Below are 72,089 nucleotides of genomic sequence, written 5' to 3'. Positions count from 1 at the left end.
TTATATCATTAGTTTTACAATCGCCCCAAGTCTTTTTTAATGTTCGACTCTGGCACATGGAAAATCACTAAAGAAAAAGGCGACCGTCACACAAAAGTTTTTCATGATCATTGGACGGCTCCTAGGCCCATCCTGAAATATTTGTCTGAAGATGCAGCATAATCTTTATTTTTATTACTTACAATAATAAGACAGTCTAGGCTTTATGATTTCTTGGAATTTTATATGAACAGTGCATGCCCATCGATCTATATATATTTAATAAAGACAGTTTTTGATGAACGGCGCTTCGTGGCCATATAGATGTTTTCCAACATATTCAGATATAAATTTACTAGTTTTTTTTTTTTTTTTTTTTTAAATAAAAATAGAAAACAACAACACTGTGTCGTTAACAATATTCGGAAATTTTTTATTTTGTTTTGACATTCCAATAATATAATTATCGATTTTAGTTTGTTTTTTTCGAGCAAGACAGAAGATTAAGACATCTCTATACTTAACGACAAGTGAAAATTGTTCTTTTATACTTAACGACAAGTGAAAATTGTTCTTTTAGACTTAGCTTAGGTGAGCCCTGTGACTTAATGTTTGATAGAAAGATTTGTATATCAGCAAAATATTGTGATGCCGACCTGAGAAAAACCATAGTTACCAAGTTCGGCCGTACCGGCAAAAAGAATTCGGAAATTCGCTGATTCGGTTCGGTACGGCGAATAATTCGTCAGTGTCCAATTCGGTACAGGTCAACGGTGAAAGATTTTGGTCAAAGCTTTCTATCAGTTTATTTCCACCGTCCACTGAGCTGCTCCCGCTGACTTGACGAAGAGTGTGTGCTGCTCTCGCTGACTTGACGAAGAGTGTGGCTGTGCAGGCTCTGTGTAACCATTGATAGAAATACTTACAAATCACTGCTAAATAAAATCACAAAAGAATAAATCAAGTTTTTCAATTACCTTTTATAAAATAGAGCACGGAAAGTTGACAATTGAAATTTTATAAAAATAATGCAGCTATTTTTTTTAGTTTTAGTGATATTTTTTTTTTTAACTTTTCGGGTATTTTTTATGTGAGGATTAATCAGAAAATTGGAAAAAAATAAACAATAATTTTTATAAACATAAAAATAAAAATAAAAATTAATAATTCTTATATTATAAAAAAAATGATTTTTATTAAATTTCTCTATAAAATATTAAATATTATTAAAAATTTGGTTAGAAATTTGATTATTTTAATTTTAGTTTGATTTTGATATTTTATTATACATTATTTACAAATTATTCTACCACATAATATGGTATAATAGAAAATAAATTGCTAATACAAAAATCTAAAATTTTTATTAAATAATTAATTTAATTAAAAATAAATCAATATTATCATTGATATTAAATAATATAAATAGCTCTTATACATACTGAGAAATGGGTTAATAATTTCTATATAATTGCAATTAAAAGAAATATAACTTCTATTTTAACAAGAATTATGGAATAATGAATTGGTTGCAAATTGGTACCTCTTTTATAAAAAGAAAAAATCTAATTTCTATATCCTGTTAAATGAATAACTCTTATAAAGAAAAAGATAAATCAATATTATAAACGATTATAAAACATATAAAATGGTAAGCTTCCAAATCCACAATTCTTATAGAAAAACAGTAACTTCTATATTACAAAAAATTATATAAAATGGAAAAATTCATTATTATAAAAGATATAAAATGGTAAGCTTCGAAATCGACAACTTTTATAAAAAAATAAAAAAACAGTAACTTCCATATTACAAAAAATTATAAAATAGCAAAATTCAGTTTACAATGGATAAGACTTATAAAAAAATAGAAAAAAAAAGATAAATCCAATATTAAAAAAAAGAATATTAAGTATTTGTAAGATGTATAATGTCGAATTTTTTTCGTATTGAATTTTATAGAGTCGAATTTTTTCCTTATCGAAAGGAATTCGAATTCGAATTTGGTAACTATGAGAAAAACGTCATAAATGATACCCTCCACCCTTCCTCTAAAATTTCAAAATTATTTCATTAAAATAATATCTCAAGTTTAAAGAAAAATAAAATAAAACAGTTATTGAATTTGCAGTTGTTTTGGTGTTATTTTTTGGATTTTCTACTGTCAGGTGAAAGCTTGATTTATGTTATTTAGACTGGGTTTTTAAATGTATATGAATTCAGCATTCTGAAAAATCCCTAGGCCACTTCAATTGTGCAGGGGTTAAGCATTAAGCTTGTGATTTCAATAAATTCCTAGAAAATTTTAGATAACTTAGATCAGAAAAATTCACCAAAACACTTCCAAAAAATCAGAATAAAATAACTGGATTAAATTTTACAAAATTATTCAATTACAACTGAAAAAAGCATATTCATAAAAGGGATGCCTTGTAGCGTTTCTCCTTTGTCACTGAATTACTGGTTTATTATTTATTACATAATCTGATATGAGAATAAGTTTACTTCTTAATTTATTGCATGTTCTTTAAAGCAACTATCTGTCAAAAGAAACCACAACATCAAGTGAGAAAAGTCACATCATGTTGCAAAATAAAGTGCAATATTTCCCAGTCAACTAAATATTTTATACACTACATAATGCTCAGCTCACTATGTGTTATCTGAAAGCAATATTAAAAAATTGTAATAAATAAAAAGGTGATAGTAAAATTTTGATAAGTAAAACTGTAGGATTTTATAGAGTCTATCTATACATTTTTTTTTTTTTTTTTTGGGAAAAGATGTATAGGTTTCCAATATTAAAAAATTGTAATAAATAAAAAGGTGATAGTAAAATTTTGATAGGTAAAACTGTAGGATTTTATAGAGTCTATCTATACATATATTTTTTTTTGAAAAGATGTATAGCTTTCTACATGACCTATAGGGAAAATTGAGAATTGTCATATTAAAACACAATTGGGAAAATTATTCTGCGCAAAGCTTCTCATTAAAGTTGTGTCGAAAGATCCTTAATGTTAAGCCGTTGATTTATATTGGGAAAACTTTTAGTTTCCCAAATTATCAATGGAATATATCTCTCGATTCTATCGTTAACTAGTTAACACATTGCGATAATAAAATGGAACTCCTTGTTATAGGTTCCAAATTCACTGCTACAGGTGCCGAGTAAATCAAAATAAACAAAAAAAAAACAAACAAACTATTCATTATTCATATTATCCCTATTAAATTCATAATAACATTCCAATTGAATCTAACATTTATTTATTATTTTATTTTTTAAAGGTTTAAATCAATTATTTATTAGTGTTGCATAATTCAAATTAATGATTTTTGGTTTTCAGAAATTTTTGAACACATCACTAGTTTGTATTTTTTATATTGTTAAGGTTTGATTTTTTTATATTGTTAAGGTTTTTTGTTTTCGGCTGTGGAAACCCCTGAAAAACGATTATAAGTTACAATATGAGATCCATGTGTGTGAAATAGGTCAAGTCGTTTGATCAATTTTTTAACACAACCCACAACCCATATCCTAGAAACTGATGGATAGTCGAAAGCCAAATATCCAAGCGATGGTGATTGGTCCATAGGCTGGTTCATTAATTGGCAACTCTTATAGGGAAAGCCCCGGCGAGCTAAGCAGTCAATATTCTTGATCTTGCAAAGTCCATTAATGATAGGCTGACGCAAGAATGTGCTAAATGGAGTTCAAGTGAGAGCTCTAAGTAGTCGATGAGGAAAGAGCGATGTTCCCGAAAATTCCAAAGTGGACGTGAGTGTTGATGAAGACCCGTGAGATAAAGACCAAGACCAATGAGACAAAGACCAGTTATATTTTTGTAATGTTTGGTCTTTATATTGCAAGAAGAGTTATATTTTTGTAATATTTTGTCTTTGCCTTGTAATTTGTGATTTAGGTAATAATGTAAGCATTCGAAATAATGATTACATTAGTAAATAGGTAGATTAGTTTGTTGATTTTGTTGAGAGATTCTTTCAACAAGCAATTTTTTAATAAAAATTTATTAGATCTTATAAGCACTATTTACATGCATCGTAATTTTGTTTTAATGTTAAAAATACTAATAATTTTGTAAATAATCTCTGTATAATGACTCTTTCAGCCAATTTTCTTGTAAAACAAAAATTTAATACAACCATTTTTGTTGTTTTTTAATATAGGTTATCCAGCAAACTTCAATTTTTTTTTTTTTCATCCAAACTTCATTATTTTTTTTTACTCTTTACAGGGCAATTTAAGTGCCCTGAAGCACAGCTTATATCTATACACACTATTAAGCATTGTCCACGCGGTAAAGCTGGAAAGATTTAAGCTTGAAGCTTCTAATCTCACAAAAAATTCATACCATGGTAATCCGTAAGGGTTTTTCAACTTCAAGAAATAAAAAAAAAATCTTATTTATATTTAAAATTATTTTATCATACTTGATATATATTAAAAATAATAATTAAAATTATATGGTAATTAAAATTGGAATAAGTCAATATGAAATGTCTCATTAAATTATATTATATTTTAATATATTTAAAAAATTAATAATATATAATAATAAATAAAATAATAATATTATATATAATTTATACGATCATTATCATAATTATTGAAGTAGCCTGTTTATTACAATAATTCCTTTTGACGGTATCAAATTTTCCTTCCACTAAATACAACTTCCTTGAATCCCTGCAATGTTTTTTGTGACTGGATTCCATATTCTATATTGCAACTATTTTTTTGGTCAATAAATTGATGATGCCACATCCTGATATTCAATTGTTTTATCAACTTCTTTGAATCCATACAATGGTTTTCTTGACTGTGGAGTCAATATTATATTATAACGTGTTTTTTTCAATAAATTGATAGTGCAACATTCTGATATTCAATTGATTTATCATTGAGTTGTGTGTTTTAATCTAATAGGTATGATTTTTGTTAATGTCTATCTTTTCAGCTTAATATAGTTTTATTATTCTATAAATTAGCATGTTTTAAGTATAGTTTTATTATTCTATAATATAATTTTTATTAATGGTTATGTTTCGGTTTAAATATTTACGTATAAATTGTAAGTACATAGGTTATAATTTTTATTAATGTTTATATTTGGGTTTAAATATTTATGCATAAAAATTTTATGAAAAGGTAATTATGGTTTAGATTTATTATCATTAAATATAAGACGAAAAACCCATGATAGTGTTACAGCTGTAATGGTTAAACAAAAATAAGTAAATTAGGACATTAAAACTAGCAAATTATATATGACTTAATGTGTTTCATTCTAACTATTCAACTTTCTGTGAAGATACAGTAAAAATAAGTTGTATTTTTTTTTTTTAAATTAGGTTGAGTTTGAGTTGAGTCAGTATTAGATTGGATAGAAGAAAGATCCGTCGGTTATATATCGAAGTTTAGTAAAACAAATTAAATCTCACACAAACAAATTAATCTATCTCTTATAAATAATTATCAAAAAAAAAAAATTATTATTTATCAACAAAAAATTTAATAATGAAACTCCAATGTTAATTAAATCTTCTAAAAACATGTGGATATTTTTTCAAATGTTTATATCACTAGCATTTTCACCTTATGTTGCAAAGGAAACGTCGTAAGGCATAGAGTGGGGAAGAATAGCATATAAGTGGGGAAGAATAGAGACATGTATAGAGTGTGGAAGAATAGCATAGAGTGGGGAAGAATAGGGACATGTGAATGGACATTGTTGAAAGCAAGGGTGGATGATAATGAGTTACAATTGCAATAGTTAGCTATGTGTATTCTGAAAATGAATATTTTGTAAATAATGATAGTTTGTGGAAGAATTTATAAAAAGTATGCCATCAACTACACAATTGATATCTACAGAAATAGAAGGCTAGAAAACAAGAATTCTAATTTATAAGATACGATTTACATGGTTGGCCAACATGTAGAAACCCCTTGTGTCATCGCTCTGTCCAAGTGGGGAATAATAATATGACAGTGGAATCACTATTGTGAATATATGCAAAGACATAATACTATGGCATGCTTATAGATCGTTGTTGGATTAATGACTTGCAATTGGCTTTCAAGCTGCTGGTTCACCATAAGTTGGATCTACAAAATATTAGTTGGATCTGAAGAACAAATAAAGCTAGGATAAAAGGTCCAAATTTATGAAATTATTAGTTTCTTCCTTCCCCACCTTTCCATTGTTGTTATTATTATTATAATACTAATAATAATGTTATTATTATTACCAGATAGCTCCTTGGATGCCGTCAAACAATTAATATTTATTTTATTAGAACAAATCAAGGTATGGATAGAAAGCTAAAATTTTTGAAATTATTAGTTTCTTCCTTCCCCTCTTTCTCGCTCTTAGCATTATGACACTTCCTTTCACATCCTACAGTGGATTGAACTTGCAAGAAAATTCGAGGTGAACCTTATACCTCTGCCTCTTCTATTCATTTTTGTACAGAAGGAGGTATATACATCTTCAGTTCATATTTCTAGCCATTATCAACACCTAATACATGCTTTTGTATACAGGGAATTAAATTTTCATCATGTTTGAACTCAATTATTTGCCTTCCAAGGCTGGCTAAAATGGTTGTTGGGCTAAGGGCCTCCACTGCAAATATTTTTATTGACAATGGCCCTTACAGAGAGTTTATTTTCAAGCATTTTCAAGTGGCTTCTATGGATGAAGAAAGTGCAGCAGTAGTTCTAGTAAGTTGATTCAAACTGGATCGAGAGAAGTTTTTGTCCAATGTTTATTGAGAGTAAAAATAGTCTTTTAACTAGATGTTCTATATAGGCAATTGTTAGAAATGGTCAACTAAGGTCAAATTCCACTATGGACGGCTCCTTTGTATGAGCTGATGATGGCATTGGATTCCTCTTCTCGAGAGGACCACTTTTGACCTAAAGCACGATGGATTCTGACAGGAAGAAATGTATATTTGAAGTCAAGCCCACAATGTTTGTTTTGGTCAAGGTCACCCCCACAGTTATGTAGGCTCATGAAGCCCAAAAGACATGACCTTTGACCCACATTGAATTGTATAAATATAAGATGATTTCACTCCATTTTGGCATCATCACACATGATTTTCTCTTTCCTCTCATGATGGATTCGACTTTCTTTGAGAAACTATCTCTCTCCCATACGTGCAAATGTTTGGAGGACGGATTTCCTGTGATTTTCTGCGGTTGACGTTTCCAGTACACAGAGCAGCATTGACCAGGCACTTTTATGGATTATTACTCTGCTAGCTAGGCCGCACATGTGAGCAGATGAACCGAGCACAAATTGAGGTGTTTGACCATAGGTCTGAGGTAGGTTTAACCGCAGACTGTTGACCAAGGTTTGACCAAACTTTTGAAGTCTGCCTTGACTGCATTTTGACTGCCTAGAGAGGGTGAATTTCTCTCTCCTTTTACCGAATAGATTGGGCTGATTTGATTGAGCTGCTAACTGTTGATTGCTGACTGGTTAGGATAGCTTTGACTGTTGTTGACTTCTGCATGTGTGACTTTGACTTTTGGACATTTTATTGGGATCATTTATGGCAGGTCAATATATTGAGTTTGACTAATGTATCATTGTACTTATGGATTTCTCTCTATCTGAACATTTGATATTATCAAGAAGAAAAGATCTGTGGGTTTTCCCCTTGTCAGGTTTTGCCCTGGCTTTAAGTCTAAATCATGGTGTCCTCTTGTCTTGGCTTGTCCTTTGCATTTATTACTGTCATATGATAATGGCCAACGTGATTGCTAATGGATTAATGGAATTAACAATGGGCTAATGGATTAATGAAGTAACTGACCTTTGACCTAAGCAAAGAACATGTTAACTCAAAAATTAACATGGTATTAGAGCTAGCTAAGGTCAAGCCCAAGCAAGAGGAGGAATGCAATCTCAAGAGATGAAGCAGTGGATTGTTAATGTATTTGAAGTATCTTGTTGCAAGCCTTCGAAAACATGAGAGGTCTTGAAAAATAATACAACTCTAGGTATATGCAAGAGCTGGGCTAAATAACTCATGAAGGCCATTAACAAATCTGAAGATGCTAAAGTCCTCCTTTAGTAGCTAAACCACGTGTCATGATAAGAAGTCAATGAAGAGTTTTGTTTTAAGAATTTGTTGATCTGAGTCCAATCTTCTCATTGGATAAAGCAGTCAACATTATGTTTGAAGATCTGATCCCTTTGGCACCTCTGCATCAGAATTCTGAGGCTAGTAGTCCTTCCATCCAGTCACCTGTGCTCACATAAATTCAAGTCTTGTAAACAAAGATGTCCAACAAGCAAATTTGTTGAGGATCAAATAAGTGACTATAGGGATACATATATTTATTTGGATTTGATCAATGAATTAAAGAGAGTCCTATGGAGCAATGAAGAACCGAGTTGTTGGCCTAGTTCTATGAACCATTAAGAAGGAGCCAAGTGTTCTTATTGTTCTGAGCACAAGAAACAATAAAGGTCTGTTATGCAATGGAGCTATCTCTCTTTTACATTCTGGGCATAAGTATGCTTTTGGATAAGTCTTTTGAAAAGAACTTTATTCTCCTAAAACGCCAAGAAAAGTGCAAGAACACAAGAATATGCCAAAGGTCATTTCATGAAGCCAACCTTGGATAAAGGATTACTCTGTTCTCGATCTTGTGGTATGGAGGCAGAAATGTTATGGCTCGGTGAACTCTATCTTATATTCTCTCTCGCTCTTCAATTCAGACAATGAATCCAACCTATTCATGCCTCTTTCTTCTCTGAGTTATTGAAGAGAAAAAGTTTTGTTAATGTCGATTGTTTTATCTAAGAAGATGCCTACTTATTCCTTGTGCTTGTAATAAGGCCAAGAAGCCTATGCCACATAAAGCACTGCTATATACTATCATGCTCTATGAATTTGGCCGACCAATATAGGTCATTGGGGCTGTGATTTCTTGATCTCCAGGCTAGAAAAGAAGAAAGGTGGTGGACTTCTCATTCCACATATTTGTAAGGAAGCTGAGAATCATTTAAAGGACAGTTCTAAGGCCCTTCATAATTTAAGGAAGTCGAGATTTCGTATGCATATATTTGCAAGCCTTGGAAAGACAATCAGTGGGCATCCTATGTCATCTATATTAGTAAAATCAAGGAACCCTATTTTGTGTATTGAAGAAGAGGCCAAGTCCTTATCACTGTAGCAAGCGCATATATATATATATATACAAGTGTTAAAAGCCTGTTCCCTGGCACAGAGGTTGCGTTGGATGTGTTGAGGTGTTATGTCAATACCCTACCAAACACGCACTGACGTATGGGATCTGTTAAGGTATTTATGAGCAAGAAAATCTGATTAATTCTCTCCGACTCAATGAAAGCTTATATACCTACATCCAAGACAAGTAAAATGGGTGAAGTAGAATTACAGCCCATTCAGAAAACGAGATGAGAAAGAATTCTAGGGATGAAAAGATCAACCGATGTTTTTAAAATATGCAAAAGCCTACAAGCATATTATCCCCGAGTCTCCATACAAAACTTCATCGAGGAATGAAAATGACAATATTCACCAATTTATTTTCAAGAAAAATCCTAACTACCTCAACACAAGGAAACGCCACAAAATTCACATCATCTAAAATCAGCAAAGAAAAAAATAGCTGGAGCCATCAACCTTTGTGAAGGAGGATTTTTTTAAAGTTGTTGCGAAAGGCAATACAAGCATACTATCCCTGACTCTCTATACGACTTAAATAAACTGACTTAAACTGATTTTTTTCTAGATCATAAACTGGAAAAGCCTTGAAACTTTTCGAGTTCCATACCTAAACCACGAAAACGAAAAACCCTAAGAAACTGTAAACCAAGAAACATTTCATGCTAGTCAGCTTTACTGATATATTCATGACTGATCATCTCTGATGGGTGTGCCTTCTGCGGATAACCAGAGACTCTCACGCAATGCATTCCTTTTCAAGATCATAAACTGGAAAATCCCTAAAACTTTTCGAGTTCCATACCTAAACCAAGAAAATGAAAAAGCCTAAGAAACCCTAAACCAAGAAACATTTCATGATGGTCAGCTTTACTGATATATTCATGACTGATCATTTCTGATGGGTGTGCCTTCTGTGGATAACCAAAGACAATCAAGCAATGCATTCCTTACAAAAAACAATCCACAGTGGATTCTTACGTGTCACCCCATATCTTACACTGCCAGCTAATGGATTTGCGGCATCGTCCTCTGGGGTGGTGACTGTGCATATCTGTCCTACTTTTCCTCCTTTGGCTGCGCTTCCGAAGCCTAAGGCGCAATCTGCCAGCTTTTGTCAATTTTGTTTCCAGTTTCATGCTACTCCAGTGATAGAGGTAGATAGTTTGAAGGCCATATCACAAGTTATATTCCTTAAATTGACCCCCTTTGATCTGCCCAGTATTTGCAGTTGGAGCAGTATCAGATTGGATATATATTTATGAAAGCTTGAATCATGTTTTGGTTTTGGTTGTACCTTAAACGTAATTTATATATAAGGTTCAACCGAAAAAATTCAAGCATCCATGTTTATTAAAGAGTAAAGATCTGGGAGAATCAATGTTAGTTTTAAAATCGTAACCACCGAGATATTTTTATGGAAAATAAATAAATTTGTAAAATATTGATTGATTAGTGCATAATGTTTTACGTTTTTATAAAGATGTTTAAATTTATAAAAATTAATATAATTTTAGAAAAAAATAACCAACTATTTTTATATCAAATATGTTGATATAGATAAATATTTTTAAAAATCTAAAAATTTAACTTAATTTTTAAACTTCTTTTTACATATAAGGATAAAGTTGCTAAATTCATTTTTCAAATTATTATTGATATTGATTATTATCTTAACATTTATAAAACTAACTATCATATAATAATTGTGTTCCTTACTAGTACAATTAGATTATTAAATGTAATTGATATAATAATTGTGTTTTTTACTAGGACAATTAGATTATTAAATGTAATTGATATAAGCCCGATAAGCTTATATGGACACATTTACTTGACTTATAAAACTAATAAATATACAAATAATATTGTAAATTTTCAATGAGTTTAAGGATATGAGAAATGAAATGTTTATGTTAAAGGCCATAAACATTTTAGTATCCGTAGATTATCAATATTAATTTTAGTATCTGTAGATTATCTATAGTATTGAATAGCAAATCAATTAATATATTATTTTGAATTTAAATCATATAATATATACTCTACCATATGCAATATTAATAATAATTTACCGGTTGATACATAAGGTTTCTAAGGTTTATCTTTATAGAATAAATCATGAATATCTCTGCAAACTATAACCTTTAAATTAAACAAGCTTATTTTATATCAACAAATAAAGATAACATGATTACATTTTGACAGTAGAGGATGAAGAATTTGAACAGATCAAGCCTTATGAAAAGTTGTCGCTTTTGCAAAATTGAACATTCAAAATTTTTACAAGTATCCAGTACAATCCAATCCACCAGCAACATTGGAAAAGTTCACGCACCATCAGGGCCTTTACTTGCAGATGGCATAGGCTTGTTGGATGGCCATCTTCTCTGGTTCAAAATCATCCTCGTCCTCCTGCTGGTCTCATCAATCACATTGATGATCTTTTTCTTGGGTTGTATCCTCCCTTCCATTGGAAAAATGTCATGCTTTGTGGGCTTTGGCAATGGCCTAATCTCAGGAACAACAACAGGAGCACATGCAGTGTTGCCTTCTTTTCTCTGGTTCAATACATTATTTTGCTGTGTTTGTGCTCTGGGATATGGCGAGCTTTGTCTATTCACCACTTTTATCATAGTCTCATCATTTGTGGTGTAATCCACACAATCTCCTCTCTTGGGTTTGCTTGCTGATCTTCCAGGACTGAGGTTTATAATAGGATCTATATTGGGTGGATCATTGGGTCTTGGATCATATAGTATATTTTAGTGCATTTATATAGGATTTTGTAGTTCAAAACTATTTTTGGGCTTGAGGATCAATTGGGTTGACATCTGCTTCATTATTGATCTTGATGCAGTAAAAGAAAAGGATTCTTCTTCTTCTTGCTCTTGTGGGTTTTTCAATTTGTATCTGCACGAAAGAGGTAAAATAACTATATGGAGAGGAGGATTCACATCACATTGATGTGATGAATCCAGAGCTAATTTCTTTTTCATTCGTTTATTCCGCATGCTCCTTCGCTCGTTCAGCCTCCGCTTGGTTGCAGGTGGGAGAACAACTGAGTTAGGGTTATTATTGTTCCATAGCAGTGGAGACTGATTAGGTGTTTGATCAACTTCCATGGTTTTTCTGCGACCCACTTTGTTATTCTGTTGATTTTGTCAGTTTGTGAAGCACGACGATGGATACTGCGGCCCCTGGCATGGGGGTTATCGAAGATTTTCATGCCTGGGGTTTGAATTTTGGGTTGCTCGTCGGGAAGTTTTCTATCGAGCTTATCAAGGCCTTTTTTTTATGAAAAGGCTGCGTAATGGGCAATGGCAAGCCCATATCATGAGCAGGATGAACAATGGGAAAATAATTGCAGCTGGGGTCTTGCTTGTTGCGAAGATTAAAAGGGTGCAAGTGATCTAGATAGAGGTGTACTGTACCACTTCTTTTATCGAACTGAACTGCCTTGATGGGACTGAACGCAGCGATGGGTCTGCCAATATTAGCCTTGCGTTGTCAACGAAATGCAACGGTGCCAAGGTCTGAAAGGCCATCTAGAGAAAATACCCAACACAGTGAGTCATTATAAGTTGTGTACCATTACTGGATATTAAAAGCACAATCATCAGTTCACTGAATGAGAATTAATTATTGGGAAGGACAACATTCTAGGCTAAGCTAAACCCAACCACCTAGGTTAGACCCAATTGGCAAGTCCATTCAGATTCTTTAATTATGGTTGGGAGGACATTCTCAACCACCTAGAGTAACCCAATTCGCAAGTCTATTCAGATTGTATGTAAAATTTGATCAATTATAAACGAGGTAAATTCATATAGAACTCAAAACCAACTAAATGATGACATGGGTTTACATTGCACAGCCAATATGACAAACTAAAGCATTTAGGGTCAATATGGATTCTTAACTAAAATAACAAACTGAAACATTCAATAAGGGCATTTGGGAAGGTACCCATATCATGGAGTTGTATGCAAGGTTATAGCAATGCCGGGAACCGGGATGAAACTCAAAACCAACCACCTGTGATTCTTAACTAAAATACTAAATTGAAACATTCAATAATTGAATTTGGCAACATACCCACATCATGGAGCTATATGCAGGGTTATAGCAATGCAAGGCACAGGGATCAAACTCAAAGCCAACTACCTGTGGATATGGATTCACCGGAAAATTTAGAGAGAATACATCCATTTCTATATATTCTTTGATGTTGTGTAGCAGTAAGTTGGTTGGCTCTGTTGGGACAGTGGAATCAGAAGACTAACCATCTATTTTAATATACATTGATAAGACTGTGCAGCCTGTTCTGTTAATCATGCACTTGTTGAATTATAATGAAGACACATATTTTTAGGAGTAAGTGTGTAACCTTGGCACTTACAACCAAAGGAATCAATACTCTGAAATAAGTAAGTTGAGGCTTAGCATTGCACCCAGATGACACTGTACATTTCAGTATGAAAAGATTATAACAGTGTCCCAAACAATAGAAAAGAAAATCTAATCAGTTTTTTTTTAACATATATATAAGCCTAGATATATGTTTACTAAAAATATGTGAAGAACGCAGAGGTATCAGGTCTTTCAAGATAGCAATCTTTTCCCAATTTTTTGCACTATCAAAAGGGTTTACATATCAGAAAGATCTGATCCCTTTCAACAGTTGACAAATTCAGGGTTGATATAAATATATATTGGTTTACAAGCATCCAAAAACACACCATTCTCTGTCCCATCAACAAAAATTCATACATGTCCATATTGTCAGGGAAATGATAACTTGGAGCAATTTGTTGGAACAATGCAGCCAGAATACCAACTATCTATATAAACATACACTCACACAATAGACATACATTCACAGAATTCTCTAACCTTTGTTATTATGCATGCACTTGACATTTATGCAAATTTCTTACTGTATACCTGATGAGCAGAGAGGATTACAACGATAATGCAGCCAGAAGACCAACTATCTATGAAGACATACATTCACAGAATTATCTAGCCTTGCTATTATGCATGCACTTGACATTTATGCAAATTTCTGATTATATACCTTATTAGCAAAGAGGATTATAACCACAACAATCGATAGTCACCCTTGAAATAATTAGCTTACTAGTAACTATAATCAGCAATTTTTCAACTAGGAAGCTGGACATGTACTTAGTGGTCTGCTAAGTACCTTGACTTAGATCTGTGTGAACTAGACACATGCAATTTTGAGCTACACAAACTTTAGGTCTATATTGGACCTGAGTTTAGATGGGCTCGTGCAAGTATTTGGATTCAATGTACTTTATATATTATTTAGATTAAATCAAAATGTATCATTAAATGCATTATTACACGGACAGACACACACACACAAAAACTAGAGTTGATAGATCATTTACAATCTTACCAGGCTATATAATGAACCCATTTCTCTCGTACAAACTTCAAAGACATAAACAAAAGAGTTGATAGAAAACTTACAACCATACCCAAGCTATAGAATGCACCCCATTTCTCTCATTACAAGAATCCATGACAACAAGGTCAACAAAATCAAGAGTTGATAGATCACTTACAACCCTAGCCAAGCTATAGAATGCACCACATTTCTCTCATTACAAGAATCCATAACAATAAGGTCAACAAAATCAACTATAGGAGTATTGAACAACTCTTTTAAGAGGGTTCAAGTAGAATAGATACACTATGGTGGTGCATGTTTGTTAAAAGGGGACTTCTTTCAACAAAACTTTTCATGACCATATGAATATTCGAAAGAAATTGAAGAAAGTAAGAGTAGGAAGACTATGTATACATGTTTTATTTATAACAAAGGCTTTATGTTTTGGCTGATGCAAACCTCTCAAATGGCTGGTTCAGATCTCTGGAGCCCTGGTGAGAATATTGGTGCTTATACACATGGGTCAGCTTTGCTGGCTCAAAATTAAAAAAAAAACCCTTCCAATGTATATTTGAATAGATGACGAAAACGTTGTGACAAAACATAATATTACAATATAGCTTCCTATGTGGATTCAAAGAGATGATGAAAATGAGATGAGCCAACATGGTATTGCAATTTCCTGTAGTTAGTGAAAATGATTTAAATGGAACTCTGCAAACAGGTTTTTAGGTCATGATCTCAACTTACCTCTATGAATAAGCCAACAACCACAGCAAGAGGAATTTTTGCAGTGACCCAACTTAATCCTGGAGCAAGCGGAAGGCCTGACAACAAGGAAGCAATCAGGCCTGAAATGTGTTGGACTCTAATATCATTTTGGGACTCCTGGCTCTCCAGATCTGAGTGTTTCTCATGTGTAAGAGCTTGGACATGCTTCAGGCTCTGTTAAGTGTACATGACAAGAGGAATATTTTAGATACTTGAATTATATTTTAAATAATTGAAGTCTACCAATAATTTTGACTGTCAAGTTGTTGATTGCAGTAGAAGTAGGTTTCATCTCTAATATGTTCAGCACACTTTTACCTGAAAGAAAAGACCGTAGCAAAAAGGCAACCCAAATATGCCACACATAAATACAAGGATGGCTATAATTGATATATCCCAGTTTCTTGACATGGTCCTTCTTGCATTGGGGCCAACTTTATTCTGCAACGAAAGGGAATTATTGATTTCATTTAGGCTAAACTTGGGTCTGATTCAGTCTAATAGTGACCCTGTCCTGTATTCCAGTCAATATGGACTAAGAGTAGAGAAAGAGATGACAATAAATGGCACCCTAATAAATTCTAGAAAGTTAAAAGTAATAATTGTAACCTCTGCTCGATGAAACTAAAAAGTAAATTGGGGATGCCAGAAGGATTACTTGTATCAAAATGGAAGCAACATTGTGGTCTACAAAAATCATGGATGCAAGTAATGATCCAGGAATGACTGCCAGAAAAATTGCCCATAAGGGAAAATTCTTGAGCTTCACTAAACTCCCAAGCTCAGTCACTCCATCCGTTCGAAATCTAGTTCTGGGAAAATCCAGTCTTTGAAGGTGTGGACAGTCTAGTTTTGGAAAATATGTCACACCTGAGCCAAAGTGAAAAACTCAGAAGATTAAGCAATGTCAAGCATGAGTGGTAACTGATTAATATTTATAAAGAAAATAAAATGATCTCTCAAATGAACTCCATATACACCACAAGCAAAACATGCCCTAGGACCTCAATAAAGCCTAGAAGGACATATGTTGTGCATGAAAATAATCATGAGAATTTTTTTTAACTGAATTAGTGTGTACAAAAGTGCATCCTGTAAGAGGCGACAAGCATCATGAATTTTTAAATGTCTTGCTCCTTAAGCATGCCTTGCAGACATCCGAAGCCACAGTGACAACATGGGTTCCCATTAGAGTAGAGTTATGTTTTAGCCCTAATTTATGAGGGAAAATTCAAATTTTTCTTTGGTACTTTAAACTTACTATTGTAAAGACATAAGGCTCTATAGATGATTAAAAGTACAGTCGCATACAAACACTATGCATCATGATTCATTCCATAATAATTTTCAAGTAACCAAAGGAATACATTGAAAGCTACCACAGAGGTCAGAGTAATGAGTATCAAAGGTCTACCTGTACACACTAGAAGGGTTATAGGAAGTGCACAATTGCCTACTTGGTAAATTACTGGAGCTGACGACCCTGGTGGTTGCCCTCTTTACTTACGAAAACAGCCTACCTGTTAGGGTTTAGCTCGATAGAAGACATATAGCTCAAAAAATAAAAGGGAAAGAAACTGGCCAGCAATTTTAGAAAAGGAAACATTACCTAAGCCGGCGATGAGTGGAGAACGTCCATGGAGTCAAAACTGTACATAGTAATACAGCATAGAAACCAAGCCAGCAAGGAATTTAGGATTTTCTTGGTAATCTGGTGCAGAGCAGGGTCTAGATACCGAGAAACGTTGAAGTTGCAGGGATTCTGCACTATTTCCGTCCGTCGGGGAGAAGCAACTGGGAAACGAAGGCACTATTTCCTTCCGTCAGGGAGAAGCCACTGGGAGCCAGGTTACCACATCTGGAGGTGTGCCTCGAGAGCCACCCAACATCCGTTAACAATGTCATGCAATGAATTAGTATCATAAATAAATTAAATGCTTGCCTACGAATTGTATTAATGGGCGACTCATTGCTGAAGCAGTTCACAAACCAAATGACGAAAACAGGGGAAATGCTTGGTAACAGAAACAAAATAGCAAGACAACCAAGAGCATGCAAAGAAAGTGTGCTGTTAATTTTTTAAGTGCAAGACACGAAAGGTCGGCAAACCGCTCCCAGGCTATGATTTCTGCAACACAAGAAAGTGCATCTCTCTAGGTTTGAATGCTGGCAGAGTCTATCGTGGTTTCCCTTCACCCGTTTGCGCGATTTCTATCTAGATTTCAATTTCAGAAGGGTTTTGTGGGTAGGAGGATACACGGGATGCCATTGCCATTGTCGATTCGACTATACAAACAGAGAGCTCGGCGCACAGATGTCAAGTGGAAAGTGAAACATTTTTTAAGGTTTTTTAATGTTTTAAAACATTTTTTATTAAATTAGACGACTGATTTTTGTTCAATTGTCTAACAAAATATCTAACGGCTACGATTAGGACAGAAAGACATTTGGGGCAGTTCATTTCAGAGGGAAACGCATTACGACGTAATTAGTTTTAGAACCGCCGCAATTTTTTTTTAAATGGTCGACTCCGGCACATGGAAAATCACTAAAGAAAAAGGTGACCACCGCACAAAAGATTTTTCATGATCATTGGACAGCTCCTAGGCCCATCCTGAAATTTTTTTCTGAAGATGCAGTAGAATCTTTATTTTTATTACTTACAATAACAAGGTCTGCAAGCGGCAGTAGTCCCTGCCCGGCATGAAATCAGATAATAAAGTAATTACAGCTTTGGAATTGATGAAAAGAGACATGGTCCGTTACCATCATGCTATTGTTGTATTGTTGTTTGATCTGCCAAAGTCCTCGCGTATCAACTTAAAAAAGACCAGCTCCATCACGAAATATAAAAGTGGATTGTTATATTAAAATTAATATGTAAATTAATTACATATTATAATCATAAATTAGCAATCATCCCATAAATGCAAATTAACAAGTATAAATCGCTAACAACAATAATGATGGCGAGTAATATATGCTCACAGGCTCATATTATGTTAAAACGTAAGTGATATATGCTCACAGACTCATATTATGTTAAAACGTAAGTGATATATGCTCACAATATTCACCATAGCTATGTTATATATTAAATGAAATAAGAATTTTTTTGGTAAGCAAATGAAATACAGAATATTTAAAGTAAAAGTTAAATATACGTATAAGGTTAATACTATATATTATTCATAAAGTTAATTTGATGTTTTGTTAATATAGTATGAAGTAAACCATTTACATTGGCTCTTTATGATTTGGATTGGATTATATCTCACATTAGATTAATATATGAAAACTATTGCCGATGAGAATGAATAGGACTAAGTTAGTATTATCTTGCTCTTCTTGCTTTAGCTAAAGTCTATCTCTTGTACCTTGGGAATGGATTAACGTTTTTATATTTGAAAGAAAGAGGAGAACTACTAGGGAGTTTTGTCAGTTCCTACTCTCCTACCTAAACAACATTATGTTCAATGGAATATACTGGCATAGATACGTTTCAATTTTCCATTACTGCAACCTATTATTAATTATGATATCGCCATAGAAACGTATTTTCATTGCAACGACGCTCCACATGGCATGTTATAACAATTATACTCCGTCCAAGATAATCTCGGTAAAAAATATATATTAAATATGCATCGCTCTTAATATTAGTTATAAAGTGCCCAGATAAATCACCACTTGTTAGTCAATATTTATTTATTAGCTACCGCGTGTCTTACCACATGCATGTTAGTGAATATTTCTGTGTATAACTTACCACGATCTCTCATCCAATAGGTTTAAACAACGATGCGAGGTTTACTAGCGAGGTTAAAGAACACAGTAACCCCAGAAACACAGTAACCCCATTGATAAGACTCATAATCAGTGTGTAATTCCACTGTTTTAGAAGATGTGAACAGGTAAGACAGAGGTGCTTTCCAATCTATCGGCAGAATGTTCAGAGCTTCAAAGTTGGGAAATCTTGCTATTATCATACGTTTGGCGTTCAGAGCTAGGCAATCTTACTATTATCTGCAAAATTTGTTGTTTATCATACATTTGGCATTCAAAGCTAGGAAATCTTACTATTTATGGATACATTTGGTGCATATGGAGCAAAAGTAACATGGTTTCTGGACTGTCAAATGAATTATATCCCCTCGCCTCTCCAGGAAAGAGCGAGCCAAGAGCTATACCGCAGCTAAGAGAAGTATCATGCATGTGGGGTGGCTTTATGTTTCGCACCACTGACCAGGGAATAGGCACAGAGAAGAGATAGATACAATATTGTTCTATATTTTCCCTGCAAGATGAAAAACAGAGCATACAGTCATTCATGTCAATGTATTTATCAATTTCAAACGGGATAGGGATACAAACCCAATTAAAGTCGCCCCCTTTCTCCAAGCGATATTGCTGGAGCAGACGGAACGATCCCAATTGCTTAGCCTCCGGGATGGACACGCCCCACGGCAACACAAGAGGCAGATCCCTGTAGAGCCTCGTCAAACGCCCGCCTATTATGGCCGTGTGACACGTTGGACATGCAAAAGAGACAGAGGTAAAGACGCCTACCCATTATGGCCGTCCGACACGTTGGACATGCAAAAGAGACAGAGCTAAAGAAGCCTATTATGGTCGTGCGACACATTGGACATGCAAAAGAGACAGAGGTAAAGACGTTCGCTATGCAAGAAGGACGAGAGGTAGGTAGGTGGTAAAATTGTGGGCCCACAGGATTTTGCGTGTTTGAAATATATTTTTGTATTATATTTTTTTTTTGCATGTGTTACAGGTGTCTTTTTAAAAGCTCTATTTGTGGCATAAATGAACCTTGATGGGTGACTCAACCTGCCTCCATCTTCACTGCTGAATCAGGAAATCTGAGTTCTTCACTTGTTTATATACCCCATCTGACTACATCCACACTGATTGAATACATACATCAGATGCACACACAAAAACCAGTCAAACATTAATTATTTTTTCATTCAGATGCCCACCCGTCGGCTCGTCCGAATTACTGATCGGAGCCGTAATTTGGATCAGAGGAGAATATGCAATCGCAAGGGATCTAAATGAACGAACGAATGATCAAGGACTGACCATGGTATTTGAGAATGGCGTTTCATAATAATAGCAAGGGCAAGGATAGAGCCCAAGTGGCTGCCGAGAATGCAATTGGAGCCATAGGCCGCAGTTACGACATTACCAACGATCTCCGATTATCGTATTGCAAAGGGGATTCCCGTCTGATTGAGCTAGATTGTGACCTCAAGCACAAAGCCGTTCTGCCTGGAAAGATTACCATTCCCAATGTATCCAAAGCCATCAAATGCAACAAGGGGGAGCGCATGCATTACAGGTCTGATGTCCTGTCCTTCCAGTAGGTGGGTTATGTTCTGGAACAACTTTTCTTTTTTTAATATTGTTGAATTCTGGTGCTCCTGGCGTTTGGGTAATTTCTTTCGGGCAAACGTGGTTTTGTAAATGCCCCGTGCATGGTATTGTTGTGTGGGTTTGGTTTACAATGCTCAATGGAGTGCTTTTTCTTGTGGGATTCTCGCGAAGACCCGACGCCAGATTGTCATTTGGGGGTTTTGACGCTGGTGGACAATTGATTAGAGCGAGGGTGACGATGACTGGTATTTGATTTCCTTGGGAGTATGGGGGGTGACTTTAATTGAGTTTGTATCCCTATCCCGTAGCAAGCCCTATTGAAATGTAAAACTTATGGCTGAGGCAATTATCAAGAGAGAGCCCTTACTTCATTCTTTGCCAGGGACAACTGAGGCAGACTTTACATATTTGGTATTCCGTTCCGAGTAACAGGTTTCCATAAGTCTCTAATCATTTGTCAACCTGTGTAATTGCCCGCACCAAAGACCTGTGTAATTGCCTGTATTTTTCTATATTTTCCCTTCAAGATGAAAAATAGAGCATACAATGATTCATGTCAATTTATTTACCAATTTCAATAGGAGGGTTCTACAAGATTGGTTTTAATAGTTTACCAAGAGGGTGTTGTTGATTACGGCTCCCAGCATTGGAGTTGCATAGCACGACATTGTGAAGAGATGAAACATCTCTGTTGCTCGGACCTGTGACAGACTGAGGTGCTCTGAAAGGAATAAGGGGAGGATTGCCTTGAGGCCATGGAAGGAAAATTTCTTACAGAACTTGTTCCATAATATGAATTTGATGGAGGGTGGGAAGAGCCTTAAACCTTCAAAAGCTACAGAAAAATGAGGTTCTTCTGGGATGTCCAATAAAGCTTTGCGGTGGGTTCCCAGGTAAAGGTATTATAAGCATAATTCCCTTTCAAATAGCATTCATAATGAACTATTAACTGTATTTTTGCAATTATTTTGGTTAAAGCAGAGTAGAATATAACTTACTGCTGATGTTGGCCCAACAATGGAAGTAGAAAATATAAGGATCGTTTAATGATATTTACCTACGATGTGATGCAGATTCACTCCACAAGTTTCTGGAGAGCATGCCAATTCTCTGTGCTCCACAAGTTTCTGGAGGCCATGCCAATTCTCTAGGCCATGCCAATTCTCTGCGCTCCACAAGTTTCTGGAGGCCATGCCAATTCTCTATGCTATGGAGCTGCAAGTTTAGATAAGAAGGATATTGCAAGTTTAGATAAGAAGGATATTGCGTGGAACAAAGAGACGACAGGAGATAGAAGCGCTGACAAGCGGTAAGAAGAAGCCGTAGGTGGCAGCGAGAAGCGCTGACAAGTGGCAAGAAGAAGCCGCAGGTGGCAGCGTGTCCCTGGAAGTGGTGGCTTTGGATATTGGACAATGCGTTTTAGTTTTAAAAACTTTTCATAAAATAGTTTACTTGCCCCAACCTTCCTAGTTTGCATAAAATAACTTAGCTCGCTCACACATTTTTTTGAAAAAATTATGATAAAATAACTTTCCCTCATTGAAATAACATCAGGGCACATGAAGCCAGTGATAAGACGTCCAAACAATGTTTTAAAACTTTTTTGAAAAACTTATGATAAAATAACTTGCCCTCATTGAAATAACATCGGGGCACATGAAGCCAGCGATAAGACGTCCAAACAATGTTTTAAAAACTTTGCATAAAATAGTTTACTTGCCCCAACCTTCCTAGTTTTCCTAGTTTGCATAAAATAACTTGCTTGCTCACACATTTTTTTGAAAAACTTATGATAAAATAACTTTCCCTCATTGAAATAACATCCTAGTTTTCCTAGTTTGCATAAAATAACTTGCTTGCTCACACATTTTTTTGAAAAACTTATGATAAAATAACTTTCCCTCATTGAAATAACATCGTGGCACATGAAGCCAGCAATAAGACGTCCAAACAAAAACATTGGATAAAAATTTGAGAAAAATTTGTTGATCCAAACATTTTATTTAAAACATTGGTTTACTCAAATGTACGAGAAATATTATTTGGTCAAAGCGATTGGTTTACTCAAATGTACGAGAAATATTATTTGGTCAAAGCGATTTAATAGAAACTTAACGATCGATCAATCGCTATAGGGACAAAATTTGATAAAAATTTGTTGAGCCAAACATTTTGCTTAAAACATTTGTTTACTCAAATGTACGAGAAATATTATTTGGTCAAAGTGAATTAATAGAAATTCAATGATCGATCAGTCGCTATAGTCCCTGCTATAGTCCCTGCTAGGACTAATAAGACAGTGTAGGCTTTATCGCTATAGTCCCTGCTAGGACTAATAAGACAGTGTAGGATTTATGACTTCTTGGAATTTTATATGACCGTTTAGACTTTATTATCCTTTTGGAACCTACTGAACAGTGGATGCCGATCGGTGTATAAATATTTAATAATTTTATCTTTTAGTATGAATTTTAAAAGCTAGTTTTTGATGAACGGCCCTTCGTGGCACATATGCAGATATAATTGCTTATCTTAAAAAAAATTAGTTGTTTCCTTTATAAATAAATGATTTTTTAAATTTTGTGTTTGAGGTTTCTGCGAGTCTCATGTTTGTGTAGATTTTCTTCCAAATCCATCGCATTTAATTTCTTTTTAGATCGACGTTTCGAACCAGCAACGGTGGTTCATCTTCAGGATGTGAGAGAATTAATTGAAAGACTAATCTTACTTGTCAAATATATATAGGGATGCAAGAGATGCCTTAGCCGACAGATCTTTAAATTATTTTTCATTGTTCTGTTTAATTGTATTATTGTTAATTTTATTAGTATTAATTATTTCATGTTTTTAATTCTATCTAATTTAATTAAATTTTCTTTACTTAATTTAATTATTTTTGTTTTTTATTACTTAATTCTTTTAATTATTCTAATTTTAATTAATTTATTAATTAAAAATTAAAATACTTATTCATGTTTATTTATTAATTAGTTAACATTTAATATGTATAAGTATTTTAATTAATTTGTTAATTAAAATTAAATATGTATATGTATTTAAATTAGTTTGTTAATTAAAATACATGTGTATGGGTTATGCTCATATTTCTTTCATTATATTTATTTAATTTATTATTTTACTTAATTATTAATTTCAATTATTTATTAATTTTAATTGTTATGGTCGTCATAATTTATTTATTTTTTATGTCTCTTGTCCTATTCTAATTAATTATTATTTTAATTATTTTAATTTCAATTAATTTATAAATTAAAATTATCCTTTATTCTAGTTAACTAATTCTTTAGTTAATTCAAATTATTTTAATTTTAATTAATTTCTTAATTAAAATAAAGTCACTGTCCATGTTTATTTATTAATTTACCCTTTAGTTATTATGTTTAATTAATTATTATTTAATTATTTTAATCCTAATTAATTTATTGATTAAAATTATTATAATTCTAATTAATTTATTAATTAAATTAAAATACATATATATGTTAGTTAAATAATTAAAATTAAATATGTATATGTACATATACATATTTATTTATTAATTAAAATTAAATATGTATATGTATTTTGGTTAATCTATTATTATAATTAAAATGCATATGTGATATTTATTTCATTTTATTTATTTATTAAATTATTTTAATTGTTTATTAATTTTAATTGTTATGATAGTTATTATTGTAATTGTTTTTCGTATGTTATATGTTAAATTTATTTATTTATTTTTATTTTTTTGTTAAAATTAAGGCTACACATATAATGTTCTAGGTTGTGGATTTATTAAGGTTAAGATATTTCCAATTGATGTGTATTGTAAAAAAATATTTTAAAAAGGTCATAGTGTGTTAATTTATTTAGAATGGATTATATTTTTAGGTTAATTTGAGACGGGTTATTGTTGGGTAGGGGTAGCTTTGGATGCTAGGGTTGGAATCCTGTTTTTGCTTATGGTCCATCCATCGTCTCTATTGAAGTTATTAGGGTGTTTGCTAATTTCTATGGCTTCTCTGAATTTCCTTATGAAGTAGTGATCACTCCTAGCTAAGATTCGGGTATCTTCTATGCATATTTGGTGCTTAGTTTTTTCAGAATGTTCAGCAAGAGCTGAGGATTTGGATCAATTGTTTTTTATGTCACCTGAGTGTTCTTGGATTCTTGTGTTAAAGGATCTCCCAGTCTCACCTACATAAGATTTGCCACATGAACAAGGAATTAAGTAGACACCTTTATGGTATTTAGGATCAATTCTGTCTTTGACCGGATTAAGGCATTTGCGGATAGTGTTTAGGGGTTTGAAGGTGGTTAGGATTCCATTATTTTTCAGGATGCGGGAAATTTTGTCTGTAGTCCCTAATATGTAAGGGAGGTTGACTTTTCCATTTATATTATCAAAGTTTTTATTTCTGTTTGGACAAGTGTTAGCCTTCTTTATGGCTTTGATCACTTGATGATTCTTGTATCCGTTTTTTAGGAAAACTTTAGTGAGGTGTTCTATTTCTTTTTCTAGGTGTGCCTTGTCAGAGATTCTGAGGGCTCTGGTTGCTAATGTGTTAAGGACTCCTAGTTTTTGGGTAGGGTGATGATGTGAGGAGGCATGTAAATATTGTTCGGTGTGAGTCTTTTTTCTATATACCTGGTGGGATATAGAGCCATCATCATTCCTAGTGATGAGGATATCAAGGAAGGGGAGGCTTTTGTTGATCTCAACTTCCATAGTGAATTTTATGGAAAGGGAGGCTTTTGTTGATCTCAACTTCCATAGTGAATTTTATGGAAGGGGAGGCTTTTGTTGATCTCAACTTCCATAGTGAATTTTATGGAAGGGGATAAACTATTTAGGTGTTGTTTGAAAGTTTCTAGGGTTTCCCTTCCATGTGGCCATATGATGAATGTGTCATCCACATATCTTTTCCATAGTTTAGGTTTTAGGGGTGCAGTCATAAGGGCCTTGTTTTCAAAGTCCTCCATAAATAAATTGGCAATAATGGGGGATAGGGGCGACCCCATGGCAACTCCACATGTCTGTTCATAAATGTCTTCCATGAAGCTGAAAAAGGTTGATCTAAGGCAAATTTCTATGAGCTTAGATGTGTTAGGATCTGTTAGTTTGTTGATGACCTCCATGGCATCATTAATGGGGATATTGGTGTATAGAGAGGTGACATCAAAACTAACCAAAATGTCATTTTGATCAAGTTTGATGTTCTTGATTTCTTCAATGAAATGGGTTGAGTCTTTGACAAAAGAGTCTGTGTTTCCTACTAGCGGTTTTAGTTTCTTGGCTAAGTGTTTTGCTAAATGGTATGTAGGTCCATTAATCGTGTTTACTATAGGTCTGAGAGGGATGTCTTCTTTATGAATCTTGGGGGCTCCATAGATTCTCGGTGTGTATGGATTGTTGACTATGAGATTTTTGTTGTCTTGTATCTTGCTAGTTTTTATTAGGTTGCATACTTTTTTGGAGATCTTGTTTAATGGGTTTTTGTTGAGTTTTACTGTGGCTCCTCCTTTGTCTGCTTTCAACACTACAATATCAGGGTTTGAGTTTAAGGTTTTGAGAGCTAGGTATTCTTGTTTGCTGACATTGCTTTTGGGAAGTTTTGCTTTCCTAAGAGTGATGGAACAGTCTTGCCTGATTTGTTCTTTTATGTGATCAGGAAGGTTCATTATGCCATATTCAATATTGCAGCGTGGTGTGATGGAAAAATTTAATCCTTTTTTTAATAAGTTTATGATGTGTTCATTTAGTTGAAGGTTGGATAAATTTACGACCAGCTTATCTTTTTTTGTCATATGTTCACTATTATAGTTTTGTTGTGTTGCTGTTTTCACAGGTTGGGACAGCGTAGGTTGGATTCTAGGCGTGGTTTGGAGTGTGCTTAACAGCAGTTGGGATTGCGTGGGCTGAGGTATGGTTAAGTTCATGTGGGGGGTGTTATGAAGTGATATTTGGGGCTGCGTTGTAATATGGGCGTGCGTAGGAATATTCTGCTGCTGCGTGGAGGGGGCTACGTTGTGAGTAGTGAGGTGTGAGTGTTGCTGTGATGTATTAAGTGATAAATCAAGTGAATGATACAGCGTGGGAGGCGTATTAAGCGATGACTGCATGGATTTTTTTAATCTTAAAATTTAGTGTTCACATTTTTTTCCTTTTAATAAACAACACTGTGTCGTTATCAGTATTCGGAAATTTTTTATTTTGTTTTGACATTCCAATAATATAATTACCGATTTTTTCTTCTTCTTTTTTTCTCCTGCAAGCCGGAAGATTCAGACATCTTTATAATTAACGATAAGTGAAAATTATTCTTTCAGCCTGAGCTTAGGTAAGTCCCATGTCTGAATGTTAGATGGAAATATTTGTTTATCAGCAAAATATTGTGATTAAGACTGGAGAAAAAACTCTTAAATGATTCTTGCCCTCCACCCTTACTATAAAATTTCGTAACTATTTTCATTTAAATAATATCTCCACTTTAAAGAAAAATAAAATAAAAAATTTATTAAATTTTATAAAAGTATTCAATTACATTTAGCAAAATCATATTCGTATTCGGGGATGGCTTGTAGCGTTTCTGCCGTCACTGATTTACTGGTTTATTATTTATTACATAATCTGATATGATATGAGAATAAGTGTGCCTCTTAATTTATTGCGTGTTCTTTAAAGCAGTCAGTACAATAAGTGAGAAAAGTCAGACACGTTGCAAAATAAAGTGCAATATTTCCCAATCAACTAAATATTTTAATCACTACATCGATAATGCTCAGGTCACCATGTCTTATCTGCAAACAATATTAAAATATTGTACTAAATGAAATTTGTGATAAATAAAAATATCGTAATTTATATAGTGTATCTATAAAACAATATTTTTGAAAAGATGAAAGGATGTCTAGATTTCTATATATATTAGAATATAATATTTTTATAATAATACAAAATTTACACTTTAAAAATCTCTCTAGATCTTTAAATAGATTCTAAATTAACATAAATATAAATTGATTTGTTTACCTATTTAACCTTGCAATGAAATACAATCATCACCACCTAAAGTAAAATACAGAAAGCTAAATATTATGTCAAAATATTTGAACCATAACCGAAGATAAATTCAGTTTCACATTTTAATCTGGAAATATCATGTTGCATTGTCGATAGAATATGAGATTCTTGAAGCTTAAAACTTATTGGAAGGATATAATCTAGTTAAATTTCTACAATTTCCTACAGAATGAAACATTCTGAACAGAGAGTATAAGTGAAACATTCTTCTCACTTAACTGTATGGAAAGATTATGGAAAGATTGCTCTTAACAAACCCTTACAATGAACCAGTTTCATATAAGGAATTAATCCTTTGAAAATCTAAACAATATGGAGAGATTACTCTAAATAAGAAATTATTCTTAAGCCTTTGAAGATTACGCTGATCACGTGAATTATATGGGGAGAATACTATCCTGAAAACCGGTTTGACTCTATTATGTCATGACATGACATATAGGGAAAATTAAAAAATTGTCATATTTAAACGGAAATGGGAAAATTATTCTGCGTAAAGATTCTCATTAAAACTTTCGGGAGCCATCCTTAATGTTAAGCCGTTGATTTATACTGGGAAAACGTCTATTACTGGTTAGTTTCCCAACTAATCAATGCAATAGATCTCTCGATTGTATCGTTAGCTAGTTAGCACATTGCGATAATAAAATGGAACTCGTTGTTCAGGGTTTCCAAATGCACTGGTACAGGTGCTCAAGAAATCAAAACAAACCAACAAACTATTCATTATTCATATTATCCAAATTAAATTCATGATAACATTTCAATTATATCTAGCATTTATTCTTTATTCATGTTATCTAAACTAAGTTCATAATAAATTTTCAGTACGGCTCCAAAAGAATGGAATTTCTTTACATTTTAAATACAAACATTTCCAAAAATCTCAAACAGAAATTTACACTACTTTAAGTCAAAAATTACAATAAATTTTCACTGGTAGTATAAAAATAAATTCTTTTCCCCAATTTTGTTTCAATGTCACACTCCACTCTACACAAGGTAAAAGTAATATTACATAGATCTATTCAGAGTCAATTATGGACATAAAAAAAATTCATACGTATATTTATATGTGTAGTCAACCAAAACATTATATTATGAATATGTTAAATTAGTTTATGGGTAAAGGCACTGTCCTCTTGGCTCCAGAAACTTCGCAATGCAATTTGTTGGTTGCATGTCACTGCTGCGCAATTTCAGTTCTCAGGAGATGAAGATGGACTGGGCATTGGGAAGTTCCAGTAGTCAGTCAGCCTCCTCCTGTGCCTTGCGCAGTTTTGGCAATCAGTCTCCCGACCTCCTGGTGGAAATTGCGCAACCTTCATGATCAGTCACACATGTATGCTGCAAGTCAGTTCTCAAGTTCGTTTTGGTTTTCCACTAAAAGATTGCCTACCATGAGTGTTTTCATGTCTCCAGGCATCACCGGTGTTCATCTGCCTGTCAACAACACAAGTACAATGGCCTTCAGGATAGTAGAGTCAAAGGACACCGTGGGTTGCAGCCAAGCAAGTGTCTATGAGATTGCGTACCTATGAAGACATGAAGTTGTTTGTAGACAAGGACATCAAGATAATATGGCAGCAGCATCACAGCGATCAACGTCACATCGAGCAGCACCATCAACAGTAGCAGAACGCAACACACCTGCATGCGGTGAATGCAAGCGAAAGGTTGTTGACGACAGAGGAAGAACAAAGTTGCAAGCTCAAGTAGATCCACTTGTGATGAAAGCAAATTTGGAGACTCAGTCTATGAGGTAACGGTGCGACATGAAGATCGCACGAACGTAGAGAACATAACAGAGAAGGAGTTGCAGGTGTTGAAGCAACAACTTAAGGAAGAACATGAGCTGCATAGACCAGAGAATGAGTTGCAGTAGGAATAGGTACAATAGGGGGCACAACATGCACAAACGGATGAAACTGCGGCCATACAAGTTATAGATCCATCCCAACAACTGGCACGGAGCGGACAAGGTGAGCAGTGTTGTTGATCGCATGCAAGGGAATGCAACAACATGCATGTCATTGTGCGCATGCATGCGATCCCAACCATTCGGCACACTCACTAATGCGAAGAAAAGAAGCAAGTTCGACTGGAGCTAAACATGTACCTCGAGAAGCTGATGCACACAACCACTAGCACATGCTTGGAGAGTAGCGAAGACACTACGCATCAACATGTTGTCGGTCTGATCGCACCAAGACGACCATGCACATGCTATTACACGAGTTGGACAAAGGATCCATATCAATTCACCTGGATGCAACGAAGGTAATTGTTCGTTTTAGCAAGATGTCACCATTGAGCACATGGAAACCATCACGGACAACCAAGCTTGGCATGAGCTCACCGCTTTCGACCATCACAAGAATGTCAAAGAGTTGGTCTCACCACAACGGTCCAAGTGTCAGTGATGTCTTGCATGGCTTGCTCAAGCCATTTTGTCTCATATGGGCACATCTGCATTATAATGTAACGTCCTGTCAAGTGGAAGTTCAAGTGTCGATAGTTGGATGTAATAGTCATAGAGTAGATGAAGAGTCATGAGGGTAGATGAGCTATATCAAAGGGGAATGTCAAGGGTCACCCCACCCTTTGTTATAAAAAGTCCCTCATAACTCATTGTAGAGAATTTTGGTCAGCGAAGCTTCTGATAGGACTATCTTAGAGAAATCTTGGATAGTATTGTAACGAGCCTTGGCTTCTCCGCTACGCAGAGCTAATACATCTCTTTGGATGAGCAGGTAGTTGTGGTTGTAACGTTCTACTGTCAGAACTAGTGGTTGGACATGGATGTATTGTATGACTGGAACTTACACTTCTTAATATAAGAGAGCCAACATGTTTCATGCACATGTTTTATTGTATTCTATTGTATCTATTTTACTCTAAATGATATATGTATTTGTTTACTTACGCATGCATGTATGGACTATTTTGTATATGTATGTATGAATGTTTATGAAATGTGCTATTTGTTTAAGCATCACTTTGGATTACTCGCTAACTTTCTTTCCATATTGGGATGTATCTTTGCTCATGTGTTCCTTTCCAAGCCGTGTACTATTACAGGTTTCCATGGGATGCACTCACTTCACCTTCAGTGTGTTAGAACATCTCATGCACCTTCCTTGACTTATTGCAGCTATCACACCCTTTCTACCAACAAGAACATCTTACTTGCCTCTGTGGGAAATCGCGGTCAAGGTGTTACTGTACGACCCACTGCTAAGACTTCTACACCAAACAGTGTACGGTCTAAATGGGACTTCTTACCAGGGAGATCCTCTTACATGTTGGCATGTCCAGCACCGTCAACAAGTCGGGACTCTTCCTTAATAAGGCATGTCTAGTGTTATGGAACTAACCCGCCTCTATCCCTACAAGGACCAAGCATGTCTTAACTCAAACATTTAATTAATGTTCTGAATTTGGTTGCATGTGATAGTTTATACTCCAATTAGCATTTTCTTTCTCTAGCAACTTCATGCAAATATATTTTTGTTTCCTTCTGGATGATGCAAATAAGTCACTGTTTATTTAGGACATTGGGTCATCAAGTAAATTTCATACTTATCATATTATACACAGTTATTAAATATAATATCTTCTTTTTGTTGTTACTTATCAGTATAAAGTTATTTTATAAGGGTTCCTAATGTTGCACACTATAGAATTGCAAAAAATAGGATTTTGTGTCACTATTCTTTATTTACCAATTTGTAAGCATGTAGTCAATAAGATTAAATAACAACATGTAGCTAATATTTTTATTCAACCATTAGCATAATTATTAAAGAGGAAAATATCTATTCTTTCTGGTCCTCTAATCACTGTTTCCCTATCTATGTAACAATGGAATAAAACTAGAATACTTATCTACATACTGCCTGAGCAACCTCTTAGGAATGACCACACCACCCTACCAATGAGAATAGTTCTGGAAATTTGTTCTCCCCCTGAACTCTCCTAACTCCCAAACAACAGGTACAGTAGGGTGGTTTACTCTCTTGATAGCTTATACAAAGGAATCAGGATTCCATTTAATCTAGCCTCTTCTCATCCTTAGGAGAACTCGAGCCTTCAAATGGCCTTTACCAGCTCATGAATATAGCTCTACGGCAGCATTAATGCCTCGAGCCATCTTTTTGTCTTTGCCTCATTTTTTCCAAGAATCTTTCAACCCCTTCCTTCTCCTCCATTTTCATTTTTAAAGGAATCGTTAGGATCAGAAGTAATTTTTTTACTCACTGTTTGGAAGTTAAGAACTCTTGTAGCCATTCATAAGCCTCCATCTTGAACTATCAAAATTCTTGTCAAGATTAGTCATTTCTTTTAAAATAAAATGAAACAATATTTCCTAACTTAATTAAATCTTTCAATTATAAACTAACAAACTGTCAACCTCTCGATGAGGTAATTACTCAGTAATTAAACTTTTTTGTAAGAAGAAGTAAAAATTAAGGTGGTTGGGGTGTTACAACTCCCCCCCGTTATGCGTAACACCATCCCTGGTGTTCTCCCAATTTTGGATTAAGGCAGGATAAGTTTGTCACATAAATTCTATATCTTCTCAGGCTGCTTCTTCTGGGCTAGAGTGCTTCCATTTCACTTTAACTTGGATGATAGGTCACCTTCGAAGACTTATTTCTCTCCACCATAGAATATGCAGGGGTTCTACCTAGAATTCGCCATCTAGTTCTACTTGCACATTCATCACTTACATATTATTGTTCAAGTATATGACATAATTTAATTTAATAACTAAAATGAGTATTTTTAATACCTTGTTTACTTGTACATCCTGCCAATTAATGACATGCATATGGTCATAAATATATCTTTTAAGTAGTGATGCATGAAACACATTATGAATTCATAGGTGGCTTCACAGAGCAAGTTGGTAGGCTGCAGGCCCTATCCTTTCAATAATTTCGAAAGGCCCACAATAGCGAGGGGCTAATTTTTCATAACCACCTGATCTTAAAGGAACTCTTCTTAAGCCTTACCCTCACACACACATGATCACCCAGGCCAAATTCTCTATAAGTTCTCTTTTTCTCATCATAAGCTTTCTGCCGGTCTTCGATGACCTTTAAGTTCTGACGCACTCTCTTTACTGTCTACTCCATCTCTATTAGCATATCTAACCCTAGAATTACTTTATCTTCAGGACTACCCCAGTTTGTTAGGGTTCTACATTTTTTTTCCATACAATACCTCGAATGGGGTCATTTTGAGAGACTCCTCGTAGTTTTTGTTGTAAGAAAACTGCACCAAATGAAGATATTCCTCCCATTTCATAGGATATTTCAAGGCATACATTCGCAATATATCTTCTAAAACTTGGTTTATTTGTTCATTTTTCCCATCCGTTTGTGGGTGGTATGTTGTACTAAATTTGATATGAGTCCCCAAAACGTAAAAATAATGCCTTCCAAAATGCTGAAGTAAATTTAACATCTTTGTTTGGTATTACTACCTTAGGTAAGCCATGTAATATAAAGATCTCCCTCATAAATATATCACCAATTTCTATAGTTATATAAGTAGATTTAAGAGGAATAAAATGGGTTGTTTTACATAATTTGTCTACCACCACCATGATAGATTCGTTATATGTCTTTTGGATCTAGAAAAACCTATTATAAAATCCAAGGTGATTGTATCCAATTTCCATTTGGGAATAGGGAGTGGGTATAGCAAACCAGTTGGGTGTTGATGCTTTGCTTTAACCTACTAACATTCTAAACATTTAGTCAAGTAATCTAAAATATATTTTTTCATTCCTGGCAAAAATTAATTCCTTTTAATTGCAAAAAACAACTTTTGGTACCTCGTATGTGCCATGTATGGACCACGGGGAAACTCATACAACATATATTGTTTGATGAGTTTTTGGTTTGGCACAAAAACTCTTCCTCTCAAAGTCAGTATTTGACTTGTTTTTATACCATAGTCATTTTTCCCTCTTGAATCCATCGTTTGTTTTGTTTGCTGCCATAGGAATTCATACTCTGGGTCCTTCGTGGAAGCTTATTTAATTTGTTCCAAAATATTACTCTCCACTTTGCTGAATGAGATTTCATAAATGTAACACAATTTTCTACTTAACGTGTCCGCCACTCAATTCTCCTTACCTTTTAAGTGTTTGGTGTCAAAATAAAATTCACTTAAGAAGCCTATCCACCTAGAATGTCATGCATTTAAACTAGGCTCGTTAAAGAAACTCATCAAACTACTATGATCTGTAAAAAGAAGAAATTTTTTTCCCAGTAAATAGTGTTGCCACATCTTTAGGGTGTAGACCATTGTTGATAGTTCTAGATCATAAGCTGAATACCTTTGTTCATGATCCTTAAGTTTATGAGACTCATAGGCTATCACTCTTCCATCCTACATTAATAATCCACCTACCCCTTCTTGGAAAGCATCTGTGCATATCGTAAATTCCTTCTCTGGATCTACTACTCCAAGTACAGGGGTGGTGGTTAATAGTTTCTTTAGAAGTTCAAAATGATGATGGCATTCTGGTGTACAGTGAAAAACTCTGCCTTTCTTTTGTAAGGAAGTGATAGGATATGCAATTTTTGAGAAACCTTTTATGAATCATCGGTAGTAACCGACCAACCCCATAAAGGATCTAATATCTATTACATTTCTAGGAACTGACTAGTTCATGATGGTTTTGATCTTCTCAGGGTCAACTGCTATACCCTCAGATGATATAATGCGCCCTAGATTTTGGATTTGATTTTTATAAAAATCACACTTGTTTTATTTGACTAAAGCTAATTTTCATGTAAAACTTGAAGGAATATACAGAGGTGTTCCTCCAAATTTTTGGAGTAGATCAATATATTGTCAATAAATATTAAAACAAATTTATCCAAGTAAGGGTGGAAGATGTCATTCATCAAGCTCATAAAAGTTGTTGGAGAGTTGTTGAGTCCGAAATGTAATAAAATAAATTTGTAATTTCCATAACGTGTTCTAAATGTTGTCTTGCAAACATCTTCTTCCTTTACTTTAATCTAATGATAACCTGACCGTAGGTATATTTTGGAGAATATAGTAGCTCCTTTAACTTGATTAAAAATGTCATCTATCCTCGGGCGTGGGTACTTATTCTTGATGGTCAACTTATTAAGTTGTCGGTAATCAATACATAACAGTAATGTGCCATCTTCTTTCCTAACAAACAACACAGGTGCCCCCCACGATGACACACTAGGGCGAATGTATCCTTTATCCAACAGCTCTTGAAGTTGCAGCTTCAGTTCTGTTAACTCAGGTATACTCATTCGATAGGGAGCTTTTGACACTGGTGCGACCCCTACTATTAATTTTGTAGTAAACTCAATATGCCTTTTCGGTGGTAGTCTCAGGATCTCCTTCAGAAATACATCTGGTGGTTGTCTTGTCCTTGGAGTTAGTATAACCTAATTGAATAGCATAAGGTTGAAAACCTTTTCTAATACATTTATTGAACTGATTGGTTGTAATAGGATGCAATTAAATAGCCTTTCGAATCCCTTGAATTTCTTATCTAATACCATCTTCATAAAGATAATTGATGGTATTATCTTCGCAGTTCACTACTAACTAGTGTTGTTCTAACCAATCCATCCGAATGAGTACATCATAGGATCATAAAGGTAACATATTTAAACTTACCTTTATTAGTTATCCCATACTATCTAACAGACATTTTTCTACCTTCGCTGACACTCTTCGCTTGGCTTCTGTAGCTAGCTGGACTAACCAAGGATTTTTAAATTTGGCTGAGTTCAAATGACAAGATTCAACTATCTTAGGGCTATCGTAACTTAAACTTGTTCCCAAGTCAATCAGAATAGAGACAATATGGTTAGTGATCCTACCTTCAAACTCCAACATGGAAGGTTTGTATTCTTCTTGATTATCCTCCAAAGCAACACTTATCTGGGGAATGCTTCTTGCTAAATCTCCCATCATGGAGGCTTCCTATACATTTTCCACTTTACCAATTGTAGCTCGATGGGGGTAGTTTTAGTAATAATGGGGTTCTCCACAAACCCATCATTGCAATGGTCGCCTTTGTTGCTCGCTTCCTTCTGGTTTACTAGATGACTCAGTGGTTCAGCTCTCAACAAGTGGCCTTGGCTTCATCTAACGTTTTCCTGCAATTCCATTTTGTGGTTTTCTAAACATATTTATGGGATTTCCGGGGTTTGTATTTTTAAAATTAGGCACATTCTTTTGTCCTTTTTTTTTCATCCACGATTTTGTACCTTCTCCTTTTTCTTTCATTTGCTGGTAACAGATTCTAACCTTCCTTATTGCTTCATCCATAGCTTTTGGACTATCGAACTCAATTCTCTCCTTCATGAAGGTTGTCAAACTCCTCAGAAACTGTTGTACCTTAGCCTTTTCTTCACATATATAAGGTACACACCTTAGAAGTGACGTAAATCTAGTCACGAATTTATCCATGGTTTGTTGTCCTAGTCTCAAATCATGGAATTCCTTCGTTTTTTCATCAAAATATTGTTCGGTGAGGTATCTATGTTTGGAATGTTTTTGGAACTACTCCCACAAGACTTCATGATGATCTACTCCTCATTCCATCTTTACTTCCTCCCACCACAAGGTGGTTTTCCCATGTAGCTAAAAAATTACGAGTCTGGACTTTAAATTATCTTCATATTCATAAATCTAAAAATACTTCGTCATGTTAATTAACCAGGCCTCAACAGTTTCCTCCATTTCCACGTCAAACGTAGGAGGTTTAATTTTCTTAAATTCTCCATGTAATTCTTTCTTCTGTAACTTGCTTCCCTGACCACCTGAAACATTCTCCGACCATTCTTCATGTCCCATTTGGATGTATTCCACTCGTTGCTGGTGTTCTTCATTTATTTTTTTCTCTTCCCTGCTAGGATTTGGATTCTTCTTATTTTTCATTCCGAAGAGACTCTTCAGTATCTGCTCTTGCTCACATCTCAACCTCTCATTGTCTTCTCTTAAACTCACCATCTCGGCTCTTAGCTCTTTCACAGATTCCAATAACATTGGATATGTGTTACCTTGATTACCCTCACCCAACTACATGCACACCTCCGAATTGACTCCTCCATACTACGTGAACTCTTTCCCAAAGGGAACTCTTCATGATGGTGTAGATGAAATCCTTCTATGTATAATAGGCTCCTCTCAGTGAAACAAAAAGGTTTGTTAATATGCATTATCCATTGAGGCCACAATATTGAAACCTAGCTCTGACATCACTTGTCACATGCCACCATACACAAGGTAAAATTAATATTACAATGATCTATTCACATTCAATTATGGACATAGAAAAAAAAATTCACATGTATGTTTATATGTGTAGTCAACAAAAGCATTATATTATGAATATGTTAAATTAGTTAGTGGGTAAATTTCTTACATAAGATTTCACCGTGCACATCCGTAAGGGTCATAATCATGGTGGATCATCGGATAATGTATCGAATTTAGGTTTTAAACCTTGTTATGTTATGAACCTAGGTAAAACATAATTGGGGTATTACTACATTTCTGGTGCGTAAGTCTCTAAGATGGAGGTCTTCTATATTAATTTTCCTCACTTAACTCTCGTCTTGTTACACCCAGCCTAATCTAATGTTGGAATTTTCTGATAAATCCCATAACAAATAGACAAAAATCGCACTCTGTTTTTACACAGAAAAACAGAAAAAATTCGCTTGCTGGAAACGGTGTTTCAGCAACACAGTTTTTTTTTTCAGTTGCTGAAACAGGTGTTTCAGCAACGGTGTTTCAGCAACGTAAAAATTTTCAGTTGCTGTTCGTGGTGTTTCAGCAACAGTGTTTCAGCAACGTAATTTTGACGTCAGGTAATTTTTGAGTTACGACGTGTTTCAGCAACGCTGATCGTCGTGTTTCAGCAACGGTGACGGTATAACAGCAACAGGAAAAATTTAACTTGTATTTATCAAAATAAACTAACTGTTACAGATTTGTCTTCCTCATACAGAGGGAATTTCAAAACTTCTATTGCTGAACATCTACTTCAGAAATTCACTAAGGAACGATTCTGTTCCACACAGATGAACATAAAAAACAAATTACATTCAAATTTCTGCACTGCTGTGCATTTCACTGTTCTGAAATTATTCTTCTTCCTCTTCACGCTGCTGCGTGCTTTCCTCTGCTCTGTGTGATTCTTCAGCTGCTGCTGCTTCTTCTGCTAACTACTAACATTAACGCTGCTGCTCTCTCTTACTTTTCAGTCCCTGCACTGCTGTGCAAAAGGGCTTCATTCATGTGAGCTCATGCTGCTGCACATTCTTTCTTCAAAACACATAAATTACATTCCAGCGCTGCTGCGCTATATTGCTGAGTGATTAACACTGCTGTGGCTCTACACATATATAGTGCAGGAAGCGGTCATAATTTATCCATCAACCACCTCAACTTGCTGACAGAGACTCTGCTGCAATCTGCCGCTCATAATGAACAGATCTGATCTTTTGACATTCTGTTGTGCTGCTTGAGTCGGTTATGTGGAAACCCAAGACTGATAAATGCTGCGGCTGGCTCGAGGCTGGTACTTTCATTCTCGTCCATGCTTCTTCTTTAATGCTGCTTGGTGAGCAGTTATGGCGTAGAGCCCAGATCTGATCTTCTTCCTCTTTTGGGAACACAAACAAGCAAACGGTAAAAGGACACTTATGGCGGTGGCGTGAATAAGCCGACTCTTCCGTAAGTCCTCTATTGCGGCTCGCTGCTGCTGCACGGCAGTTGGAATTAATATTCCAACACTCCCCCTTAATTTCAACTGCTGGGTCATCAGTCATACCGAGACACTTCATCAAAAATTCGAAACTTTTCTGATCCAATGGTTTGGTCAGAATATCAGCAACCTGCTCCTTCTCTACTCTCATGGGAGATTTAATTTCATATGTCTCCCCTATAAAAAGATTCATATGATAGAGTTCTACCAGGGTCTTCATCAGATCTTCAATCTCTTCCTCTGTCATATTGACAAGGGTTTTTGCAGTGAAGCCCATCTCAGCGATCTTGGCAAGAGTTACACATCGAACTGCATATTCTTTAAACAGATCTTCAAGGAACTTCAATTCCTTTCTCCCACTCATGGGTTCTGTCCATTTCCTATCTTGAACTCCATCTTCTAATAAAACATGGTCATCAACATGACTAGATAAAGCAAACAAAGATTTCATACCTTCATTTGTTGCTTCTTGTGGTGTGCTTGGAGAAGCACATTCATTTCTCCTCAAGGGTGCGACTTGCTGCCCTTGTGTTGGCGCCGCTATTTGGGGATGTACTTCAGTCGTCTCCTCAGCACCTTCATCACGAGACAAACAGATTTTACCATTCACTGTTTTCTCTAAGCTTTCATCACAAGCTTTCTCCTCAATGAATTGAGGTTTTTCTGTCTTCACTTTCTCCACGCCTTGATAGGCTATCTTGAGAGTTTCCCATGCTTCTCTGGATGTCTTAGCTGCTGCTATCCTTGGAAACACACTTTCATTCACTGCTCGATACAAGAAGTAGAGGGCCAAAGAATCCTTCTTCTTATAGTTCTTCAACAACTCTTTCTCTGCCTGAGTTAAGCTATTAAGCTCATCATCATTTGCTGGTTTTTCAAAACCATCTTCAACAAATTCCCATAAATCTTCTGAGAAAAGAAAAGCTCTCATAACTATTGCCCAATAGTCATAGTTTTTCCCATTGAACTGTGGGAGCTGGGTATTAAACATACCCACGCTGGTGCTGGCCATTCTTTCAATACTTGACTGTGTAAAAAAAAATCACTGACTATCTTCAACAGTAACACAGAAAAAATTCTTGAGAAATACCTTAGATTCTTTCTTGGCTGAGTCTTCACGCTGCTGGAGAAGTTGCTGCTGCAAGAAATCTTTCCTTCAGCTTATTTGACACTTCAAAGAGCCTGGACTAGCTCTGATACCATGTTGGAATTTTCTGATAAATCCCATAACAAACAGACAAAAATCGCACTCTGTTTTTACACAGAAAAACAGAAAAAATTCGCTTGCTGGAAACGGTGTTTCAGCAACACAGTTTTTTTTTTCAGTTACTGAAACAGGTGTTTCAGCAACGGTGTTTTAGCAACGTAAAAATTTTCAGTTGCTGTTCGTGGTGTTTCAGCAACAGTGTTTCAGCAACGTAATTTTGACGTCAGGTAATTTTTGAGTTACGACGTGTTTCAGCAACGCTGATCGTCGTGTTTCAGCAACGGTGACGGTATAACAGCAACAGGAAAAATTTAACTTGTATTTATCAAAATAAACTAACTGTTACAGATTTGTCTTCCTCATACAGAGGGAATTTCAAAACTTCTATTGCTGAACATCTACTTCAGAAATTCACTAAGGAACGATTCTGTTCCACACAGATGAACATAAAAAACAAATTACATTCAAATTTCTGCACTGCTGTGCATTTCACTGTTCTGAAATTATTCTTCTTCCTCTTCACGCTGCTGCGTGCTTTCCTCTGCTCTGTGTGATTCTTCAGCTGCTGCTGCTTCTTCTGCTAACTACTAACATTAACGCTGCTGCTCTCTCTTACTTTTCAGTCCCTGCACTGCTGTGCAAAAGGGCTTCATTCATGTGAGCTCATGCTGCTGCACATTCTTTCTTCAAAACACATAAATTACATTCCAGCGCTGCTGCGCTATATTGCTGAGTGATTAACACTGCTGTGGCTCTACACATATATAGTGCAGGAAGCGGTCATAATTTATCCATCAACCGCCTCAACTTGCTGACAGAGACTCTGCTGCAATCTGCTGCTCATAATGAACAGATCTGATCTTTTGACATTCTGTTGTGCTGCTTGAGTCGGTTATGTGGAAACCCAAGACTGATAAATGCTGCGGCTGGCTCGAGGCTGGTACTTTCATTCTCGGCCATGCTTCTTCTTTAATGCTGCTTGGTGAGCAGTTATGGCGTAGAGCCCAGATCTGATCTTCTTCCTCTTTTGGGAACACAAACAAGCAAACGGTGAAAGGACACTTATGGCGGTGGCGTGAATAAGCCGACTCTTCCGTAAGTCCTCTATTGCGGCTCGCTGCTGCTGCACGGCAGTTGGAATTAATATTCCAACATCTAATTCTCTGTCCTCCATTACAGTCGACAGCGACCCTCATTGTCGTCATAGATTGCCACACAAAAACATGCACCTTCACAATTCAATACACTAGTCCTCGGGACTTGCATTAGTGGCAGAGAAGTCTGGCTGGACTGTTGATCTTGAAGTGGAGGATTGAAGTGGAGGATCGGATGATGGAGAAGGAGCAGTTTTGATTAAGGTGTTCTCAACCCAGCTCCAACGGTCAGTCCACATTCTTCCCACCACTCTAACTTGTCTTTGCTCTCTGCATGTTTTGTTTTGGATGAACTTTACAGGTTTCATTCTCTGGTCTCATCCTACAAGTTTTTCTTTACCTAGTTCCAGAACTTTAAAGAGGAAAATATTTATTCTTTCTTGTCCTCTAATTGCTGTTTCCCTATCTTTGTAACAATGGAATAAAACCATAATACTTATCTGCATACTGCCTGAGGAACCTTATGGAACGACCACACCACCCTGCCAACGAGAATAGTTTTGGCAAACTATGCTCCCCCGAGATCTCCTAACTCCCAAACAACGGGTACAGTAGGGTGGTTTACTCTCCTGATAGCTTATACAAAGGCATCAGGATAACATTTAAAACCAGCCTGTTCTCTTCCTTAGGAGAACTCAGGCCTTCCACTGGTCTCTACAAGCTCAGGAATCTATCTCTAGGGCAACATTAATGCCTCGACCCATCTTTTTGTCTATGCTTCATTTTTTCTAAAAATCCGCCCACCCCTTCTTTCTCCTCCATTTTCCTTCTTAAATGAATCCTTAGGATCAGAAGTAACTGTTTTTTCCAATTATTTGGAAGTTAAGAACTCTTGTGGTCATTCGCAAGCTTCCCTCATCAACTGTCAAAATTCTTGTCATGATTAATCATTTCTTTTAAAATAAAATAAAACAGTCTTTCCTAACTTAATTAATTCTTTCAGTTTCAAACTAACAAACTGTCAACCTCTCAATGAGGTAATTAGTCAGTAATTAAAGTTGTTTGTAAGAAGAAATAAAACTTAAAGATGGCTGGGGTGTTACATTCCACTCAGGTGATTCTCTATGGTTCTGTCAACATTGGCTGAATTAATAATAACTGGTCTGCTAGGTGGTAGAAGATGTCCTGATGCGCCGCGGAGGTTGGTTCAACTGCTTCAGTGGGGAATTAAATCTTTGGAGTTGAACAAAATTTGCAAATGATGTGATTCTATTCCCTCAAGCCGTAGACTTGGTTGCGGTGTAGATTTGTGTTGTCTGTAAACATCACAAGTGCATAACGGGCATTTTTTTTTTCAATTACGGATTCTGGAAATTTAATTAACAAGGAGGAAAGTCAAACTATTCATTTTATCTTTATGTATCATATTTAAAATATTCTCTAAATCATTCCAGTTAAATTCAAGTGTAACTTGGAATATATTGTTTAGTATCATTCGATTATGATACTCACATGCATAAATAAATGAGCATCAGTGGACATGTATACCCTTTTTTAATTGGGTTGTTGTGATTGATGATGTTGCATCAGTTAAATTGTAATCTATCTTGTTAATTAAGATAGTTTGGTGATTAATCGTTACACAGTTTTATAATTTTTAAATTAGATATTTCGCTCAAAACTTGTTGCATCATTATGAGTGCCATGTGTAATATCTTTATTTGTTTTTATAGAAAAGTAATCTCTATTATAATAGAAAATATAATGAAAATATATGTTTTGTTTTTAATAGGTGAGGGAGTTAGAGTAGTCATGTTAACATTTGTGGTTTCAAAAATTTGTTAGTGGTGGATTATGGTATTACATGTAACAAGGTATTTAAAAAGTTTGGGGATTCTTTATTTTAATGTTATGGATTACTTGGCAGGGCCAAGTTATTAGCTCGCTTGACTATTTTGAAGTCAAGCTCAAGTCAAGGCTAGTTGGAGTTTTGTAAGGCAAATCATTGTTTGTGTATGTTGCTATTGTATGTGGTTGTTATTCTAGTTTGACCTGTATTGATTTGAAAACTAATATAAAGCATCAATAATCTCAGCCTCACTATAATTACTCAATTTTTTTATTGATATTACAATCCAATGTGTAAAAATATTTCATTTACTCTAATTAATAAATAAATTATTTAGATATCCACTTGACATAATATAGTTTGATGTTCAAGTTAAAACATTAAGATATTTAAACATTATAATTTTTTAAAGTATTTCAACACATGATTTAAATAAACTATTTGAAAATATATGTGACCAACATTATATATATAGAAAAAAACATTAAAGAAAATATTTTACCATGGTATATAATAAAATATGCCATGTAAAAAAAAAAGCAATGGAAAGTGAAAATATGTAATAAAAAAGCTCCTAATAAGAATAATGAGAGGGAGATGTGTAATTCATTCAATTCTTAATATAAAATTAATATATCACATCTAAAATTATTCATAATAATAAAAAAAATCAATGTGACCCATAATAAAATATTTTAATATGAAGGAATTAATAATATTAATGTATACTTAAAAATATATTAATAGCCCAAAAAACCATTTTAAAGTGTACAATGTAGTAAATAGATAAAAATGTTATGTAAAATATTTTGATGTCAACTATGTATATATTATATATTGCTTAAAAGAAAATAATGTATATATCATGTAAAGCAATTAAAAAAAGTAAAATTTTATGGTTAAAATTTTTTAAGTAGTCTTGACTAGTTTACATTTTGGTCTTTTCTTTAAGTTTATTTTTTGTCAATTTTCCCTAATGAAAAAAGTACTTACAAGTTTAGGTTGATCTACATAGCATTTAAAAATACAATTTAAAGATGAAAATATCATTATAGGTTTATTTTTTTCTAAAATTTTTCCTGAATAAAAAAAAAACTTACAAGTTTAAGTTACTCTATATAGCATTTAAAAATAAAAGTTAAATAATGAAAAAATACACATTATATATAGAAAGAAATACTACATATTCATTGGAATCTATTTTGAAATTTGCACTGTTAAATAAGTTTACACATAAAGAGATTTGATCCCTTTAGATCTATACAAGATGAATCTATGAAAATTACTCCTTAAAAAGGAAAACAAAACCCTTTGTTTCTTCATCTTCTATTTAATAGTAGAAAAGTAAAAGTTCTTAGGGTTTTTACTCTTTTCCTTCACCATGATTTTAACATTGTTGGACATTAGTTATAATACACCTCACAAATTTGAGACCAGATGGTGAAAAAGGAGCTCAGATAGCTAAAAGAGTCTAGCTTAGAACTGGTTGGGCAAGGTTTCTATGACTAGAGCTACTGCGCATTGAATCTAAGAAACATAAGAAACATAACCATTGTAGTCATGACCTAAGGAAATTGAAACTACCATTATCATCAAAGAAATGATTCTTGCTAGTTGAAAGGGAGAGGAGACTGCAAAGTTGTTGCAACCCATGAGCCACGGTCTACATTTTTGGTGCAAAATCCAAGTTTTCTTCCAAGTGATGGAGCATGATGTCCTTGAATTCCGTTCAAAGCATTCTCCAAAAATCACACATCAAACACTTTTTAATGAAATTTGACTACAAAAGCGTGGATTTACTTATTGGTTTAAAGTCTATCTATTTATTGGTTGAAAGAGCAGAGTTGTTAAGAGAAAAATATTTAAACTAGCAATTGTATCAGATGTTGCAAAGGAAATGATGTCGATGAAAGGCAGTAGCTAGGAAAGTGCATTAAATTGTTACTCTTCCATGATGACAATGAAAGTGTCACTAGATGTTGTTAAAGGGCCATAAGACAATAGCTAGGAAAGAGTAGCATTAAATTGTTACTCTTCCATGATGACATTGTTAAAGGGGGGGGTCTCAGGAATTGCATAGTTGACATGACAAGAGTAACTACAATATAAGGTTCTCTCTTTTTGGTTATTCAATGTAGTTTCCAAAGAAAGCTTCTCTCTTTTTGGTTATTTGGTGTAGTTGCCAAATAATGCATTGTAGAGATAGCTAAAATCTCTATATTGACTAGAAGACCCTGATTTGGTGTTTTTGTTAGAAATCCATATGTATTTGCACTTGAAACTCTTATGTTTGAAGTATTTTCGAACTTGAATGGTTGGAATTTATCCACACCCTATTTGTATATGCCAACTTTATTTGGATTCAATATTTCTTACAATTGATATATCTTTGTTGGGTTTCATTCAGATCCATTTTACATCGTTCCCCCAATTCAAACTCTAGCAAACATTTGTATTATTATATGTTGTGGATCGGATCATAGTGACCTGCCTCAAATGATTTTGGATAAATTATAAGAAAATCAAGTTGAAGCCAAAATATGAATCTTTTGAACACAAGGATGTTGAAAATCTCAAATTTCCATAATCTACCATAAGTATAGTAAATTTGAATAATGAATATGGAACAATTTAGTTACATTGGAAATTCAAATGTATTTCCAAATAAAAATCTTCATGAGTTCACTTACAGTAAATTTGAATAATGAAGATGGAACAATTTAGTTACATTGGAAATTCAAATGTATTTCCAAATAAAAATCTTCATGAGTTCACTTTTAAGCAGTAAAGTTTTAACATAGAACATCCTTCAAAAAAGATACTAATTATTTAGCTCATGCTCTTTGGTTCAAATTTTCCTTTCAAAGCACTCCATGTAAAAATAAATTTTACAAATTTTCCTTCAAAATTGTCAAATGAATTTAAAGAAAAACACTTCTTTGAAAATTTTCATGAAATTTGTAAAGATGGACTTTAATACTTTCTCAACCTCTACCTTTTTTCAAAACTATTTATATTACTTTAAAATTTTCAAAATTTGATGAAATTAAATTTAAATTTTATAATAAAACTAAAATTATAATTAAATTTGGAATTCAAAATTCAAATAAACATAAATCAATCATATATATTGTATTTACCTAAAACTTTATTTCAAAAATAATTATAATTCCAAATTGAACCAAACAACTTTGAAATGATAAAATTGAAAGTATTCAAATTTAAATTGCTCTTAATAAATATAGATGACACTTAAAACACAAATTCTAAGAGAAAGACAAAGAAATATTCATATAAAAATTACAAAAGCTCTTGTGTGGTGTGAATTCATGTCTCTTATTGTTCTTTGCATTTACTATTCTATCTACAATTGTTATTTATCATTGGAAGATTAAATTGTTTTAAAAGATTGCTAATGAAAAATAAGAATTGGGGTAAAAGTGATTGTAACAACATATAACAGTGGTAAATTAAAAACATCAATGTACCATTCAATTTATTACCACAACCATAATCAATTACATAACAAATCAAACACAATACTTATAATGAAAAGAAAGTAGAATATTAGGAGGGAAACCAACTATTAAAAAAACACAATACTCATCTTTAAATCAAGCTAGAAGATCTAGATGTATAATTTTGACTATTCAACTCTAAGTGCTTAGATCATAAATCAATGTGTAATTCCAACTTCATATGACTATCTCTATTTAAACACCCCTTATATCAATTTGTTTGGTAAAATCAAATTTGATTATAAATTATACGTATCATTAATTTATTTACACAATAGATCTGAACATTTTTTGATAGATAACATTTTTTGAAAAATCTAATGCAATCACATTAAAATGAATAAAATAAATTCACATTAAAGTAATAAAATCACATTATGATCTATTTAAATAAAAAAGACATAATAATTTTGTAAAATTAACAATAATCTATTATATATATATTAATGTCTCTCATAAATATTTTTTCATATTTTTTGTAACTAGGCTAAGCTTAGACCTAGGCCAACCCATCTATTGGATGTAAGAACATATTGCCCACTAGTGGGATGTTATCACTAGGATTGTGGGAGACTTGTCAAGCTTGGATTCTCCTTGGGATAGTTTAATTCCTCCAAAAGTGACTTCCATATTTAACTCCTCCCAATGAGATTTGAACATAAAACCTGGTGGAATTCACCTATTCTAACATTATATTCATATAACATTCATATAAATATTTAATTCTCTTTTACTTTTTAAACTTTAATACATAATTATAGTGTCTAAATAATTGGTAGGTGTTGAAATTATTTGCATAATCATATTATGTAAGTGGTTCATAAATGTTGAAATTATTTGAGACCTATTCTAACATTACATTCATATAACATTCATATAAATATTTAATTCTCTTTCACTTTTTAAACTTAAATACATAATTATAGTGTCTAAATAGTTGGTAGATGTTGAAATTATTTGCATAATCATATTATGTAAGTGGTTCGTAAATGTTAAAATTATTTGAGAGAATGATTGTCATCAATAAGACTTATTCTTACCATAGGAAGAAAGGTATCAAAAGAGCTATATTATTGGAATTGCTTTAAACTTTAATGCATAATCAAATTGTCTACTTGTCAAATTTAAATATCAAAATCATCCTTAATTCAATTACATTTAAATAATGTAATTATAATTTTATTTATTTTTTTCAATTATCAAATTGGTATAATCATTCATTTTAATTTTACATGTGTCAAATTTAAAAATCAAAATCTTCTTAATTTAATTAGACCCAAATAATCTAATTATATTTTTTTTATTTGTTTTCAATTGTCAAATTGATATGATCATTAGCATAAAATAATTACCAATTTTTATAAAAAATTTCAAACTCAAAAAATAATTAAAATTTTCTATGTGAAATATTTTTTCTATCACCTCATGACTTGCACTGACCTTGTCACTCACTAGTCAGCTTCCCACTATCAGCCTACAATAGAAAGAACAAAAATTAAAACTATAAGCCGGAACAGAATAAAGTATAAATTATGAATGGTTGACTTAATGGTTGCACAGATTAAAAAATAGTAATTTTTATTCTAGATTCCCCACTTTAAATTTCTCTGCAACAGGTTTACACCATTCGGTTTGAATTTAATATTATAAAATTCGTTGTTCCAAATTAATTTTGATTAGAGAATTTCCACATCAAATTTATCTCTTTGCGAAGAACTCGAACCTCCTACTCCCAATGAATTTTTAGAAGCATTCTTTGCTCCATGTCAGTACTCGGTAGCTAGCCTGTAGCTAGATTTCACCTAAACCCTGAGCTCTTAAAATGAATAATAACTATAAAGTAATATTATAAATAAGAACCGATCAATTTTTTCGAAAGATGTATTTTCTACATAAGAATTCCCCGAAATCCAACGTAAAAGGTGCATCAGTAAAATGAATAAACATATATCTCCGAGGAAGCATTCAATTTCTTGTCGAGTTGATTTGAAAAAATTACATACAAATATTACAAATCCTTAAACCCATCCAATCCCAAACTGTTTCGCATTGTCTAAACTAAGAGAAAACTAGAGAATCAATTGCAATTTAATTGGTTATTGCCAGAATCAATTATTATTTAATTGGTGATTACCCTCATTCAAATTTCAAATTCCAATGGATGAAACCAACTTAATAAAATAGTAACAGTTATTTTGAAAGAAGACGGTCGCAAATGATGTAAAAACAAACGAGTCACCATATTTCTTATATTTATATCTTTCCAGAAGCAGATTTTGTATATAGTCGTTATGTGTATATTCCAACCAAAATAATATTTATATATAATCCATTATGTAAAACAACATATCCGAAGCAAACATGGCTGTATGATAAAAATTAAAAAACTGGAGAATCAATTGAGATTTAATTGGTGATTTACATAATCATTTGCAATTTAATTGGTTATTGCCAGAATCAATTGCAATTTAATTGGTGATTGCCCTGATTCAAAGTTCAAATTTAAGTTGATCTAACCAGCTTAATATAATAGTAACAGTTATGTTCAAAGAAGACGGTTGCAAATGATGTAAAAACGAAGATAAACGAGTCACTATATTTCTTATATTTATATCTTTCCAGAAACACATTTGTATATAGTTGTTATGTATATATTCGAACCAAAATAACATTTACATATAATCCATTATGTAAAACGACATATCCAAAGAAAACATGGCCGTATGATAAAAAAAAAATTACATATGAGCTATGCACAATCAGGGATGACATCTATGGAATTATATATTTTCATTGAGGTAATAGTTAATCACTGCATTGTTACTCTAATCCATTAACAAGGACTTCGAATTAAGACATCATCAAGAAACACGGTTGTTGCACATATATCTAGCTAAGAATAACTTTCAATCCTGCTGTGGGTTCATCTATTGTCACAATTGCAAATAAATTGGAGCTTGTGTCCACTTTAATATCAGTTGTAACATTTTTATTCTTCAACTCTGTCATGAGATCACCAAGAAAAAACTCCCCTTTCTTGGTACCAGTGGATGTAAAGACCAATCCGGTGGGAGTATAGGTGTTAGACTAAACTTTTGATCAACGAGGAAATCCTTCTAAAAGAGACCTCAGCTTTTCTTGCCAATGTTAGAGAACAAACCAGGTCCCTTAACCATTGTTGTGAGTCCACAACCTGACTGGATCGTTAGGTGATCTAAACGCGACAATGGGCGGAGAATGGCAGAGCTGGAATGAAGAGCATAAAGCCCCCAAAACCCGAGCATATGCTTTCGAGAATATTCTGCTTCAAAGCTGAAATCTTGACAGTTAATTTTCTGGAGATGTTGTTGTCCAGCTATCATGGCCGTTGGTTTTTATATGGTCTGTATGCCCTGATTGGGTTCTGCTGTAACATTTTCCAATGGCTTCATCAACCTTTTAGGAGTTGGATCCAATAGTTTCTGCCCCTTTCTCGCGGTACTACCATGAAGCTCAAGAGCACAATAAGTTGAAATGGCAAAGAAAAAGCCGTAGTCATCCACTGCCATGGTCAAATGATAAAAATGAGACGAATTCTTAGGCATAAAAGAAATTTTTCATTACGGTAAGAGACAAGCAAATAAAAGAAATGGTTCATTACGGTAAGAGACGATCAAACTTTAGGAATCGGGCACCAGGAACTCCTTCCCAACGACCTGCCTTGCTCCCCGTCGACAATGCAATCGCCAGTCTTCATGTAGTCGAAGAGCGTGGAGACTGTCTGGTCCACCTGCATGCCGAGCTTGACGAGGATGATCAATGACCTCCCAGTTCAAGCAGAAGGAAGGCAGACCGTGGAAATAAAGAAATCGACTAACAGTTCATGGTTGACAGTTAGGCGGTTGAAGGCGGTTGATAATTCAGGTAGGAGTCTGTGGTGAAATCGAACGAGTGAAAATATTTGAATCATCTAACAATACGATCGAAAATATTTGAGTGGTCTAACAATTGATCCAAGGATGTCAAACTATGTAGGGTGGCAATTTAGGGGAGTTTTTCTTAAAGGGAACATCTCACGAAGAATCAGATGTTGCAAAGAAAACGTTGCATAAATTCCACAAGAATTATGACATGAAGATAAAAATTAGTAAAGAAAATGCCATTTAGAGCTAGAAGATAACAAAAATGAATTAGTGGGATATCCCTATTCCAAATGTATCAATTTCTGATTATTTTTTAGTTTTATAGGATTTGCATAAATTCCAGAAGAATCGTGACATGAGGATAAAAATTAGTAAAGAAAATTTCATTTAAAGCTAGAAGATAAAAAAATGAATTAGTGGGATCTTCCTATTCCAAATGAATCAATTTCTGATTATTTTTTAGTTTTATATGATAAACCATAATCGCATGAATTTGTAGTTGGAAATTTTAATTTTTAGGCATTAATCACTATGTTTATAGTTTACTACAGAGTATAACCACTCTATTTCAGGATGGATTAAATTTAGTAAAAACAAATCTAACTAGAATTTCATGTGCACCTGAGATCAACATATATCGCCACCCATTCAATTCAACTATTTGCACTTATATCTCCTAAACAGAAATGTTCTCTTCTACCATCATTTTCCGTGTTACAAAGAAAGAAATCATCTTCGCTTCGTAGATTATATGAAATCATAAAAAATATTTGGCTCAAAAGTATCAGAGACAAACTTCATAGAAAGATAGATGATTGTTATACATCTTCAAATTAAATAGTAGCAAAGATGAGCATTCAATTTTCAATAGTAAATTGAATTAAAATTCCACTCCATCTCCACTCAAACTTGAGTTCTTGACCGGTTAAATTTTATTTCATCCTGCACTATTTCATCCTACACTATCTCTCTCAACAATATAATTTTTCTATAAAAACATATTTTTTTGGCTTAGCCAATATCAATACCATTCTATAACTATAACTTGAATGGAGTAATTGTCCAGATTCACTTCCATGATTTAATAGTTTATTCTTATCACAATAGAGGGATATTAATTCACGGATGTTAAGTGTCATAAGTATAATTTCTTGTTTTTTAAGTGTGAAGTATAGAATTTCTTTAAATTTTAACATATTGAAGCATCAATAAATTTAAAAATATTAAGCTCTATCCTTCAAAGCCAAATGAATTTATGTACATATCTGAGCAGGGTACACCATTTCATTGTTAATTTTTATCAGAAGAGGGATATTGACCCACAGATGTTAAGTGTCACAAGTATAAATTTTGTGTTCTTAAGTGTGAAGTATAGAATTTCTTATTTTGAAGCATCAATAAATTTAAAAATATTAAACTCTTCCCTTCAATGTTAAATGAATCTGTGTACATCTATCGTAAGGGTACACTTTGAAGTTAATTTCTATCACAAGAGGGATACTAACACACATATGTTAAGTGTCACAACTATAAATTTTTTTGTTTATAAGTGTGAAATATAGAATTTCCAAAAAATAGAAAACTTTGAAGCATCCATAAATTTTAAAATATTAAACTTTTCCCTTCGATGTGAAATGAATCTATGTACATCTCTCATAAGGGTACACTTTGAAGTGAGATTCCAATGAAACTTTTGAATACAATTTTATAAAAATATAAGGACAATGCAGGTACAATTTGAAGTGAGATTTAAGCTTAAATAAATGAATACAATTTGGTTTTTTAAATAAATTTATAGTTTTTTCACTCCAAATGGTTTTTTAAATAAATTCACAATTTTTTCACTCCAAATGGACTTCTATGTGGCTAAGCATGTAATTTTCTGGCTTTTGAACTTCAAGGTGGATCCAATAAATTTACAATATTTTACTAAAAATCAACCACTAAATAGGCAAAGATCCATGTAAAAACTTGCATTTACAGATTTCCAGATTCAAAAAGAAAGTATTAGATGATTTAAATAGAATTACAAATGTTTGGTAAAGATGCAAAGGTTGATTTCATGTGCTTAGATGCTCCACTTTCCACATACCAAGCGTTCCTTGCAACCATATTGGTAGAGAAGAAAGATACCATTGATAAATCCTTCTCAAACTTGGCAAAAAAACTCGTTCATCTATTTTTTTGCAAAGGCTGCTACTTTCTTCTGATGTTGCTTTCCGTTGCCCTTCTTCTCTGGACATTGTGATGCATAATGGAAGAAGCACTTGAATTTATTCAAATCCTTCTTCCCTATCTGTGAGACTGACTCCTCACTCTTTCGCTTACCCTTACTGGGTCCTTTATCTCTACCCTTCTTGGTTTGACCATTTAGTGATAGGTTGTCGTCACCACTCTTCTTGTTGGCCTTTGTCTCCATTCGAATCTCCTCCTAGATACAATTATCCCAAAGCCTCTCAAAGTTACGAAGGTTCTCCTGAACACAGATACCTTCAATAAATGGTTCCCATGAGGTTGGGAATCCATTCATTGGCATGTTCACAAACTCTACATCTGCAACCTTGTATATCCAAATTTTTCCAGTTGATCACTGTTTTTCATGATCTTCATCTGGTAACGGTGTTTGATTTGGTCATATACACATACCTGAGTTTGTTCCACAATATCATCTTCTTGTTAATGTTTTCATTTTGGTAGAGGCTATGCAACACATCAAACATTTTCTTTGTCATTGTCTCTCAGATATGTGAAGAATTGGGTGATCCTTCATGAGAGCCAAGTTCATCCACTTGGCCTTCACTTCTTTTTTCTCGTGGGTTGTCACTTGATGAAGATTTGTACGTCTATGCAAAACATCCTTGATGATATCCCAAATATTGGATTCTTCAAATAGTAGTATTATCTCGAATTTCCAGGGCCAAAATTTGGAGGAACCATCCAATCTATTCTCAAATCTTAGATTAGCTAACACCAACTTTGAGATCAAATGCACAAAATTCCCATATCTAAAAATAAAACAAAAAATATCCTCTGCAAGAGTTCTTAGTCCTTCATGTAGAAATAATGAAACCCTCTAATTGTTGTTCCATGATTCCTGAAGTTGATCTTCGGTTGTAAATCCTCGAGGAAATCAATCAGAGACTTGCTTAGATAACATATAAAATTTTCGAAAGGCCTTAGATGATCACTACCTTATGTTTCTCTTGATTAAATAAATCAGATCTAAACTTATTACTCACATAAATGAATATTTTTGAACATGCAACAATAATGCATATGGCTGTGAAAATGAACACAACTCAATTAGAGAACTACTTAGATAACATATAAATCTTTTGAAAGGCCCTAGATGATCATTGCCCTATGCTTCGCTTGATTAAATAAACCAAATCTGAACTTACTAATCACATAAATGAATATTTCCGAACATGTAACAATCACTCATATGGTTTGGAAAATGAACATCGGAAGCAATACATGAGCAACACACATGCATAGTGATTTTCCCCTTCAAAACAACTACATGCATAATGACCTCCATAGTCTGTTGTAACTTAGCAATTATATTGTAAACAAAACACTACAGAATGGAGAAGCATATCCTGCTGAAATAAAAGTATGGCTCTGTTGAAGAAAGAAGGTAGCAACTACTATGATACAACTGTACAATTCTATTGTTGTACATATTTCCTTTTGATGTTTATGACAACGGATTTGCACTCATATGCACTCTCTTTCTTCTCTTCACCTCCGCCTCTCTTAAGTGTTGTTATGTGTGTTTCAACTTCTCCCATATTGTCCTATTTATGCTTTGAAATATATAACTAATCTCTTCAATCCTAGCAACTAATTTCCCATATCTTAACAACTAATCTCTTTAATCCTAGCAACCACCTTATATCAACAATGAGGTGTATGGCTAAAGATTAGAACAAATCTAACTTACTAATATTCTAGAATATTTCATTTAGATTTTTAAGATATGATAACCTTTGAAATTTGACTTTCATTTTACTTATATAAGTGAAATTACAAGCTAATATTATTTCCCACTACTTGCACTCACATTTCACACCTAACCTGTGAAAGATGCCACTGCTTGAGCTATATTTCTCAACACTTATACTTGTGTGTATTTAAGAGGCACTACTATCAGTATGCACTAAAATTTACAAAGTGCATGCAGTCAGAGTGACCAAATATAATCTTGACCATTTCTTTAAATAAACACTTTCTTGTTTGATGCACAAATGATAACGGAGTGGTATTGTTTTAAAGACACTAAATTATAGGCTTCTATGTTTTGCTCAATTTTAACCATCTTCATGGTTTAATTTGTTTGTATTCTCTTCAATTTCCAAGGTTTTGCTAATTTTCCTTTTAGTGTATCCACCTTGGCAATTCCCCTTGTGTCCTCTACACAAGCATGGTAGCTGGTTTCTAAAAACTATTTTGCAAAAAATGATTTATGTTTCATGTTGTGTATTATATCAACATAGTGCTCCTTAATTTTCTACAATGTAAATATTTCCAAAAGAAGATGTTATAGCATGGATGCCTTTCTGAATTTTAGGATTGATTAGGCCTTTTACAGATTCTAGCTTTCTTGATATGGTATTGGGGGAGAAGCGGGGGCAGGGGATGGTGAATTTTGCGCTACCCTTTTTCAGAGTTTTTGTGATTTTATGTAACTTCCCTGATGTAAGGCATTTCTATTTTTGATATTTCATTCTCTTCTCCTTGCCTTCTATGGGGATCGTCCTTGGCTCTGGGACAATGTTATATTGTCTTTTTCTGTAACCATTTCTTTTGAATACCTTTTCCAGGTGTTGTAGTTATTTCTCTATGTGCTCATCTTCAAAGATCCCAGTAGCTCATTACAAGAGCTTTGATTACAACTTGTTTTTTCACTGGATAATGAGGATAATCTGCATGCAAGTATCTATGGGTATGGGTTTTGTTCTAGTAAACTTGAGGGATAAGGATCCATCTTCATTCTTGTTGATGAGAATGTCAAGGAATGGAATGCTCCTGTTATTTTTCACCTCAATCTTGAATTTGATGCTAGATTGAATTCGATGCTTTTGGTTATTGAGATGATTGAGAAATTCATTTAGGATTTTCATTCCATGAGGCCATTAAAAATTCATATATCTATGAATTGGTCCATTTAATCTATTTTTAGTGGAAGGGATATGCTTTTCAAAGTACTTTATGTATATATTAGTGGTCACTACTGACAATGGTGATCACATCGCTATTTCTTCTGATTGCTTGAAAGTTGAAGTATGTGGATTTGAAATATCCTTGATTATCCTGATGGAATTAACTTATGTCTTCTTTTATAGCTTCATTTTTTAGTAGATACTTTCATCTTGTAAGGATTGAATCAACTTTAGAAACAATTGTGAATGAACTTATAAAATTATGCAACCACAAAATGCAGGCTTCCATTTGCGGTCAAAACTCCTATACGATCATTTAGTTCAGACATAAGTGCATTACCCCAAGTAACAGACCTTGATGTTAAGAATGCACTCAAGGATGTGTTGGCTACAGATTGGGAGAAGCTCCCTGACCCTATACAGGTTGATGTTATGAATGCATTGTCAAAGAAAACTGATGACAAGGCTGGACAGGAAGCTTTAGCAATTGCATTTCGTGCAACTAAGGTAGTGGAGCAGTTCTCTAGAGTTTTGGAATCCTTGAGAATGGAGCTAGATGAAATGACTGGGAAAACAGGCGAGGTTGGTTTCTGATGTTTCAAAATTTTCCTAAGATACCTGTTAAGTGTATCTCTTGTGATTATGGACATTCATTTTTTTAGCTGGATATGAAGGCTTTAATCCTTAAAATATAAACCAAGCAAATAGTGTAAATTTGTAAAACAAAATTATATTAGAATATATGCAGGCCTTAGCAAAACGCATGGACAGATTTCAGGATAGACATAATAATTGAAGGTTCAGTAGATAAAATTAGCTTGAGGGAATGTTAAATAATTTTAATTTAACTTTCATGCTAAATAAGTTTCAAATCTTGTAATGGTCGTCATCCTGATATGGATACAAGTGAGATCCTCTTATGATATTATGTATTTTTATGATGTCTCATTGTGGATGGAATTCTTATGTAGAATGTGAGACCTTTTCCAGAGGAAGTTCAAGATGCCCTACGGGTTTCATATAAACGTTACAGCAATTACTTGGACGCATTTGGCCTGGATGAAACCTATTTGAGAAAGAAAGTTGAAACAGAGCTAGGCCATCACATGATTTACATAAAGATGCGAGTTAGTGGGCTTGACGCAGAATGGGGATAGGTGAATATCCTCTATCCTTTTCCAGAGGAATTTCTCTAGATTTGGATTGTAGAAACTAGCCTTTTGTGGAGGATTATTATTCCCAATGTTAAGACCAAATGATATGCAAATGTTTATTGAAATGATTTATTAACTTTGTTAGAAAATCTTCAGTGCTGTTATTTATTTACTTCATTGTATTATTGTTGTTGTATGCAATTTACACAAGTTTCAAACACTTGATTGGCAGGTTACACTTCTCGGCACATCTGGACTTTCTGGCTCGTACATTGAACAACATAGTTAACCTTGTTAAAGCTATCCCTAAAAGGTCGGGGATTGAATTTTAATATAAAGCTTGTTGAACCTTTAACTAGTCATTTTTTCAATTTATTTACGCATAGCAAGTTTTAGGTAGAAGATGTGTGCATCATTTGTGCACTTTCTGATATTCACCAGGAACTGGGTTAGTGATGTTGTTTGTTTTTGTGAAGGCTCTATTGATATATAGGATTATGGGTTTGTGTAACAAACTTGTATTTGAAAAGAATGACATTCTACATCATGTCTCTTTTAGACAGAAGAATCTGGTTTAATTATATAGCTTGTATAGCAAGCTTTTTTGGCATATATAATATAAATACATGTAGTTGTTATTGTAGGTCCTTTAATCAGATCTAGTCTTTCTACTGAAGTGGCCATTCAAACGTGCTTCCTTGCCCCATCTGACTGATTTTCATACTCCTAGTATGTATGATTGGATTATGGTTTCATGACTTATACCTTACCTTAACAACTAGTTTTTCCATCATTTTTATTTTATTTTTTCTCTTTTTAATTTTATTTGATTTTTTGCACCTGTACAATTCACATTTGAACCATTTTCTCATCAGTTTATGATTTTGTTAAATAAACATTATCCATGGGAGCATCAGACAAATATTTTATGGAGGAACCTCTTCATAAGATGACTAAATCGTAACCAATTTTCCACCAAGTTCTTGTTTCATTAGTTACACAGACACAATATCTATATTTTCTCATTGTCGCTTACTTAAAAGTTGTCGCCCTTCATGAAATAGCATGTCCCCACACCATTAGCAAATGGATTAGATTCACCAGTCAGTTTGGTGTAACGTCCCCACACATGAATTAAAATATATATATATATATACCTAAATTATTGTAAGCAAATAATTTAATCGTGGCTCTTAGGAATACACTGCATACATGGTATATAACCCCTATGAATACATTGCAAACATGGTAAATATATATAAAAATTGGATTACGTTAAATGTTTATCCATGTTGTAACGCTATTCCAAAGTCCGTTGGAAAATTAAATAACTGGGCATGACTATGGTGTATGGTAACAATAACCTAGGTTTTTTGAAGCATCAGAACCTGCTCCACTTCACACCATGTGACAGACACTCACCTTGGGATCCATGAAAGATCCACAATAGATGGAAGCTTTGGGATTACCCCCAGATCAACGGTCAGGATCTAGGGCGACTGTTTGGATGGTGGAGATGCGGGGTAGGGCATTAGAGAGTAACTGCCTCCCCCTTGCTAGTCACCCAAACCCTCATTCTCATCCTTTGTAGCCGTGAAATGTTTCTCTGCAACTTCTCCTGGTTTTTGTGGTTTCTCTTCGGGGTTTTTCCTCATATCACTCCAGTTTACTTCTACAGTTTAAAACTTTGGAGAGAAAGACAATAGCACTCATAGAACTCACAGTAGTTGGTGAGCTCCATTTTTCCTCTATTCTTCATGCACAGTTCAGTACAATTGCTATCTCTGAAGTAACATCATGGGATTTGTTGATAAGCAGGTATGAAGTTGGGTGTTCCATTGGCAGCAAGCTCTTGCGCCTTCACCAGACTCATCTTTTGTCCATGATGATTTGTACAGGTGAGTTGTGGCTTAAACATTTTTGTAATTCATTCATTATACATTAAGGATAAATGTTTTTATTGTTTGATACTAAGTTGCTTCTCCTCCATGCACGTGGAACTATCTTACTGGTACCCATCCACCAGAACGGGCACGAATCAGCACAACTACCCCAAAATTTCACTTATCTCCATGCAGACTCCTAGGTGTGGTCATTCTTGAGACTCCATGACAAAGGTTTTTAAATTAAGGTTTCTGTTTGTATTTCTGTAAACCCCTAAAGGGTTATATGACTTCTTAGAAACAGACGGTGTATGTAGAAAGAAACTCCATTTTATGGAAAGCCGATAAGCTTGATTTCCAGTATTGTGGGTTACTAAATAGCCGTATATGGCCTTCTTTCATCCTACAAAAATTTTAATCTTGTTTCTTAAATCTCAAACTATGTCAAGGAAACTTATTTCAATCTTTCGATAAATGTTTTCATCTTTTGTATAAAACTGTGTGAGCCCTCACCGTGAACTCTTTTAAATCGTTATTTCCTAATTTTTCTATAATGGTTCTTTTGTTAATTAGATAGTTTTCACTTAGTCATGTGAATTTTCTAGCAGAATTTTTGTTATATCATTCTCTAAGAGAGAAAGTATATTCTGTTGACCTTCCTAATCACCCAGGCCTTTAGTTGACATATTCACGGACAATGAAAGGACAGCTCTTGTTAAAGCTAGATGACAGGATAAAATGAAGTATGTCACTCAAAATAATAAAGGAATATGCAATAGCCAAAAGTAGTGCAAGAAAGGAACACCTTTAATTGCTAAATGAACCAAGATACTGAATGAAAAACAACAACCCACTACAAACTTTTACTGGAAGAAAACAACAAAGCCTGTTATGAAATTATGTACTGAGACTACTGATGGTTTTTCCATAGAAGCTAAAGAGAATGCTTTGGTTTGATATTGTATAATGTGTATGTTAGCTACAAGTTTATGTATGTAAGCTAATGATGGCTTCCATCAATTTCAATCTATGCAGTTTCTTAGGCATGAGAAGATGCTACCTTTGCAATTTGGTCATGGATTCAAAACAGAGTAGCAAAATGTTGATAATAGAGATGGCTTCAGTGGTGTCTATGACCAAGTTGTTCACATGAAGGAGCTTATTTTTCCTTGAAGCACATGCAGAGCCATATATGAGGGAATTGACTGCCAGTGATGTTGTCATAGGTACATCGAAAATAACGTACAAATATTGAGAATATCAGGAGGGGTTTTTGATATTGTTATGAATAAAGGAGGCTTGAATGCATTAATGGAAGTAGAGCTGGCTCTTAAGGTGAGGATTTAATTCCTCTCTGAGTTGAAGCATGTACCTAGAAGTGTAAATTTCTTAGTACCAAAAAGGAAGGATGCTAGACAATGCACGCTAATTGTTTAAGTGACATGTTGCAAGTTTCTCAACTAAATTGAATAAAACAATAGTAAAGGCATCCAAGAGAGTGTCCCACAACATAAAAAATTCAGTCAATGTCTTTCTTTTATAATGCTTCTTATAAAATTTAAAGGATCTCCAGAATAAACTATCTAAGAGATTGCATATTTTACACACATCGGTCTGGGCTAGTTCAGAATGGTAACAAACTCTCTGTTCGATGGTTTAGGTTTGTTACATGCCAAATTACAATTTTACTGAGCGAATATTCTACAACTTACTATAAAGGCAATGTATAAGAGTGCATATTTTACACAGATATTAGAAGGGGTTTATGATGTTGTTATGAATAAGGAAGGCTTGAATGCATTAATGGAACCAGAGTTGGCTCTTAGGTTGAGGATTAAATTCCTCTCTGAGTTGAAGCATGTACCTAGAAGTGTAAATTTCTTAGTACCAAAAAGGAAGGATGTTGGACAATTTCAAATATTACAGCAAGAAACAAAGATGGTTCGATCATTTTGATTGACTGAGAAATTGACCAAAGCTTTGACTAAATCAGTCTTGTTACTTATCCTTGCTGCTAAACGACAAGTTTAGATTAACACTGTTAACGGAGATGAAGTAGTCTAGAAACGTCTAGAAATGTCCCTGAAAGTTGAATCACCTAGAAAGAAAGCCTACGTCTCATAAACCATTCCGCAAGTGGTCACGCAACGGTATTGCCATGAGAGTCAGGTTTTCGCAGGAACCCAATAGCTTGCGTGAGAAAATCGATATTAGCTGGGGTGCTTTTGCAGCGTTGAATATTCTTGGCACAGAATAACCTTAGAATAATCTTCAACGTTCTCCTTAACAATGGGCAATTACGTATGGTTACATAGAACAGTGACCCGAATATATATAACACTTCATAACTACCACCATAACCAGAGGGCGCCATATTTTGATAGAGGGCAAAATGATGCTGCAGGAAAAACGGCCTACGCGGCCCTCATGCAGCCTCCTCTATGGCCCTCGTCATCATTTTTACGTCGTCCTCTGCATGAACCCTTCTCTGCAGGTCCCCGCCCTCCTCTGGAGCGACTCCACCTGCGCCCTCCTCAACACCCCCGCCCTCCTCCGCATCAAACGCAGATATCCTCGCACAGGATAGGTTCGATAACGTGGTTAGGGTAAACGGTTCCATAGGTTATAGTTAGATCCTACTAACTAATAACTTATATATTAACTAATAACTAATACGGTAACGAGTTTTAAGGGTTTTTTAATGTTTTAAAATATTTTTTATTAAATTAGACGACAGATTTTTGTTCAATCGTCTAACAAAAGATCTGACGACTACAATTAGGACAGAAAGACATTTGGGGGAATTCATTTCAGAGGGAAACGCCTTAGACGTAATTACTCACGATAATCTTGCATGTCATCATTGTGTTATATCATGGCATAAGCAACAAAGATGTGGTACGTGCAATTTGTAAAACGACCACAACATGCCATGCGTGCAGTTTGCCGAAAAATCTCACCATCTGATTTCCATATACATAGTTGAAGTCAATGTTGTAATTCACTCTTATTTGAATCTTCTACCTCATGCAATTCTTGGAAATTCGAGATTTGGAAGATTATAAATTTTTAGACGAGATTTGATAGATGTGAAAGATTCAACAGAATGCAGAAATTAGGGAGAGAATCCTATCTTATCGTACCTGTTCATAGGCCTTGAATATTTCCTGAAGATTTGATGCAACCATCGTATTATCCCCATAACATTGTCGTTGATTAAACCATGTTATATCGCCACCATTGACCACATTAACTCACCGATATGTGGATCGTTCCGTGCACATCGATGTTGTCTGCAAAGTAGCCTCTTCCATGAATAATAGAATCCGTTGAATAATTTGTGGGATTTCCCACTGCTAGCCACCGTGCGACATCATCTCCCTACACAACACGATTTCGTTACTCTGACAAGAACGTATGTCTTGGATTCCACCAAATGAGCCAAAATCGATGCAGGAATTCTCATAAAACCATAAATCAGAGTTTTTGGATTTCGACATGAATTTGGTGTCGAGAGGGTTGATTTTCACAGGCTTTGGATGTAGGTAAATTTCTCTAAAAGCCATGTCTCCAATTTGGCAGATCACACCTTCGAAATATGCACCCGAAGGCTCTGGCGTTTTCCGGAACATTGAATGCACAAAAAGATCCCCAAGTTCACACTTGCCCATCGTGTTTCTGTGTGCTTGTAATTAACACACGAAAACCTTTTTCTAAAATATATTTTGTATTAAGAGACATCAATAGCCATGTTTCATAAAGTCGGATCCGCTTCTTAAAACATTTCTTTTTCAACTTTTTCTATATTGAAATTTAAAGAGCACTATAAATAACATTCATTGTTCTAAAATATTCTCTTAGTGACCTAAAGATTTCAGTCATGGAGAAATTCCAAACATTTCTTAGTAAGCGATTTGAATGGATGCGTCTTTAACTGCATTACATCAACCTCTATTTTCTGAATGATTTTTGTTGGACTAACTTTTTCTTTTTTTACAAGTTCTTCCACAACCTTCTTCCAATATTGCTAATGAAATTTCGTATAAAGCGTTGAGCGTTTGTCAATTAAATGATGTAATGTTCCAAAATAGGAAAAACAATGATATGCAAACAAATACCAATTTTTACCACTGAAATTCCAAAATGGCCATAACTATCAAAATTATGGAAGCAGCAGAGCCATTTTATTATAAATTGGTGCAGAAGTACAAAATATGGAAGGAATGCACCTGGGCTTACCTAAAAGGAAAATAGAGCAAAGCCCAGGTGAAGCAACGACAATCCGGAGCTATAATCCACTGACCAACTATTGTATTGCATAGTCCCCAACAATTATGCATTGCCCGCAGCAAAGATATGGCTAAAAACCCCACCTTCGGTGCTCATAAAATTCTAAAAATTTATATCTAGGCTCCTCAAGCAAAACCCACAAAAACACAGAAATGAATTGCCTGATTTTGACCTCCCAAAATCGACCCCCAAAAGGCACTGCACAGTCCCCAGTAATTCTACATTGTCTACTACAAAGGTGCTTGAAAACCACACCTCCGATGCTCAGAACATTCTACAGAATTATTTATGCGGTCTTTTTCAAAAACATAGGAAAACCCAGAAATGGTTTGGCCTAGTTTTGACCTTTAGAAATCAACCCCCAAAACCCCTATGCTTTCCACTGGCTGTCGAAGCATGTTCTATGTTAAACCACCAACAAAATCCTCTGGAGACGGTGCTGAAATGTACCAATAAGCTCCACCAATACTTCCCTTATTTCTCGTGGCAAGCAATAGCCCTAATTGTTGAAGCTCTATCTCCCACATATGCCCAATTTCTTTCTTCTGCATTAGTGACAGAGTCTACAAAAGTATTATTGAATATTGTTGTAACTTTCAGCCCTCAAACTCATGCAATATCCAATGAATCTATAGGTCCTTCTTCTCCTAATTTCACCCGGAAATAGACCTTCGGAAGAATTCTACAATGGGCACACTAGATCCACTACTGTGTCCTCCATATATATGCAATCTTGGGGCAAACTAAAGACAACTATTGGAAATATCTTTACAAATCTCCTTCAAATAATAATGGGTGAACCTCTCTAGGGTGGCACTTGAAGTCCCCCAAAGAAAGGGTGAGTTCTCTGCTTGGAAAACTCCTTCTAAATGGTAGGTGACCCGACTAAACAACTCAAGCAACAAAATCAAATTCGATAAGCCAAGAATGCCAAATGAAGTGTGATGCCTTCCTTTTATAACTTTCATGGAGCCTTTCTTCTCACCTTTTCTTACGTCTCATGCATTTTGAATCATTGTCTTAGGGAGTGTGTATTTCTTACGTGGGTGGTCCCCACATATCATTAACAAAACAAAAAAAACTAAAATTAAATTGCCTCTAACTCCCAAGCCTTCTATCAAAAGTCAAATGTGCCCTGTCTTCACCAAAATTGGCCTCAAAAATGTAGAAATAAATCTTGTTCCAAAATAATTTAGGAAGGGACATTATAGTCTTCCCTGCCAAAAATTGTTTGTCCTCGGGCAATGCCTAAACAAGTGCCCTCTCTAACTGTTGATCACCACTGTAGCTACCAATAATACTAGGGTCCCAAATGTACTATTGGGTCATCCCCAATCTCAAGATTGTCCCATCATGAAGGAATCCCTCGATACTAGGATCCCAATCCATCCTAATCAATGTGAAGCACACTTTTCTCCACCCACTATCCAACCATATACAGGTACAAGAATCCCTCTGCATACTAGCAATAAGGAGAGCATCATGATAATGGAGAACTCTTCCCAACTCCCCATGAAATTTCCCTACTGAGTAGTCCACCTCATGAACTATAATAGTAAAATCATGAAGATGCAATCCAATCCAGGTGGGATTGAAGCCTCCTCTACCCAGGCCTCCCCTAATCTCCTACTTTCGATCACCCTGCCACACCGGTGAAGTTCTCGACACCATCAATAAATCACTAAAACCAAATGGAAGATCTAGGTGACCCTCCATTGTATAAACTAGCTCACCTCTATGGGTAGCTGAACTGCTCAACCATGTTATGGTATAATCCCTTGCTCGTCATAGAAGGAACATATCATGTTGACATAGTGACACTTTGTTCATGATTGAATGCCAACATGCTTGTACCAGAGCCTCCTCTCCCATAACTCTCGGCCATAATATATATGATGATCAAGGCTAGGCCAATATTTCCAAAGCAACTAAATAGTTAAGTGCCTATCACTCCATGGCTAGCCCCAATTCCTAGCAACAATTTTCCTCATCCTATGGTGAGGGCTTCGGTGTTCCCTCATGTGTATTCTTGTGAATGAATCAATCTGCTTGTTATCTTGACCATGCTTACTGAGGAATGGAGTATCCCACCAATCCATTAGATCCCTAAATCCCATAACCATACTGGAGGTCCACAACCCCCAATACTCTTTGCATTCCACTGTGATATACTTCTAGCTGTTGGGACCCCTCTGTGCCCTGTCACTGCCTCTTGTAGGTATCTAATAGGTAATCACCGAGCATCAAGAACCTATGTTGCGAATATCCATTTTTTCTTTGCTTGCCAAATCACACAACGTGATTTGCTATCCCAGCTCCTGAAGATGTGCTCGGGTAATGTCAGAAGTCTAGGCACGATCCTTCCAACAAGGACTACCGTCCTCCTCATCTCATGCTCACCTAACACCTTGAGTTGTCTAGGTGAAAAGGAAGCATGTAACTCCCTCTCGATCACCTCCCTAAGTGTGAACCTAGGGGTGGAACATATGCTACCTTGACAATCAACCATTCCATCTGTAAGCTTATAACCATAAACTCATGCACCTACGAAGTGTCTCAACTGGAGAGTCTCCCCTCAGCCCATGACATGAGGTGTCTCATCCAACTGCCTAGGGTGAGCCTCCCAAGCCCTGTAGCCCAAATGGAGAATGTCAAGGGGCAATAAACAAACACTATGTAACTGTAAACAAGACTGGAGGATGATGGGCATGATTGTCCTAAAGGATATGATCAAAATTCTGTCGGAATTCTCGTGAGTATTCCTACATACGGCACTCTCTCCACATCAGATCTATTGATAACCTTCGCAAATCCCCATCTCTACTAAACATGGTGTCCGCAGAGGCTCAACAATGTCCTCATCGATCCTAAGTTAGCTACATCCAATGGTACACCCAATGCCCCAGTCCAGAAGTCTTCTTGGAGGCAATGCTCTAATAGCTCGTTGTGTTGCATCATATGTCACTACATAACACTAAGTATCACCATAATCTTTGACATGCAACAATATTCTGCAGCCTGTCCCTGTACATCACTGGATTCCTTCGACTATAGCTATATCATCTTGTATCATCTTGCATCTTTTTTGTGTCAAGGAACCAGCCTCTCCCCACATGTAATCAATGTAATGTAAGGCACTCCTACTCCACAATGCAACCCAACAAAATATGGTACACCACCATGTACCTCCATGTCCACCTGTAGTCCACTACTTAGTGCTAGATGCTCCCACACATACTCAGATATGATGGCCTATAGTTGTGTCTCTACATTTTGGCCAACACCTTATTGATATCATCACCTCCACCACTGCATCACTATACTCGTTGATGAATGGATATTCACTCCAAATACTCCCTGAAGGATCCAAGCGAATCTCCCTATGTGTCAATAGTGACTTCCCCACTGTTATGTTCCTCTACATCCTCTGTGCCCCACACAAAAGTGAAGAGTTCTTAGCTCCATATAAGGAACTTTCCGGTGGCCTGCCAATGCCACCTCCTCGAACAAACTTCTGTCGAAGTATGTTGATCACCCCGTGATCCTATGTATAATCGTCATACCAAGACAACCAAAGGAGTATGTCCATAAACCAGTTGGCCATGGTGCCGACTGAGACTCCCCTAGCAAATGTGCAGACTCAACTACTAGGTCAATGTTACCATCCACATCATAGTCAACCAACATACCTTGGAAATGATAGGCAGTCCCACTGCGATCTAAATGCTAATCTGTGCTTTCGATATCCCAGTGCATTGAATCTCTTGCTGAGCTACACATAGGTCCACCACCATCTTCATAGCCCACTCCATAGGGTACCAAAATATAATCTCTTTCCATTCAACCCCAAGAGAGGGATCGAATACACGAACTCCTACACATAGAACAACCCCAACATGTAGATGTTGCGTCCTGTGCAACTCCAATTGTCTCATCCCGCTACCTAGGTCAACACATGAGATTTGACTAAGTATATTTGTCTCTCTTTCTCTCCAATGGCAATAGAGGACCTAACAATGTTGCTAACCTAGTCATACCCTCTGGCATGTCTGGATAACTTCGCCACTCTCAATCCAATGTGTAGGGATGGGATGATAACACTGCAGATTTTGTTAGTGCGCCTCTGAAGCGAATTATGCTGAAATCCCAATGTGTGGTATCTATGTTGCCCCTCATCAGTGACTAGCCCAAAGGATGGATTCACATCCTCCTCCATCATGGGCTCAACATGAGCCTCCAACTTCTCCCACATAGACAACCCATCATGGAAGACATGCTCACCAGTTAGTTGTAGGTGACTATCATCCCACAACTCTATCATAGATCCAAATGCCTCTATACCTATTGGCTCTTCATCAACAATCGATATGTATCTTGGCACCTCATCAACATGTGGTGTGTTAATATCACCTGAGAACTCGGTCACAAGCCAAGATACCTCATTAATGAATACCTCAACAACGGATGGTATCTCATCAACAAGTGTATGCTCAACTATCTCCCTGCCAACCATGGCCCCTTGAACTACTCTCTCATCTTCTTCGTTAATCCTCCTTATCATCCCAACAAAATCCCACTGAATCTCCATTGGTTTGTGCATGCCTCTTAGTTCACAAAACTCCCAAAAAGAGAGAGACACCTGAATTCCATGACCCAATGATTGGTATACCCTCCAATTTTCTCCCAATAACTCCACATAAGTTGCAATCATGTATCTATTCCCAATTTTGGAATGAATCAACTTCTTCCAAACATCAATCATCAGTTGTTGCATCTTAATCACCTCATTCCAAGTTACTTCCATGTTGTTTGATTCTAACCTTTCTTTGGATCCCATGATTTCTTAGGTTTTATTCTGATCTTTTCATAGAACGAAGGTTTTCCCATAGGTTGAGCCAAGATTATAGCTCTGATACCATTGTAATGTTCCAAAATAGGTAAAACAATGATATGTAAGCAAATAAAAATTTTGACCGCATAAATTTTAAAACGATTAGAAAACGACCATAACTATCGGAAATGTGGAAGCAACTGAGCCATTTTATTATAAACTAGCGCAATAGTACAAAATATGGAAGGAATGCACCTGGTATTGCATCAAAGGAAAGTGGAGCAAAGCCTAGGTGAAGCAATGACAATTCAGAGCTACAACCAACTGACCAATTGTTGTACTACGTAGTCCCTGGCAATTTTGCACTATCTACTGCAAAGATATGGTTGAAAACCACACATCTAGTGCTCAAAAAATTCTATAAATTTATATCTGGGCTCCTTAGGAAAAACCCATAAAATATTTGGCCTAATTTTGACGTCCCAAAATCAACCCCCCAAAGTCACTGCGCAGTCCCTAGCAATTATGCATTGTTTGCTGCAAAGACATGGCTGAAAACCCCACCTACGGTGCTCAGAAAATTATGCAAAAACCAAGAAATTATTTGGCCTAGTTTTGACGTTCCAAAATCGACCCCCAAAACCCCTACGCTTTCCAATAGGTTTTGAAGCACGTTGTATTTAAAACCACCAACAAAATCCTCCCCATACACTCTTGCAATGTAGCAATCAACTCCACCAATACTTCCCTTATTTCTCTTGGTAAGCAATAGCCCCAATGGCTAAAATTGTATCTCCGACATATACCCAGTTCCTTTTTCTGTGCTGGAAACAAAGTCTGCAAAATTACTCCTGAATATTGATACCACTTCTAGCTCTCAAACTTATCCAATAGCCAACAAATCTATTGGGCATTATTATCCTAATTTCTCCTCGAAATACCCCTCCAGAAGAATGCTACAATGGCCACACTAGATCCATTATTGCGTCCTCCAGAAATACACACTGCTGGGGAAAACTGAATACAAATGCTCGAAATTTCTCTACAAATCTCCTTTGGATAATAATGGATGAACCTCTCTAGGGTGCCACTTGAAGTCCTCTGAACAAAGGGTGAGTTCTCCACTTGGAAAATTATTGTTAAACAACAAGTGACTCGGCTAAATAGCTTGAGCAACAGAATCAAATTCGATAAGCCAATACTGCCAAATGAAGTGTGTTGCCTTCCTTTTATAACTTTCATGGAGCCTTTCTTCCCGCATTTTCGTCCCTCTCATGCATTTCGAATGATTAGCTTGGGGAGTGTGTATTTCTTACGTGGGTGGTCCCCACATATCATTAACAAAACAAAATGAAATAAAATGAACTTCACTCTAACTCCCAAGGCTTCTATCAAAAATCAAATGGGCCCCATCTTTACCAAAATTGGCCCCCAAAATGTAGAAATAAATTATGATCCAAAATGATTTAGCAAGAGACATTTGATGCAGCAAAACTGCATCTTTACATAATTCACACATGGACCTGTGGGTTATGGGCCCACGTATACATTGGAAGAATTTAAATCAGTGGACTTCACAACAAAATAAAAACCGCAACTGCAATATAACTTGCTCGGCCAATCTCCACCGTCGATCAATCCCACTCGAACTAATGGATATCGCGAAATCTCACGTGAAATCTTGCATGACTAATATCAGATTGAAAGCGCCCAAGAAAAGTAGTTTTCCCATGCTATATGTCGACTGCTAAGGTTAATCGCGTGAATTTTAGAAATACCATTTACCAATTTTTGTCCATGCGAGATACCACTTCCCACTTTCTGAATACTTCCATGCAACCAAATTACAAAAAACTTTATAGATTTAACGAAAATATTGTCTTTTAGGCCACGCCAACTTCTCGAAGGTTTGAAAAATTGAATTTGACATGGGGTGGGTTGATGCTCCTGCAGCAGACTCCCAGGGTACAAAAATTTTATGACCTCCTGGTCATATGCCTTCTTCATCCCTTAGCAATTCTACCCACATCCTCTGTGGAATTTCCTTTATGATCTTTCCGTGAGCTGCAACCAAACCTTTACAGTAACAAGTCGTCCTTGCTACCCGATACCTCACCAAGCTTCTCTCCTCTGAGCTCAGTCTTTCAGCATCTCTCTAGTTCTCTCCCTGGAACCATTTGAGCACTCATGGCTCTAATCTGTTGCAATCTTCTCGCTTTCTTCTGCCGCTACCTATATGACAATATAAAGACCACAAACTCTCCAATATTCAACATAATTTTACGTCCTTCTTTTGCACGCAAACTCTTTCTCGCAAGAAACATTTCCCTGCTCTGATACCACTTTGATGTAGCAAAACTACATCTTTACATAACTCACGCATGGACCTGTGGGTTATGGGCCCACGTATATATCAGAAGCATTTCAATCAACGGAATTCACAACAAAATAAAAACCGCAACCGCAATATAACTTGCTCGCTCGATCTCCACTGTCGATCAATCCCACTTGATCCAACGGATGACGCACAATCTTACGTGAAATCTTGCACGACCGATATCAGATCGAGAGTGTGCGAGAAAAGTAGTTTTCCTGTGCTACATGTCGACCTCTAAGGTTAATAGTGTGAATTTTAGAAATACCATTTACTAGTTTTTGTCCACGCGAGATACCACCTCACACTTTTTGAATACTACCACGCAACCAAATTACAACAAATTTTATCGATTTAACAAAAATATTGTCTTTTAGGTCACGTCAACTTCTCGAAGGTTTGAAAAATTGAATTTGACGTGGGGTGGATTGATGCTCCTGCATCAACATTACAAATTACCACTTTGATGAAAATGTGTGCAACAACGTTTGGACTTTCTTTCACCATTAACTTCGTTATGATTTGGAGATTAGCACTTTTGTTGCTTTTCCTTCAAAAATTTCCTGTATGAAGACATTCTCCTCTAACACTTTGAAACTTTACGATTATATATGCCACAAATGAACTTGGAATCATATGCCAAAATTTACGCATGACATTAACATGATTTTTATAATCAAAAGAAACTTTTGTACAATCATATCTATACGTTGATGATTATCTTTGTCACAACTTTAATGATGTGATCCTAATGATGTAGAAGTTCCTTAACATCATTTGCTTCAAAAGTATTGGAACTCTCTCCAACCCCTTATTTGCCATATCCAATTCCAACATATTGAGGGAAATCTTGAACCAGGTTCTATCATACCTTAGGCATGGCTTCCAAATCCTTTCCCTTCGTAACCCATTTTCAATAAAAATTTTGACCCAATTACTCAAGTGTGCTTCTCAAAGGAACCAAAACAAACATCTTCTTGAGAGGAAACTGAATGTGTACAAGTGTTTCTAACCTCATTCATCTTAGAATTTTGACACTTTTCTAGGGCCTCTTTTGAAGCTTGTAATTGTAACTCCATTGTTTGAAGTCTATCTTGAAGCTCTTTCTTCTCATCTTCCAATGCTTTCAACTATTTCTTCACCTTGCTTCAATTAAACCTAACAAATATACACACTAAGAAAGACAATGAACTCCTCTGATACCATGTGATTTGAATACTTGGGAGGACTTAAACACTTATAAAGAAGATATTTTGAATGACTAGATTCTCTTGTAAGATTAAGTTACAATTAATCCATAAACATGTTCATTTCGTCATAAACTTGTAACTTAAAATTTATGTAAAAGAACTTGATCAAACCATGAAGAAACAAAACATGAAAAGATCAATGTTGATAATAGATTTCACCCCCTCCACTGGGCTACGTCTCCTAATTTGCCATCAACATGTCGAATTGTTTTTATTGTCTTTCTGAAATGAGGAAGATGTACAATGCTCTTTTACAAAAGGGTGGACAAACCTAGAGTTGTCTTTTACACAAAGAAGTTCAAGACTTGTACATAACAACAAATCCACCGAAATATTTCTTGAGCTCTCCAATTTTTCCAAGGCATCCCCAAAATGAATCTCTCAAAGACTTCTCAAAAATTCTCTCAAGCTCTCTCCTCCAAGACACTCCTCCAACACAAATTACATAGAAGGGTTTTATATAGCTTTCAGGATCCCAAAACAAGGGGAGTGAATATCTCCTTAGATCCCCTACTCCAAGTAGAAAATAAATCTATAAATCTCTTAAAATATGCTCCATGACATTTATGTGGAGTAAATCTCTCAAATCCACCTATCAAGGACCTTATCCAAAACTCAATGGATGAGAGAAGATCCCTTAAGACTCCCAACTTCATCATGAATTTAGAAATTGACTTTATGGAAATCCTCTCACAAATCAATTTCTCGTAAAAAAAAAATAAAAATAAAAATATGAGCACATTTACATTCAAATTTCAAATACCCATAACCTAGCCTTCAAATGAGCTTGTTTTTAACATGGTGCTCCTTGCAAAATGTCAAGATCCTCCTCGATCAATAAATGAAAACTAGTAGAAACATTGATTGTAAGAAGAAGAAAATCAAGAAAGCAA

The 72,089-nt window shown here is 34.9% G+C and overlaps 1 pseudogene; it reads left to right on the top strand.

Annotated features, from left to right (window-relative positions):
- The first annotated feature begins 21,957 nt into the window (after positions 1–21,957).
- Positions 21,958–56,857, top strand: LOC149236794 (succinate dehydrogenase subunit 5, mitochondrial-like; annotated as a pseudogene).
- Positions 56,858–72,089: the final 15,232 nt, after the last annotated feature.

Source organism: Pinus tabuliformis, chromosome 8, assembly GCF_031772625.1.
Source record: "Pinus tabuliformis cultivar Carrire ecotype Pingquan chromosome 8, CPIR1, whole genome shotgun sequence".
NCBI lineage: Eukaryota > Viridiplantae > Streptophyta > Pinopsida > Pinales > Pinaceae > Pinus > Pinus tabuliformis.
Note: the sequence above shows the minus strand (reverse complement) of the source record. Positions and strands in the feature narration are given on the sequence as shown.